Source organism: Empidonax traillii, unplaced genomic scaffold (assembly GCF_003031625.1).
Source record: "Empidonax traillii isolate 1590-97213 ecotype Southwest subspecies unplaced genomic scaffold, ASM303162v1 scaffold816:size509043, whole genome shotgun sequence".
Classification (NCBI taxonomy): domain Eukaryota; kingdom Metazoa; phylum Chordata; class Aves; order Passeriformes; family Tyrannidae; genus Empidonax; species Empidonax traillii.
In genome coordinates this window covers 47,331-100,579 of record NW_020956009.1, presented here as the reverse complement: position 1 = coordinate 100,579, position 53,249 = coordinate 47,331, and the positions used below count along the sequence as shown (strand labels likewise).

General features: G+C 53.9%; 3 protein-coding genes across 6 annotated transcripts in view; 2 read left to right on the top strand and 1 right to left on the bottom strand.

The window, feature by feature from the left end:
• GMEB2 (glucocorticoid modulatory element binding protein 2) overlaps positions 1-14,624 on the top strand; it is a 16,402-nt gene extending 1,778 nt beyond the window's left edge. The window contains exons 1-10 of one of the 3 annotated variants that reach the window (XM_027901799.1): positions 626-1,069; positions 1,389-1,556; positions 5,851-5,948; positions 6,712-6,842; positions 8,009-8,112; positions 9,331-9,488; positions 11,167-11,238; positions 11,807-11,944; positions 12,479-12,601; positions 12,771-14,624. In XM_027901799.1, coding sequence (XP_027757600.1) covers positions 1,426-1,556; positions 5,851-5,948; positions 6,712-6,842; positions 8,009-8,112; positions 9,331-9,488; positions 11,167-11,238; positions 11,807-11,944; positions 12,479-12,601; positions 12,771-13,417 — 1,602 coding nt within the window. In that variant the 5' untranslated portion in view covers positions 626-1,069; positions 1,389-1,425 and the 3' untranslated portion in view covers positions 13,418-14,624. Of the gene's footprint in view, positions 1-625; positions 1,070-1,388; positions 1,557-5,850; positions 5,949-6,711; positions 6,843-8,008; positions 8,113-9,330; positions 9,489-11,166; positions 11,239-11,806; positions 11,945-12,478; positions 12,602-12,770 lie in introns of those variants that run through there. The other 2 variants (XM_027901800.1, XM_027901798.1) reach the window with 2 other exon arrangements.
• Positions 14,625-19,663: 5,039 nt separating this feature from the next.
• HELZ2 (helicase with zinc finger 2) lies at positions 19,664-44,776 on the top strand. Its single transcript, XM_027901796.1, has 20 exons — positions 19,664-19,680; positions 24,529-25,672; positions 25,787-25,970; positions 26,340-26,447; positions 27,050-27,564; positions 27,907-28,539; positions 29,693-30,476; positions 30,881-30,956; positions 32,267-35,774; positions 36,610-36,695; positions 37,085-37,216; positions 37,451-37,618; positions 37,844-37,985; positions 38,462-38,578; positions 38,984-39,176; positions 40,050-40,184; positions 40,404-40,622; positions 40,901-41,057; positions 41,569-41,736; positions 42,220-44,776. Exons 2-20 carry the CDS (start codon positions 24,672-24,674, stop codon positions 42,339-42,341), a joined length of 8,448 nt encoding a protein of 2,815 aa, XP_027757597.1. The 5' UTR covers positions 19,664-19,680; positions 24,529-24,671; the 3' UTR covers positions 42,342-44,776.
• A 1,417-nt stretch (positions 44,777-46,193) lies between these two features.
• On the bottom strand, positions 46,194-49,679 carry FNDC11 (fibronectin type III domain containing 11). Of its 2 annotated transcripts, none has more exons than XM_027901802.1 (2): positions 49,597-49,679; positions 46,194-47,229 (listed from the first exon to the last, which is right to left on the bottom strand). In XM_027901802.1, exons 1-2 carry the CDS (start codon positions 49,660-49,662, stop codon positions 46,243-46,245), a joined length of 1,053 nt encoding a protein of 350 aa, XP_027757603.1. In that variant the 5' UTR covers positions 49,663-49,679; the 3' UTR covers positions 46,194-46,242. The 2 variants fall into 2 exon arrangements, with proteins under 2 accessions (XP_027757603.1, XP_027757602.1); XM_027901801.1 differs by lacking the exon at positions 49,597-49,679 and adding an exon at positions 49,265-49,590.
• Positions 49,680-53,249: the final 3,570 nt, after the last annotated feature.

The window sequence follows — 53,249 nt, the reverse complement described above, 5'->3', positions numbered from 1 at the left end:
AGGGTGTCTGGAGCATCCCAAAACCTCGTGCTGCTGCAGAGGCTGTTGCAGGTGATGCTGATGCTGCAGGAGGGGTTTCATCCCAAAATGAAGGACAAGCGTGGGGCAACAAAACTGGGAGTAGCTGAGCCCAGCGCAGCGACTGCGCTGCTGGGAAAACTAAAGCGCTTCTGTCGGTGGCTTCGTGCTGGGCTGGCGTGGAGGGGCCAGTCCACCCTGGGTAAATCCATGGGCTCCATGGAGGTGAAGATCACGCTGTGGGGTCCCTGTGGGTCAGGCAGGTGTTTCTGCAGGGCGTGAACCCGGTTTTGGAGTCTCATGGGACGTGTTGGGTCAGCGCACTGCTCCAGCCGTGTCCTGGGGAGGGGGTGGGAGCCAAGTGGCGTCTCTGCCGTGCTCTGTGCCGTTGCTTGAAGGACGTCATGGGGGTCTGAGCTTGAACAGCCAGACCTGGATGAGGTGCACCCTTACCTGTCTCTATGTGGGCTGCCCCAGTGCTGTAGGGAATGCTTTGTTGGCACTGACTTCTCCATGCCTGGATGAGGGCTGATCCCCAGCACTGTGGGCAGCAGGGCAAGGGAGGGAATTCTCTCCCTCTGCTCTGCTCTGGTGAGACCCCTCCTGCAGTGCTGCCTCCAGCTCTAGGGCCCCCAACACCAGAAGGATGTGGAGCTGCTGGCGTGAGTCCCCAGGAGGCCATGGACATGCTCTGAGTACCAGAGCATCTCTGCTATGGAGACAGGCTGGGAGAGCTGGAAGTGTTTGGCTTGGAGAGGAGAAGGCTCTGGGGAGACCTCAGAGAACCTTCCAGTGCCTAAAGGGTCTCCAAGAGAGCTGGAGAGGGAGTGCTGTCTTACATCTATTGCTGATTTATTAGAAATGCACACTTTTAAATAGTTTCCAGATGTCACTTTATTTCTGCGGGCTTGACGTGCTTTTTTAATTTGATTTTTGTGTGTGTGACTTTGGAGGAGGGAAGAGTCCCTGTTTTTGCCATGAAGAAGACAGTGATGAGCTGCTCTGGCAGCATGAAATCCTTCTGAGATAGTTTGAAATGCTCAGTTTGAAGGTGCGTTTCCAAATGTATCTTCATAGAGTTTTCAGTGGATGCCAGGACCATTTGTTTTTTTTTTTGGACCTCTCTCATATTCCGCACCCCAGTCCCACCCATGCCCATCGCTCTCACCCAGCCTGCAGGGCATGTGTTGGGTTGAGCCTCCCCTCATCCCTCCTCCTGGGAAGGAGCACTTGGGGATTTGCTCGTCCCTTTCTCCTTAGAACGTGAGGTCCTTGCAGAGCCCCCTCGTCCCACCACACCGGTGTCCCTTCCACGACCGAGTCCATCAGGGACACCTTCTGACACAGGGCTTCCCTTCGTTCCTCCGCAGGCAGCCGGTGACCCAGGGCTCTCCCGCTCCTGCGGGGATGGCGACGCCGGACGTCAGCGTCCACATGGAGGAGGTGGTGGTGGTGACGACGCCCGACGGCGCCGTGGACGGCGGGGGCATGGAGGAGGTGAAGACGGTGCTGGTCACCACCAACCTGTCCCAGCACGGGTAAGAGACGGGGTTGGGGCACTCACAGCTCACCGGGGAGTCCCAGTGCTTCGTCAGGGCCTTGGTGACACCCCAGGACCATACCCAGGGATCTGCAGCTCTGAACTTGCAGAGCAGGCTTGGCTGTATTTTTCTGTTAAAGCTGAGTTACCACTGGTGGTTTTGAGCTGGTGCTGGTACCCAGAGTAAAAAGCAATACAGCTTTTTATTTATTTATTTATTTATTTATTTATATATATATATATATAAAAAAACCAAAACTCCAACTCAAAATATCCTTTCCTGAGCGGATGTGGATGTTGGAGTGGGCACAAATCTGGTTGGAACAGGACACCATTAGCTAAATCAATGTTTTTTCTGCTATTTATTTCACAAGTGCTTCACTAAGCTGTGTACCTCCAAGAGATGGGTTTGACTGCAGCACGGTGAGGGTGGTGCAGGTGGACTCCCCTTTCCTGAAGGTGTGGGGGGGTTTGGGGCTGTTTTTCAGCCAAGCTCTGCAGGAACCTCCACTGCCAGCAGTGGGAGTGAGAGAGGTGGCCTTGAAACCACGCAGTGCTGAACGGGGAGGCACCGCTGAAAAAACCCAGAGTTGAACGTGTCTGATTGCTCAAGTGCTGTTGTTTCACCTAATTTCTGCCTTTTTTGTTGGAATTTCAGATTTGGGGCTGTTGGTTCAGATCTGGTCTGTTCAGTGGCGGGTTGCCCATGGCGGTTGGCTGGTACCTTGAAGGCCCACATTGGTGATGGGCTCTTTGCTTTATTTCTTTGTTTTTCATGGGATGGTGCCCAGAGCCATTTTTGTGCTTTGCTCTTTGGGTGGGCAGAAAATCCATATGAACACCTGGAGCTGGATCCAGGCAGGTTTGTCTGATCCAGAAGTCCCTGTACTTGAAATAAGTAGGTGGTGAGTGGCTGTTTATTGTTCTCCATAAGAAGGAGGTGTTTGTCTCCTTTTCTCAAACACGTCTTTGTGTCAATGCCCTGGAGCTTTGGGCAGGGCAGAAGGGGACAGTGTTTATGCTGCAGTGCATTCCCTTTGTGCTGCTCCAATCCAATGGGATAAAACCCATTAACAGATGAATTTCTGGCAGAGAATGGACAGGGACAGGCAGAGGCAAGAGCTATCAGTGCTGGGATGGGCAGGATCTGCCCAGCTCCTCCACATCCTGAGTCTGTGAGTGCTTCCAAAATCCTTCTCCATTCCCAGAGGAGTGGGTGATGGTGGGGAAGAGGGGTTCCACTCCTCTTGCTTTCTGTCCCTTGGTGACTTCCTTGGCTCCCTCAGTGGAGAAGCAGCCAGACGTGACACTCGGGATATGTCTGCTCTTGGATGCAGGACGGTTCCTGGTTGTCAAGTAAAAGCTTGGAAACCTTTTCTCACCCTCCCAGGGTCCCCTGGATGGTCAGGAGCAGGACTGCTCTGCACAGCAGAGACAGGAACATTTTCATTTAGTCACAGCTATGAGCAGAGATACCCTGGCAGGTACGAAGAGATTCCCTGAGGGTTTTCTGTGCAGCTCTCTGGAGAAGGGCTGCTGAGCAAGGTCCTGGCTCCCCCATGCTTGGGGATGGTACTGGGTCCATGGAAAGGATGTGGATTTGGGGTCATGGAGCAAAACCTGCTTGACTCTCCTTGCCGAGCAGGGCAGTGGTGTGGTGGGGGGTGGCAGCATGAGCCACCCAGTCTTTCCATGGCTTTGGATGGTTGCCTTCCTGGGGCTCTGCTCCCACAGGAGTGCTGGCTTCCCCTCCCTTTCTCTCTGTAGCCCCAGCTGGCATCAGGAGAGTGACTGCAGGCATGGGCTGAGATCCCTCGGTGTTGGCTCAGTCACCGCTCACATGGGGAGCTTTCAACTTGCCTTGTTTGGCACTTAAACCAAACTCAGCTTGGGGGCTGGTGCCTTTTTTCTAGTGCTCCTTTGGGTATGGATCTGCTATTAAAAAAACTCCCTGTGCACCCAATTGTTAAGAACTTAATTAGTTCATGTGTTTTTAAAGAAAAGGCAGAGGGAAATGGGAAAATAATAATGAGCCAGAAGCTTTTCTCTTTGGTCTGCGATTAGAAGGGATCTGTGCTTGGTGCTTGTATTTCTGATCAGCAGCCCCAGCTCAAAGTTTTTGGGGGGAGACTTTCCTCTCTCAAGTTTCCAGCCGAGGCAGGAGAGAGGAGAAAGGAGACGCCAGCCTGGTGTGTTATCCACACGTGCTTTCTTCTCTTCCTCCCATCTGGTTTATGGATCCTCCTGGGAAGGAAGATGAGAACCATCCTCCCTGGGCTTCGTCATGGCAACCAGCAAAGGCAGGACTGGCCTGGGGGGGTTGCACTGCTGGGGCTTGGAAGGTGTTTGTGTTTTCTCTTGCATCTGCCTCCGGAATGGGATGGGAGAAGCAACGTGGAGACACTCTCCTTTTTTTTGTGGTTTTATCTCCTCCCCGGTTTTATCTCCATGGCAGACACAGACTTCAGTTGCTTGAATTTTTAGTCCAAGCTTGGAGTTGGTTTGTTTGTTTTCCTCTGGAGGTTTAAGGCGTGGGCTGGGTTATTCCTCCCCATCCAGTCGTGCCTTTCGGTCATTTTTGGGAGCGGTGTGAATGCGAGGGAGTCCTGGAGGAAGCTCTGTTTCAGGTGCTGACTTTCTGCTGCGGGGTGAGTTGGTGGAGGTTCTTGATGTGGTGGCAGGTGGAGGCAGCTCAGGGTCGTGGCTTTGGGGTGCTGGGCTGTGCACACCAGAGGTGGTTGCTGCCTCTGGCACCCTGCTGAAGTGGGACATACTTTTCCTCAAATGCACCTGGAGAAATGCAAGAACCCAGCAGCAAACTGATGAAAAATAAACAGGTTATGGTTCTTCTGTTCTTCTGTCAGACCGCCACTTCTCTAATACTCACCTGTGTGCAGATGCCTTAGCAAAGAATTTACCTTTTCAAGTCCTTTTGTATTACCCATCTCCTTCCCCTCCCAGGGCTCTGGGCTGTTGTTCTCTGGGAGGTGCAGAGCCAGTGTGACATCCATCCCCTTTCTGTCACAGCTGGATCTGCCTCCATCTCTCTCTTCTCTGGAGCAGCATCTCCAAGTTACTCACCCGGTGAGGCCGAGCTGCTGCCCACACCTTCTTTATCTCTGTGCTGCTCCCCACAGGTACCTGCCCTGCAGCTGCCAAGGGGAGGGATGCTTTGAAGCTGCAGTTCCACCCTGGAGCTGTGTGTTAGGAGCCAGGATGGAAAAACCAGTTGCTCTTGAATTTCCTTGTCCCCGTGGCACCGCGGATGGAAAATGCGGTTGCCAATGAGTCATTAGGACCATCTTTTAATTCACCCATGATACCAAATTGGGGTAGATTTCGTGTTTGTTTTCTCTGTACAGTCTTCCTAGAAAGTTTATATGCCTAAGTATGTGAAATTGTATTTCCCCCCCTGCCCCTGCAGGACAAGTTCGATGCAGCAATTACTCGTCTTCAATAACACTGCCAAACATGCATCTTAAAAGGGAGGTAGATTTAGATGGGATTTTAGGAAGAAATTCTGCCCTGTGAGAGTGGTGAGGAACTAGCTCAGGTTGCCCAGAGAAGCTGTGGCTGCCCCATCCTTGGAAGCATTCAGGTGGAAGGTGTCCCTGCCTGTGGCAGGGAGGAAAACACTAAGAGAAGGTGGAGATCCCCAGTGTAAGAAGGATGGAAGCAGTTGGATAGCCAGCTATTAGTGGATATCATGGGTATATCAAGTTCTAAGGGGCTCAGAGATCAGATTGTGAGGGTCTGTAGCTCATGTTATGTCATCTCTGCTCACAGATCCGCTGTTGGGATTTGTCAAACTTCTTTATAGTGTCTCTGTGGCTCCTTGAGGTCCCACTCCCACAAGCATCCTGCATACCAGGGGATTCAGCCAGTCCTTTACCCAGACAGCAGCAGCATGTTTCACACATGTTTTTCCTGAGGAAATCTCAGGCAGAGCTGCCAGGAGCTGGCAGTGACTTCTGAGCAAGGGGGCTGTGCTGACAGCATCCCTCCACGCCAGCTCTCCAGCGTGGGCTGGGCCGGAGGCAGCTCCACGGGGCTGGGATTAAAGGGGATGCAAGGCAGAGCCAGCCAGGCTGCTGACAGGGGCCTGCCCACTGTGGGGCTCTTCATCTCCACATGGAAAAATGGAGCTGAGCCTCCCAAACCCAGAGCTCTGACTTTTAGCTCTTGTGGGAAAATGTGGTCGGAGGGACTTCTGAGGCGATGTCTCCGCGGGGCATCGGGCGTGGGGGTGGCACAGCCACATGGCTTAAGGATGTCTCCGGCTCTCTTTCCAGCGGTGACATAAACGAAGACACTCTGGAGACTGAAAATGCAGCCGCTGCAGCTGCTGCTGCTTTCACAGCCTCCACACACCTGAAGGAAGCGGTTCTAGGTAGGTCAGCTCCTTCCACAGCCCCTTGGTTGAGCTGTGCCAGCTCCACTACCCCCAGTGTGGCACAACCCTGCTCTGGTGCTGGCTGAGAAAGTCTGGGCGCTGCTGTGCTGAGCCACCAGGGGTACCAGGGATGTTCTCTTGCTGGCCTTGAGGATGCTGTCCTGGCATCCAGGGGAGCCCAGCGGGCAGCAGGGGGTTGGATGATCAGGAGGGAGCTGGCAGTGCCTGGCTGGGCTGCTGCTGCCCTCTCCTGGTCTGGGATGAATCCCTGTGCCCATCCCTGACTTCTGCCCTTCCAGCTTGCCGTGGGGATGTCAGTTTTGCAGCAAACTCACTGGCTTTGGTTACAGGTAAAAGTGAATTTAGGGAGCAAAAACCTCGACCAGCTGGGCTGGAGTTGACTTAAAGTCAGTTTTAGTCTAAAACCAAGGGTGTCTCCACCCAAATAACATCATTCCTTTCTTTTTTATCGAGTGAGACCACTGACTTCTTCAATTCCATGGTGCTCAGCTGCAGCTGGGTTGGCATAAATCTACCTGGGCTGTTTTGCCTGAGAAATGTGGGTGGTTGGATGCTTTAGTTGCAAAGTGTACCTGAGTGGTGGCCACAAACCCCAATACAGTCCACCATGCAACATCTACTCTGTTTTCATGCCTGAGTTTCAAAACTGCTCTTGGCTGCATGTGTGCCTCGGGGAGGTGAATGGGGGGCTGTGGCTCACGTTTCTCTTTGATCTGTCCCTTCCTCTGATCCCTGTGAGAAGTGAAGATGGCTGAAGATGAGGACAGCTTGGAGGCAGAGATTGTCTACCCCATCACCTGCGGGGACAGCAAAGCCAACCTCATCTGGAGGAAGTTTGTGTGCCCCGGGATCAACGTGAAGTGTGTGCAGGTGAGAGCAGAGAGCCCAGCTCTGGGCTCCTGCCCGTGCTGTGGGCTCACCTGGCCTGGCCTGCTTGTGATGAGCTTTGGTAGCTGTTTTGCATCAGAACCACGTCATGCTGGAAAAGGAGGAAATTTTCCTGGTGCTGTGGGGTACCTGATATTTGTCTTGGCCAAGTCGAGCAGTTTTGGCTGGAGAGGCGCTGCCTCAACTAAACGTGTTTCTGAAAATTTTGAGAAATTTGGGCACTTCTGGTATCTGCTCAGTTGGAAAGTTGATAGTTTGAGAAGTGGCCATGTCCTTGTTAAGAGAAGCAGTTTCTGATGGACTGATGGTGATGTTGCTCTGTGTTGGTAGACATGGGCATGGAAAAGAGGAGACCTGGACTTGGGAAATCCTTTGAGTTGAGCTGTAAGGTAGCTCTTTAAAGAGCTACCTGGTTCACAGCTGGACTTGAGGAACTTGGAGATCTTTGCCAACCTTAATGATTTTATAATTCTATAATTCTGCAGGTTGCTGTTAGGTCAGCACGTGTGTTCAGTCATGGCTGGGTGTGTAGGGCAATAAAAGGCAGGGAAAGAGTTGACAAGGTGTTTGCCAGCTGCCTGAAGCTGCTTTTCAGTAGCAGTGGGTGTGTGCCGCGAGGGAGGCCAGAGGTTCCACTGATACCGGTGGGAGCAGGAGGTCAAAGACCAAATGGTCTTTGGCCCCACAGATGGGTTCCTTCCCTCTCACCTGTGGGGCTTAACATGTCCCTGGACCCAAATGTTGCCAGTGTAGCCCAGCTTTTCCTGAGTCCACTGTTAGTGGGAGTGTGAGCAGCTCCCTGCTGTTCATGATACTTTGCACAAGCTGTTTTTCCCAGCTGTCCTGCCTGGGCTGGGCGCTTCAAACTCACACAGACCCCCCAAGCCCTTGGCTCTGAGCAGCAGTTTGACTAACCACCCATGTTTGGCTTTAATCTTTTTAACTCAGACAGGGTTCTCTGGGGTGGGAGGTGTGTGCCAGCCATCTGGTTTGGTGCTGTTAAATGGCACGTGGAGGCTGCGGTGCAGCTGCACCCACTGCTGGGCACCGGGAAACGCCGCCGGGCCCCGCGGCTGAACCCTGCTCGCAGGGCACCCCCGGGCTATTTACAGCTTGGGGCAGTGATGGTGCACCTCTGCCTTCTGCAGTTTGATGATCACCTAATTAGCCCCAAGGAGTTTGTCCACCTGGCAGGCAAGTCCACGCTGAAGGATTGGAAGCGGGCGATCCGGATGAACGGGATCATGCTCCGGTGAGTCTCTTCCATTCCCCCCTTCTTTCTGGGGGAATTGTGGTGGGGTAGAACAGAGCCTTGGGCACAGTTGTTTTCCTGCTGAGGGAGCAAATGAGCCACTAAACGTTTGTTTTAATGACAGCCTGGCCCCAGATGTGGTCAGTCCAACGCCTTTGCTCTGTCCTTGTGCCTAGGGAATAATTTGGGGCAAGAAATATTTCTCTGGTCGTTTTAGGGCTCGAACCACACTGAGATCCCAGCTGGTGTAAGGACACTGGAAATTTTAATGGCCACTGGTGGTCAGGCCTTGCTGTCTGTGGGTCCCCAGTATGACCCACCAAATGAAATTGGTCTGGTCATCACTAATGTTCTGGTTGCAGCAGGTCTGCTTGACATTACTTGGCAAAAAAAAAAAAAAAAAAAGAAATTCTTTATGCAAGCATTTATCTTGTCTAGTCTTAACTACAGTAATTCAATTCTTCTATGGTCTTCCTGAACACCAGCCTGAGACTGTGATTTAATTAAAGTCTGTCTCTGCCTTTGGGCAGGATAAAATAGCATCACCTCTTTCTCCAGGAATTGTTGGTGGCTTTGTGCTCTTTTCACAGGGTAACATTGCCTCTCCCTGTATTCTTCTGCTTCAATGCAGGCCTCTCCCATATTCCTCTTAAGCAGCTTTTGCTCCACGTAGATTTTGCATAATAGGCTTAGGCTTTGACAAGGCAGGGCTTTGAGAGGGGAAAAAAAAAACTTCAGGAGGAATGTGTGAAGGCAAGGCCAGCAGCCCATGGGATCAAATCTTGGGAAGCTCAGGGGGTTGTTGGCCAGCAAGGCCTGGGGATGCTTCAGACTGGGAGGATCCCTTATGCCAGTGTTGCCACCCTCTTTGCTTGAGGTGACAAACTTGATTTTAGTTTATGAATAAGGTTATGCCCTGTCTTTTTTTGAGGTGTAGAACTAGAAAGTGAAGGAAGGAAGAGGCTCTCTGTGGTCTCACCCTGAACTGAGACTCGAGCTGACCCCTCTGCTGGGAGCTGCAGCTTCTGAGGGGATGTGCTGGTGCGACCAGAGAGGCACTTTCTCCTCCCCTTCCTCTCACAACAAACGAGTTCATCAGTTCCAGTAAAGGCTCCTGTTGCCTCTGAAAGTTTGGTGTGAAGGCTGCTAGGAGCTGCATCTCAGAGCTCTTGGCTCTTGCTGACGGGCCTGTCCCTGTGCTTGCTCCCCCTCTTTCAGGAAGATCATGGACTCAGGAGAGCTGGATTTCTACCAGCACACGAAGGTGTGTTCCAACACGTGCCGGAGCACCAAGATCGACCTGACTGGAGCCAGGGTGTCCCTGACCAGCCAGACATCGACGGAATACATCCCTCTGACTCCCGCCTCTGCTGATGGTACGTCCAGCCATTCCTCACATCAAAGCACAGGAACCACGGTCCCTTAGGGCTGGAGCTTCCCTTCTGGCCTCCTGCCTCTCCCAAAACCAGGCAGCTGAAGCAGAGGACTGCAATTAATCTGTAGTTGTTGCTCGATGAAGTTCCCTTCTGTCCTCACTGCTGGTTGGGCTGTGTCCATAGGGATCAGCTTGGCTTCTCCTGCTGCTCAGGGTGCCTGGGCAGGAGTCCCTTCTCCTTTTAACTCTAACCTGACTTCTTCTGGAATAATTTAGGGGTTTTTATTTAAGGCTCGCTCATCAGGTTGGTCTGATGAAAGATTAAAGAGAACTGGGGGACGCAGCAGATTATTTTTTTATCTGTGCTTGTGAATGTCGATCATAAAAGTGGGATTTAAATGATGGGGTTACGTAGCTGTAGCCCTGAATTTAAATGGCTTTGAACTGAAAGAGGGTAGGTTTAGATTGGCTGGTGGGAAGAAATTCTCCCCTGTGAGAGTGGTGAGGCCCTGGCACAGGTTGCCCAGAGAAGCTGTGGCTGCCCCATCCCTGGAAGTGTCCAAGGCCAGGTTGGACAGGGCTTGGAGTGACCTGGGCTAGTGGAAAGTGTCCCTGCCCATGGCAGAGAGGTGGAATGAGAAGTGCTTTGAGGTCACTCCCAAACCATTCTCTGATTTTATGAACTTGACCTGTAATTAGAGGCAGCTGTTTTATTGGAAAGCTTTCTAATTTTGAAGTACTTCTATATTTCGTAACAACTTTTGCTTCTGAGCGTGAAGAACAGCCCCCAAAGTGCCCCACATCCCAAGCTCCTAGTGGTGCCTGTGGGGCAGGGTAAGCCCCTTGGCTGGCTCTCCAGAGTTCCCGTGGCACCACATCCTGGTGCTGAGGTGGGGGAAGGTGATGCCAATGCACGGCACAGCCTGCTCTGAGCCCTCCTGTTAAACACGGACATCAGCCCTCTGATGGGAGACACTTCCCACACCGCTGGGCTGTGCTGGAATAACCAGAGCCCCGAGGGCTGCCGAGGAAAGGAGCGGAGTGATTGGATTTAATGGCAGCAGCTGAGCATTCCAAACACTCTGCACAGCTCTGTGGGGCTCTGGCCAGATTCCCATCCATCCCGCTCCTGCGCACGGCTTGAATGACGCCGGTTCCTCGGCTCTATGGTAACAAAACCGCTGAGATTTGGCAGAGCTGGAGGGAAGGGAGGGAGCCCTCCTGCATCCCCACACAGCTGGGGGGCTGCTCTCCCCTTGGAGGCTTTAGAAACCCTCCAGACAAACGGTGGCTGGGTAAAAAGGGCTGCCAGAAAAATCAGACTCGAAATCTGTTTGACTTTTGCCCTGAGCAGTTACTGGTGTGTTTGCAGGGGAAAGTGGGAGGGAAATGCTGCTCTTGAGCACGTGTTCTCGTGCTGCAAGGGTTGCAGGAGTAATCCCTGGGGATTGCACTCCAATGTGGAAAAATAAGTACAGCTGGCACAGCAACCACTTGGGCGTCTCCCTCTGTTCAGTGCTGGGAGTTGGATTCAAACAAAAGTGATCCCGTGCAATAAAAAGGAGAAGTCACGGAAATGCAGCAAGGGAGCGCTTCCCTTGGAAACAGCCCATGAAAATACAGGGAAAAATCAGGACTTGGGAATTTTTTTTTCTTTTCTTTTCTGCTATTGGTTGCAGTGAACGGATCCCCGGCTACAATAACCATAGAAACATGTGAGGATGCCAGTGATTGGAGCACCAGCATCGGAGGTATGGCTTGAGAATCCCGCTGGGCTTGGCCCAGCCGGGTGAAGGAGGTGTGGGGAAAGAGGGAAATAAAAGGGATGAGGAGCAGGAAGGACCCTCTTGCCAGATCATGCCTCCTTGCATGAACCTCCACTGGGATTATTCCTTTGCTGCTCACAGAGCAAAGAGCAATGTTATTTCCCACTGGTGTGTGGGTGTGCTGCAGCATCACCTGGGGATGAAATTGTTTCCAAGCATTAAGATGTCAAAGCCACGGCCAAGTGTGGCTCCAGGAGTTTAAAAAAAACCCCAAACCTATGAGAGGGGTTATAAAGTCCTTCTCTTTCCTTGGTGTGCTGTGAGCAATGGACTTCTCTGTAGCATCAGTGTGGGGCAGGGATTGGTAGAGCAGGTCCTTCTCTGGCTGCCCCTCCTTTGGGCCCACGCTCTGGGTGGGCTTTGCCCCAACCCCCTGACCTCCAGCCCAGCAGGACTGCACCCCTGCAGGGGGTGTCCACAGGGAGCCCACAGCAGGTGGCCATTAAACCCCTGCCGAGGATTTTGAGGCTCTCCTTGCTTTCTCTTTCTCCAGATGACACCTTTGCTTTTTGGCAAGGTCTGAAGGACATGGGTCTCCTGGAAGAAGTGATCCACGAGTTCCACCAGGAGTTGGTGGAGACCATGAAGGGTTTGCAGCAGCGAGCGCAGGATCCCCCACTGCAGCTTGGGGGTAAGGACCTGAGCACGGGGCTCAGTCATCTTGGGAGAGGGGTTTGTGGTTTTTTTTTCTCCTTGGAGATATCTCGATGGCACTAGAGGGACAAAGCCCATCACAAAAAATCCCATTTCTTGCTGCTCTCTGGGCAGGCTCTTGGCTGTGCTCAGGGACACTTCAGGTGACCTCAGTTCTCCGATTCCCTGTGCCTGGGGCTTCCTCTCTGCTGGCTTTGGGTCTGGACAAACTCTTGGCTTGGGAACTGAGGTGGAATTTAGGCCATTGGAATAACGATACAGCACGCAGCTACTGTGCCAGCAGATTTCTTATCACCCCTGCTAGGCAGGAGAGGACTGTTTACACGCTGGAGACCTCTTGGCCTTTCTCATGGCTTCTGCCTTCTCCTCTTCCCCAGCCTCTTGTGTTACCCTCCTGCAGATTTTGGCTGTCTCAGCTGGACGTGTTTGCTGTCGCGTGGCTTTTTCCAAGCTGTAAGTAGTTTGCATGGGGAATTTTGCTTCCTCAAAGGTCTGTGTCTTGTTTTTTAAGATGCTGTTTTACTCAACAACGTAGTCCAGAACTTTGGTATGCTGGATCTGGTCAAGAAGGTCCTGGCCAGCCACAAGTGCCAGATGGATCGCTCGAGGGAGCAGTACACACGGGATTTGGCAGGTATGTCCTCAGGCCGGTCATCGCTGCCTTCTGTTTTGGGCTAAGAAAGTGGGGTTTGTGTTAAAGCTGGTGTTTGCTAAACCAGCCATGGTGGGACTAGCTCCAGGCATTGCCACAGTCCCTGGGAAGCTTGTCCAGGATGTAGGCTGAGCCAAACTTCTCTCTCCAGCTCTGGAGCAGCAGTGTGACGAGCACCGCAAGCGAGCGAAGGAACTGAAGCACAAATCGCAGCATCTCAACAACGTCCTGATGACCCTCACTCCTGTCTCCGTCCCCACACCTCTGAAACGTCCCAGGCTGACCAGGGCCACCTCCGGACCAGCTGCCATCACCTCCCAGGTCCTGTCCCAGCCGGCACAGCTCGCCGTCACCCCCGGCGTGCCAGTCTCCCAGATTGCCAACCTCCCTCTGGGCAAAGTGGTCTCGGCCCTCCCGCCCTCGGTGCTGGGGAAGAGCCCGACCCAGCCCCCCGCTGCCAGCTCCCCGGCCTCCCCACTGCTGGGGGGGTACACGGTGCTGGCCTCCGCCGGCTCCACCTTCCCCGGCACGGTGGAGATCCACCCGGACGCTTCCAACCTGACGGTGCTGAGCACGGCCGCGGTCCAGGACGGCAGCACAGTGGTGAAGGTGGTGAGCCCCTTCCAGCTCCTGACGCTGCCAGGGCTCGGCACGACCATCCAGAATGTGACACAAATAGCTCCCAGTGGGAGCACGGTTGTGACTGTCCCGTCCGGTGCCGCCGAGGCCGCCGGGGACGAGCACGCTGCCGCCGCCATCGAGGTGACCGCAGTGGCCGATGAGGCGGAGCAGAAGTGAGAGGGGGGGACTTGCCTGGAGGGACGCTGGCCGTGCCACTCTGGGGGGAACTGCCTCTTCTCTGGCTGCACTGTGGGACGAGGAGTGGTGTCACGAGGGGCACGGGCTAACAAGACTCAGAGTGGCTCGTGTTGGGAGCGAGGAGGTTCAGGTCAGAGGAAAAAGAGGGTGGAGGAAAGATGCCCAGAGAAGGGAAAGGCAAAAATGCTCTGCCCTGTATGGAGGAGAGAAGAAAAAAAGAGCTTATTTTTTTATAAAGCTTTCCTCCCCTGTTCTCTTGGAATAGTTATCCTGCTCTGGCTCATCAACCCTGCCTCATAGGCAGGCTCAGCCAGAGCAGTGTCCATTGGAGGAGTGGGCAGGAGCAAAAGGAAGAGCAAGTGAAGCTGCCAGGGGGTCTGGCATGAGGGGAGCTTGTTGCTCCCCATCCCCAGGGGCTGCAGGGATGGAGAGGGACTGCCAAGAGCAGGAATTCGGTGGATCTGTACAATCATCAGCACCAGGAAGGGCTCTGTGGCAGTGTGGGCGCTGGCCCTGGGAGGTTGGGTTCTGTATGTGACACTGGCATTTTCGGGTGGCAGAAACAAGTGGGAGCTGTTGTGACAGCAGTTGTGTTATGGTGGTTGCTCAGGTCTGCTGGGGGAAAAGAGTGGGAAGAGAGAAACCCAGAGGGCCGGGAAGAGCTGTGACTTCTGAGGATTTAGGGTCCTTTTCTAAGTTTTCTCAAAAAAAAAAAAAAAAAATTCCATTCTTTGAGACTTTGTGTTTTTTTAAGCCAACGGCGATTTTTAAGCAAAGCCCTGGTTGGGGAAGCTCATCCTGCACGGCAGGGCCGTACTGCTGAACATGCAGGGCTGAGCCCAGTGGCCACGCTCCGAGGAGCTCGCACTTCCTCACGAGGAGGGGACCCCCGGTGTCCCCGGTCCCCACATTCCTGCCGGGCGCCTCATCCCGCTGGGTTTGAGCAGCTGCTCCACGATGGGGTGTTCTACCCCCTTCCCCCCAGGACTCCTTCAGCCGCCCCACCCGCTGCGGTTCCCAGCAGGTCCCATCCCAGGGCCCCTGCGTGCCCTGCGGCCGGAGCGATGCTCTCGCAGCGTCTCCGGCTGGAAGGAGTCGGGTGCTCGGAGTGCTGGGGCTTCTCCAAACTTTATCTGGCAACAGCAGCAGCCACAGGTCACTTTAATGAGTTAATAAATATTTTTTTGAGAGAGCGTTGCTGGTTCATTGTGTCTTCTGCGTCTGGGTGCGACAGCCGGGGTTGCAAAGCGGGTGCTAAGGCAGGACAGGAGCACTTTTTATTGGATATAAATGGACATGTCCTCTGTGCTCTCTCTGGCTGTGGGCGTGCAGGGAGCCTGAAACGTGGCTCCAAAGTCTGGTTGTCCATGGCACGGCTGGGACCAGCTGGCTGCACCCAGTGCTGATAACCACCAGTCCCCAAGCTGTGTTTAGGAGAGTTCTGACACGTAATCATGAGGAAAAGTGATCTATTCCTCTGAGGCATTAGATTTGCTTTCGTTTCAGCTGAGGCTGAGCCGGGACTGCAATTGAGGAGGAGTCCTGCCTTATCAGAGGCTTTTCCCTCCCAGCTGCCTGCTGTTAAGATATCGAAGTCTTATCTGTGTACTTGGGACAGCAGTAGCGTGTCAGACCAAGGAAATATAAACGGGTTGTGATCACCCTGAGCCGCCTTTTGCCTGTCCAGCGTGAGCAGCGGTGCTGAGCCACACCTGGGGTGTGTTTCCAGCCCAAATCCCCCTGCTCCCTTGCTGTGACGGTGAGTGAAGGTTCGTCTGCACCACAGGGACAACTTTCTCCAGCAGTGCTGGGACTGGAAAGCCGTGGTGCCTTTGTCCAGCCCTGAAGAGCTGCGGGCTGAGCATCCTGCTCCAGCCATCTCTGCTTTGGACAAACTCATCCAGGTTATCCAGGGACTGCGGGAGAGGGGACATCCAGGTGGAAAGGGGACAGCTGGAGGGACCTCCTGGCTCCTCTGTAAGGGTATCTGAGAGGTGGCATCGGAGCTTGGGGTGGGACAGGATTGGGGGCAGCTCTGTGGTGGTGTGACAGTGCTGGGGACGTGGCAGCGGGCAGCAAGTGCCGGGGCAGAGCAGGCCGGAGGCAGCAGCTCTTCCCCGGCTACGTGCACCTTTACCTGCCCTAGAGACTATAGATCACCTCACCGGCAAAGCATTCCCAGCGTGGGCGTACTTTGCCCTGCTAAGCGGCGCTTCCTTGGGATGTCAACAGCTCCCCAAGCAATAAAAGGCTCTGCAGGCAGATTTGGGCTGGTGCAATCCTCCCCTCCCTTGGGCAGCTCCCGGGGCAGCCACTCAGGAAGGTGCTGGTGGGGCAGGCCTGTTCTTCTCGAGAGACCCCCTGGGAATGTTGAGGGATGCTCTGGTGACGTGTTCCACTCCCGGGGGTGGCTGTGCTGCTCCTGGGTGTGTCGCGGTGTTTCCCCGCTCTGCCGAGGGCAGCTGGAGGCTTGCAGAGTCAGCAACTCGTGGGAGGATGAGGGCTGAAAAGGAAAAGCAAAGAAGGAAGTTGTCTGCAGCAAGCTGTAAGCAGAAGTTATAAATTAGTGTCGGGATGAGTGGCCTTGTGCTGGATGCGGCCGTGGGGACTTGAGCAACATGCCCTGGCCGTGGGGACAGTCCCGTGTGAGCGTGGCGGTAGCTCCTGGTCCTGCAGCCCTGGTTTCAGCAGGGATGGTAAAGCATCCGCCGTGGGGGGCACGTCCCAGCTGTGGATCAGCTGTTCCCACAGAGCTGAGATCTGGGGCTCTGCAGGGGGGAGCCCTCAAGCCCTGCCCTCTGCATGGGGGCTGCACTCACCAGGGTGGGCTCCCAGGGCTGCAGTGAGTGTTGTGCGCTCCACAACTGGATCATTGCAGTGGATTCCAGTGTGTCCACCTGCGGTGAGAGCCTGGGGTCCCTGCAGCAGGGCTGGGGCTCTCAGAACCCACCCTGCTAGCCTGGTGCTGCCAGCAGCTGCCTCCCTGGGGTCCTTGGGTCCTCAGCCGTGCTGCCCTCTCCTCCCGTTGGGAGCCCCTGCTCCACTCACAGCCGGGTGTGGAGGACTCGCATCCAGAGAAAAATTACATAAGGGCTGCGGATGACTCATGCCAAGTCCCTGTTTTTTCCTGGATTGTGTGGTGATGGAGACTCGGCTGCTTGCATTTTCTCCTCCAGGTATCCACGGAAGCAGCCTGCAATATTTGGGGAAAAGTAGAGTCTCCTGCTTCCCGGGTATCCGACCGGCAGCGCTGGGAGCAGAGCTGTGCCATGGTCCTGCCTAGCAGATGCCTGGGGAGGGCCAGGGAGAGGGGGCTGTGAGAAATCACGAATGTTCACTCAGTCAGTGGGTCTCTCTGGGCTGGTGAGGCCTGTTACCAGGACAGGAGATGCTCCAGCATCCTCGCGGGAAGGCTCTCCCACCTCCCAGATTGTCCTCGGACAAACCCTGTGCGTGCAGCACACAAAGGGCAGCGGACCTGGGGCTGGTGGGGCAGTAGCAATGACTTCGTGGAGAGACAGCTCCGTGAGTGTCAGCCGAGCCGCCGCAGGAATGGAAACCGAAACTCAGCGCTTTCCGCTCGGTGTTTGTTTGTCTAAAATCGGCAAATCCTGGGTTTCGGCTCTCCCCCGCCCTAATGCTGTGGATGTGGTGACGCAGCCCTGCCTCCTCCCTGCTCCGGCGGTGGCTTCCTGCGCCCCGCGGCCGGCGATGGAGGGACAGCAGAGCGGCTCCAGCCCGCCCTGCTCCGCGGCTTCTCGAGCCTTTGCATGTGCCGAGCAGGGCCGGCAGCTTTATGTAATAGAGTGAGAACTGCTTGTTCCTGGAGCTGGAGGGAAAATATCCCACCTGTAAAACCAGAGCGAAGCCTCAGTGCCAAGGCTGCTCCGCCTGGGTGAGCTGGGCACTGCCCGTCCTGGCTCGGGCACCTGGGAGGGGGTTGTTTCAGGTATTTTGTTTGTTCTTCGCTGATGCTGCTTGAGCTGTGGCACAGACCTTTGTTGCGATTTAGAGTCAGGGCTGCAGAGGGGGACAATTTCTGCTCACAGGCAATACCAAGAAGGGACAGGCTGTATCTCTGTGGAACACCCTGATACCAGGGCTGGGCCTCGCTTGGCTCCAGGAGTGCATCCTCACAGGGGAGAGGATCGCTCCTTCCCCCCCCAGGGATGGAGCCCTGGTGCTGCCCAAACTGTAACAGTTCTCATGTCAGCTGCGAGGACAAGGCTGGGAAGCCCTTTCCAGTGGGGGCTCCGTGGGGGTCAGTCCCACCTGTGGAGCTGAGCTACCCACTGCACACAGAGCGGAGCCTGGCCTTGTTCAGGTGGCTGTCCCACCACGAGTCCAGCAGTGAGCAGAGCATTGGAGCACGGACTGGGTGGGTGTGCCACCCAGGAATGCCCACAGGCCTGGGCTGTCCCACTTCCCTCTGTGGTGGGAAAACCCCTTTCCCTCGGGGCTCCCCAGGGTGCTGCTGGATGGGAGCAGGGCGGGGGTTCCCTCTGAGGGAATGGCTGAGACCGCACAAAGCTGGAAGGTCAAAAACATTGTTTCTCTTCCTCCTTCTGTGTTGACAAACACGCCAGAAACCAATCCCTGCCTCTCCTTCCTCCCTGCTCTGTTGCCGCCAGCGTGCCCCACGGGCTGCGTTTCCTCCTCCCACTTGTTTTGAGGAAAAACTTCTCTTTCTGTGGCTGAGGCTGTCTTTGTGTTGAGGTGGCACCACCAAGCGTGATGTGCCCATCGCTCGACGGAGGGATCGAACAGCGTTGCTGTCAGCAGGCAGACTTTGCCTCTGGTGCCTGCTATCTTTACAGCCACTTGTAGCTGGAGGTGTGTTAGTTTTCCCTGGCTGTTTCCAGGGCTTGCAGCTGGCTTCTGGCATGAAGATAATTCCATTAGGTGGGACTGCTGGAGCCCGACTGTAGCGCTGGGCCCAGTGCAACACCCGCTTCACAGGTTGGGGCTTTCTGAAGCCTCATGCCCAGGCTGGTGAGATGCTGCTGCTGTGGTGTGTTCCTGGGGCTGGAGGTGGGTTCCAGGGACTTCCTGGGGATTTTGCTTGGGTGTGTGTGTGTTTTGAGAGGATCTCGGGCTGCAGGGTTTGTCAGCTGTGTGTGAGTACCACCCGATAATTCGCAGCAGCGCCAAAACACACAAAGGGAGGACGCTGCCCCATGCTGGGATGAGGTACTGAGCTGCTGTGGGGTGGGTTTGGTGAGGTGGCAGGGGGCAATGGTGGGGGGCTGAGGATCCCCCACTCTTCAGGTGCTGAGGAGCCCCACACTGGGGTGCTGAGCATCAGGTGATGGTGCTTGTGCAGTGAGATGTGCCCACAGGCTGAGGTGAGGGCTCTTGCCCCCGGGCTGCATGTTCTGCCCCACGAAGCCCGATGCAAAAGAGGCTCTGCTGCTGCTGGGGGTGGATTCGGGGTTTGGGTTTGTTTTTGGCTCGAGGCTGATCTCTGCAGCGTGTTCACCGTGCCAGGCGGGGAAGCGAACGGAAAACGAAAGTGATGAACAGAAAGGCAGGAAGGCAGCGCTGCTCTGCCCCCACCGCCCTCCCCCCGAGCACCATTAAAAGGCTGCCGGGGGGGCCAGACTGAGCACCGGAGCTGCCGCTCGATATTCGTTCATAACTCGCCGGTGCCGCCGCAACCTGAGCTGGACCGAGGCTGAGCGCGGGGATCCCCGACCCTCCGCGGGTGAGCAGTGGCTCCGGGAGCAGCCCCCGTGGTGGGGGGAGAGGGGAGGTCATGACCCGGGTGAGACTCGGACCCCGATGTGCGGGGACGGGCGAGTGGAGCGGGACGGGGCTGGGAGGCTGGTACCCCCAGGAGCGCCCGTCCTGTTCGCTGCGGGATGCGGGTGGTGCTGTCCCGCCGGTGCCGGTACCGGCTCCTGCTTCCCTCGGTGCCGGTGCCCGCTCCCCCCTGGTGCCCCTTCCCCCTGGTGCCCGGTGCAGTCTCCCCCCGCCCGCTGGCGGTCCCGGTGGCGGCTCCCTCCAGTCCTGGTGGCTGCTCCGGCTCCCCCCGGTGCCAGTGCCGGTTCCCCCCGCCCGGTGCCGGTGCCTGCTCCTGCTCCCCGCCGTGCCGGCGGGCGGGGCGGGGCGGGGCCGCCGTGATGCAATTTCCGCGAAGTCCGGCCCCGGTTTGAATGCGGGGAGGCCCCAGAAACGAAACTGCCGGCGGCGGCGAGTCCCCGGGTCCCCCCGAGCCCCCCACCCCGGCGGCGGCGGCGGCGGTGAGAGCGGAGGGGGAGGCTTCGAGCGCGGGGGAGCTCCGGGGATGGGGGGTCTGCGGAGCGTCCTGGGGGGCAGCAGGACCGAGGGTGCCCCCGGCAGCCCCGCAGCGAGCCGTGGGGTGCTGCAGGGCGTGCGGGATGCTGCAGGGCGTGCGGGGTGCTCATCCCTCTCAGCCCCCGCCCCGGCTCGTCCCTGCCCGGGCTGGCGCGCCTTGGGGAGAGGAGGGTCACGGCCAGGGTGCAGGTCTTGGGGTGCAAAAGCTCTGGATCGAGGATGGGGAGAACCCCAGGGGTGCAGAGTGCCGCCTCTGGTGGGCGAACGCCGAAAGCTGCCGCCTCTGAGCTCCGAGGATCTGGGAGCTCCGCGTGAACTTCTTGCAGTTGGGTGAAGCAAATGCAGCATCTCGGGGTGCCGGTACCTGGGGGCTCTGCACGAACGGAAGGGTCCGTGCCTGCACACCCACTCGAGCAGCGGTGTCGCGGCTGTCACCACGGCAGGCGGGACGGTGCTGGCTCTTGGATGGGATGTGGAGTGAAGCGTCTGGTTGAAAGAGGCTGGGGAAGGGGGTGCCCCGAGAACTTTGGAGGCTGTTTTTGCGCTGGAGGGAGATACCGGCGGGGTGCGGTTTCGGTGCAGCCAGGAGGAGGACTGTGGGCAATGAGGTGGCACCGGGCAGCATCTGCCAGGCAGCTCCTTTTCCACCGTTACCAAACCCTCTCGGCCAGCCCGGCTGCACCAGTCACTCGTGGGCTGCTGGGGATGCTGGGACGGTCTCGCACTGCTGCTCCGAATGCTTGGAGTTGGGGAAAAACTCCCCAGTGCTCAGCCGGCTCTGATAACTGGGATGCGGGGCTGCAACCCCTCAAGGCACGCGGTCCCCTGTCCGCATCCCCACAGAGAGCTGTCCCAGCACTCTGATCCATGTCCCTCGCTCTGATCGAGGGGCGTTTGGCTTACTCCAGCCTAACGCGTTGCCTAATATCCTGTCAATAATTAACCAAGTGCTGATTCCGGGGAAAAACCGCCTTCCTCCTGATGGGATGGGATGGGATGGGTGCGGAGCGTCAGAACGCAGGGGCACGATGAGCTTTTCTCTGCCACGGCCGTGCTTCCACTCGCCATTGCCGGGGAAATGTGATTATCTCTGGTCCCAGCGCTGCCCCGCGAGGCGCCTGCCGGGGACGATGCTCGGACACGGCGTGGCCCGGCCCTGACCCCAAAGCGGCTTCCTGAGGGCGGAGGAAATGCTGTCCGCGGTGCTGTGGTTTGGTTTGCTTTGTGGCGAGGCTGGACCTGTGCTGGCAGTGGGGCTGTGTCGGTGCCTGGGGAGGGTCGGTGCGGTTGGGAGAGAGGCAGATACCCACCCTGATGGGTCCATGAACCTCCATGACCTGGGGGTACAATAAAACCAGCCTCTCCATCTGCCAGGGTGAGTTGTCACCCGTCAGTGGGATGTGAGTGGCTTTAAACACTGGTCTGGGCTTTTCAGGACCTGTGTAAAGAAGGTTGCTTTCCTTAAAATATGCAAAAGTCAGCTTGTCATCCGTGATCTGTGTGGCTGGCTGGTAAATATTGCTCCAAATGTCCCATTTTTGTTGGGGCATTTGGATTTTGCCCCAAGACACCAGCTGACATCAGTCTTATTCCCAGTGGGACAGCTGTCTTACAACACACCTCCCTGAGCTTCCTCATGCCCTGAGTCTTCTCTCCACCCCAGCCTGGAATGCAAAATTTCCCCTAGCTTTTGTCTTTATTACTTTTTTTTTTTCTCCTTTTTTTTCCTGGTATAAGACTGTAGAGGGAAAAAGGCTTTAATTTGCGGGCAGTGCTGGTGCTGTGCAGAGACTTTGAGCGGGGTTTGCACTTCCCCTTCCGCTTCCCTCCCACCTCCAGACCCAGAGCGTGTTCTGGCAGTTTGCTCAAAATCAAAGGCTTTCTTAAAAAAATAAACAGCAAGGGAATTGACCCCTTTAAAGGTGGAATATTCCCTCTTAGTTTTTTTTTTTTTTTTTTACAGCTGGGCTGCCCTGCCCGGGCATGAATTCCAGGAGCAGCCTGGCTGTCCTGCAAGATTTTTATGGGCAGTTCTTAAGCGTTTTCACCGGGTTTGTCGGTGCTGCAGGACAGTGTCTCCCATGGGTTGTGGGCGTGCTGGGACCAGGAAGCTCGGCTCCCTCTCCGTGGAGCCAGGTGCCAGCGATCAGGTTTCGTCCTCTCCCGTGTGTGTAACTGCGGTATTTTGGAGTTTCCAGCAGTTACGGTGTTGCGCAGATGTTGCACAAACCCCCAGCGTGAGTGCCTTTCCCAGAGGGCCCGTCCCGAAGGAGGAGTCTTCCAGAGGAAGGAAGGTGAAACTGCTGTCGGAGGGATGCCAAAGTGTTCCCGAAGCTGCAGATGTCAGCTCTGATTCCACTGGGAATGCGCTGTCCCCGCCAGCTTCAAAGGAGCTGAAAGGCTCTTGGAGGCCGAGCGTGAGTTGGGTCCCACTCCGGGCATTCCCAGTGTGGAGGTTTGGGAACAGCCTGGCCCCCCCAGGCCCTTGCTGCCACCATGTCCCCCCATGTCCCTCCTGCCCAAGCCAAATTCCCGGGACAAGCTGGGCCTGCAGCCGCAGGGGTCCCTGCCTCTGCCCTGGGGTCCCAGTTAGCTTCAGCTGACCACTTAATTCCCAGGGAAAGCCGAGTGGGAATGCTCTCTCTTAGCAAACAGTCTCCCCAGGCCAGCACAGGAGGGAGCAGGTGCAGGGATTTTCCCTCCTGCAGCCCAGCACAGCATCCTGAGGAGCCGTGCTCAGAGCAAACTATGTCTCCCCACACCACTGCCTGGATTCCCAGGCTCCAGGGGTTTTTCAGGGGCTTATGACCCTGGAGCAGCCTCCAAGCAGATCCAGGGGGTCTGCAGGCCCTGCCAGCACTGTGCTGCTTTTCCAGTCTTGCTGGGGATCAGCAGAGCATTCCCTGATGCCCTTGGGCAGGAGGCACAGTGTCCCATGCCCTGTCCTGCCTTTATAGGTGCTCTCCTGTATTTTTATTGTTTCCCAAATTATTTCATTTCAGTGGAAAGCATTTTACTCTGCATCAGTCAGCAATCAGGCAGCACCAGAACCTCTGCTGTGGCTCCAGCCTTTCTGTTTTTTGTGGTAGAACCAGAGCAAAGAAAGAGCTCCTGACCCCTGGGCTGCAGAAACAGTTTTAATCCAATGGCCGTGACCTTGTTACAGGCAGAGGATGGGATATCCTGGTTCTCTGCTGGTCCCAGCCCGTTCTGGGTCAGGGCTGCTCTTCTTTCACTGCCAGCCTGCACTGAGTGCTGCAAGTAAAGGTTTGGAAGTGAAGGCACAGAGACGAGTCGGGGTGATTTAGCTCTGGGTGCAGAGCTGATGCCGTGGCACAGTGACCCAAATCAAGCCAGCGCTGCCGTGGGAGTCCACCACGGAATCCCATGGCTTTCCAAATCAGAAACCTGCAGCTCTGCCCAGTGCCAGGCTCGCTGCCAGGCCTTGAGAGATAAACTGGGCTGGTGTTTATCCACTGAGCACGTGTCCGACCTGATACACACAGAGAAGTAGGATGAGGTGATTCCTTCCTGGCTTGGCAGAGGGTGGGTGCTGTGACACTGGGATGGGAGGTGAGGACCCCTTTGAGGGTGAGCTGGGAGGGTGGGTAATGCTCTGGCCACTTCCAGCTCAGTGTTTGCTGCCTGGAGCTCCAGCTGGAGCGGCAGCTTTAGAACCCCCTGCCTGCCTCCCTCAGTGCCCCTTTAATCCCAGAGGAGGGAAAAGGATTCTTAACTAAAAGTGAAAAGCATTTCTGCAGAAGCAATGCAAGGTTTTTTCTCCTCCTCCTCCATTGTCCACTGGACCTCAGCTGTAAATCTGGCTCTTTTCCCAGTATCACTGGAGAGCCAGTCCACTGTGGCTGCTGCTCAGGAGCCCTCGGCATGAGGCTGGTGGCTTTGCTTGGCAGCACACCCTGCCCGCGGATGTGCCTGGGCATGTTTCCTTCACCCTGGCCACGTGGCCCAGCCACCAAACCCCGCAGCATCATTCCCAGGGATGTTCCTGGCCTCTGGTTGCCCAGGAAACTGATGGCAAATGAAGGCGCTGGTGGCTGGAGAGGGCAGTGAGCTGTGAGTTGCTTCCCTCACCGCCAGGGCCGAGCTCTCCCAGCCGGATGTTTACTGAGCTGTCAGCTGGGGAGATGCTGGCAGGTCCCTGTTGCTGCATGCCCATCTCCTGGTCTTGAGTGCTGCATCCTGGGAGCAAAGAGGGTGGTTCCTTCCTTAATTAATTCCAATTAGTCTTTTGTGCCACAGGGGCAGATGGGCTGAGGGGCTGGAGCTGGGTTCCTCTCACTTGTTGTGGGGCTGCCCAGCCAGCCCAGGGCAGAGAGCAGGAAAAAGAAAGAGAAAGTTGGCAGGAGAGAACAGAGGCGGGGAAGGTGCTGGCAGCGGGAAGAGGAAGTCGGATCGTGTGGCTGTGGTCTGGGGGGAGCTTTGTGGCCACCTTGAGGGCCGTGCTGGACCCTCTGGGGCAGCCTCTGCTGCTTTGCCATGTCGGGTGGTAAATGCTGATGGTCTACGGGCTGCGGCACACGGGACCAGGCTGAGCCCTGCTGGGAGCCAGCACCACTCAGCAGTGCGATCCCTGTGGGACATGGTCCCCTGGGACCCAGGGTGGTGCGGGAACAGAGCTGGGTGAGTGGGTGGGGGCAGACCTCAGGTGCTGTGGTACGGAGTGTGAGGGTGTCTGGGTGGGGTTCCTGGCTGTGCTGGTGACTCCGTGTGCACCCAGCCAGGAACTGTCTGATATTTCCTGCTAAGTCGCTTGTTCCTTGTTCTTTTGTCAGGCTTCATGAGCTCACACCGATGGCTGGCAGGTATGTAGAGAGCTAGGACACATCCACTCACTCCATGGCACCTCCTCCCCCCGGCGCCGCCTGGTAGGACCTTCCCGGACGTTCATTTTGCTCCGCTCGAGCCACCGCCAAAGATGCCGACAGCCAACGGCCCACGGGTGCCACTGGGCAGCCTCCAGAAGCAGCTGGATCTGCTCCTGGTCTGCTCCAAGTGCAGTGTGAAGGAGAATGAGATCACCTACCACCCGCGGGAGGTGGAGCACAAGTGCATGTACGAGATCCTGCTGGCCCGCTGCCGCAGCCACCGGAGCACGGCCTGGAGGAAGGTGTCCCGGCGGCCCGGCTTCCCCAACCCGGCACGCTACGCCGTCTGCAGGTACTACGTGATGGGGCTGGGCTGCAGCAGGCACAAGAACCAGTGCACCTTTGCCTGGAGCGCAGAGGAGGCCATGGTCTGGAACTTTGAGAGGGAACACCAGCTGGAGCGCCGCTGGCTGAAGGCGGCAGTGCTGCAGGCTCAGCTGGGGGGTCAGCCCCCCAACGCCTCCCACGCCCCTGCAAGCGCTGCCAGTGAGATCACCAGCGAGTTTGGGGGGCACTTCCAGGAGATCTGCAAGCGTTGTTTCTTCGGCTGCCCCCAGCGCATCTCGGTGGGCGGCCACAGGCGGCTCTGCGAGTCCCACCGCGCCTGGGACCCGCTCCTGGTGCACGTGGTGCTGGACAGCAAGAAGAAGCAGCAGTACACAGCCATCCGGCCCTGCCCCGAGTTCATCTCCACCCTCAGCTACTGCCGCTTCGTCTCCCGGGGCCAGCCCTGCCGGCTCGGCCCGCGCCGCTGCCAGTTCGCCCACAGTGACGTGGAGATGGCCGTGTGGGAGGCCGAGAGGCAGGACGGCCTGCTGCGCTCCGACCTGCTGCCGCCCGTGGGCACCTGCAGCACCAACGGCGAGCCGGAGGCGCCCGCGCCGGTGCACTTCTACTGCCGGATCTGCCTGGTGACCTTCAGCTCGCAGGAGAGCTTCGAGAACCACTGCTCCTCCGTCGAGCACGTGCAGATGCTCTCGGCCGACAGCTCCGTGCAGTGGGTGCACCGCGCGCCGCCGCTCGGGCTGACCAAGTTCTCGCTGTGCAGCAGGTAAGATGTCCACCAGGGAAGAGGGCAGGGGGCAGCAGGCAGCTGCCCGAGGCTCCCCGAGGACCCCCGTGCCACCGGGCACGGGTGGCACCTGGGACACCTCTCTCCCGACAGAGCCGAGGTGTGTGAAATGGGGAATAGCTGCACCAAGGCCCATTCCAAGGAGGAGCTGCAGGAGTGGATCCAGAGGGTGAAGGTTGCCACGAAGAAAAAGAAGCAAGCCCTGAAGGACGGGCTCTTGTCCTACCAGGACCGGCTCATTGCCGAGTATCGGACGTGCTCCAACGAGGTGTTAATTGTGAGTGGCGGGCACAGGGTGGGAGCGCGCTGGTCCGGTGCAGGAATCTTCTGGTGTGAGAGCTTGGGAATGGAACCCACCACTCACCTTCCTAATGGGGACGCAGAAAGGGGTGTGGCATCCCCCTTCCTTCACCCCTTTTGAGACGGTAACCTGAGAGCCTGCTCGGGGTACCCGAGCTGTGCCGTAGGTCCTCTCGCTTCCCAAGGCTGCTTCCCAAGGGATGGGGAGCAGCGGTGGGTGATGATGTACTGTTGGTCCCTCTTGGGAGGATACAGTGTAAAGGCGAAGACAAAGATGGCCCCACGGAGGGCTCTGCAGTGTGTGTCTCTGGGACACTGCCTTCAGTCCCTCTCATGCCTCCCACAGATGTCTGAGCATGTCGAGGGTGTCAGAGTTGTGTGTGAGCAGCCTCTGCAAGTGCAGCTGGAGGACAGGAGGACGAAATACCAATGGAGGTTCAAGGTCCATGCTCAGGTAAGCCCAGCTCTGTGCAGGGGGAGGCTGTTTGCTGCCGGCAGTGCCTGCTGCTGGGTGCAGTCCTTGTCCTTTGGAGGGTTTTGTTTGGAGTTGGTTTGGTTTTGGTTTTTTTTTTAATTACTATTTCTGCAAGGGGCAGAAGGACAGGGCTTTGGGGATGTCCAGGTGAGGACATATGTTGGGTATTCAGGAGCAGCTCAGGTGGTGCCTGCACTGGGGCTGTGTGTGAGGGGTGCAGCCACTGTGTCTCCCATCTTCTGCAGTGGAGCTGGGGCAGACTGAGCTCCTCTTAACACCTCCCATGTATCATCACATTCAGCTGCTGTTCTGCCCAGGATTTTGTGGGTGTTGGGGGCAAGAGCCTGTCCTCTCCAGCACAGGAGATTTCCCTTTTACAGTGCAGTGTCTCCACTGATATTAAACTGAAACCTGAGGTTCTCTGAGACCTTAAAATAATTGCTGTGGGGTTGCATGAGGAATGAGCTATGGTGGGTCTGACACGTCATTTCTCTAGGAAGTGCTGCTGCAGCACCTCACCAGATGCTGGGCTCTTCCCGTGGGCTGCCCTCACTGTGTCCCTGTCTTTTCCTCGATGGCAGATGCCTCTGCAGCACGTGGCCCTGCTGAAGCGGGAACCTGGAGTCAAATTCTACTTCTCGGGGAACGGCCTTTCCCAGGACCTGCAGTACCTCCGCGGGGAGCACGTGTGCTCCTCGCCCCGCACGGCACTGGTGGAGGTCACCATGGAGTGCTGCACGCTGGGGGTCTTCGAGCAGTGGGTGGTCTTCGACTTCGGCAAACGCCCCGTGCTCATGCAGAAGATCAGGGTGAAGGTGGGCCGGCGGGAGACCCCCCAGCACATCCCCAGCAGCAGGGAGAGCAGCCGGCCCGTCAACTTCGAGCGGTGGGATAGAGGTAACCGCGTCATCGTTCCCAGCGTGCCGAGGACGGCGGAAGACGTGGCTCTGCTGGCAAAGTACAAACCTCCCGCTCTGGCGCTGGATTACCAAAGCGAGGGCGGTGCAGTGGTTCCCATCACCCGGCTCAACTATCGGGACAGGATGCACAGCTTCCTCTTCCGTGAGGAGGAAGCCGAGCAGGCTCTGATTGCCAAGTAAGTGCCAGGTGTGGATCCAGGTGGTTCCTCCTTGCTGAGGACCACGAGCCCATGGTTAACCGATGGGGCCATGCTGCTTCTGAGGTCTCTGTCCCTTCTGGATTGGGTCCTGGGGTGCTTTCCCAGAAAAATGGGAACCTGCCAAGAAGGATGACTTGCTGGGTGGTGATAGGAGGGGGAGAGCTGGGTCTCATCCTGTGGCTGTGGATTAGTCAGAAGCACGATTTCTGTCCCTCTGTGCTCGGGGGGCTGGCAGACCCTCTCTGGGTATAGGTAGCAATGCCCCCTTCACTCGGGGGTCTGTTCCCTGCTCTTCATTCGGGTGTTCCCTCCTTTCAGACTCAACCTGCGTGTCCTCATCTCCCTCACGCCCATGCTGCAGAGCCTCTCCATGGGGATGAAGTTTGCCCTCTCTGGGGAGCTGTTTGCTGAAGTGCCTACCCCGTACAACCTCTCTCCAGACACGGACGAGGGGTACCTGCTGAGCAGGTCTGTGCCCACCGCGTTCCTGGCACCTGACCCACCTGTAGACAACCGGGTTTATGAAGTTATTGTGGAGCACAAAGCCACCACGGAGAAGACCATCTGGCTGCAGATACCAAACAGATGCTGCTTGGAGCTGAACTTCAAGGCAAACACCTCCCACAGGGTGGAGATCCAGTTCCAAATCGACCAGCTACTGTTCCGGCAGTGGCACCAGGCTGTGGACCGCCTGCTGGATGAGAAGCTGGTCCTGCCAGATGTTGCCAGTTGCACCATCCCCTACTCTCTTGCGTCACCACAGAGAGGGAATAGCAAGCAGAAACAAGCCATCTCCTTCATCACAGGCCAAAAGAACCCCAGCCGGCAGGTCCCACCTCTGCTCATCTACGGGCCTTTCGGTACAGGGAAGACGTTCACCTTGGCCATGGCCACCTTGGAGATCCTCAGGCAGCCCAACACACGAGTGCTGATCTGCACTCACACGAACAGGTTAGCAGGGAAGAGGCAACCAGAGCTGTGGGCAGTCAGATCCATTGCTCTCCTTGGGGGATTGAGGGGGAGCCAGGGTGTTTGAGCCAGAGCTGAGCTGCCCTTTTCTCAGCGTGCACTTCACTTGTTTGCTTAAATAAATTAGTTTTTGCTGAATACATCTTAAACTAGCAGTTCCTGCTAGGAAGAAACCAGGCATGGGTGGAAGTCTTTGTGGAAGCGGCAACACAGAGTCATAGAATCCCAGAATGGTTTTGTTTGGAAGGGACCTTACAGCTCATCTTATTCCAAACCCCCTGCCACGGGCAGGGACACCTTCCACTAGACCACGTTGCTCCGAGCCCCATGCAACCTGGTCTTGAACACTTAACATACTCCTGCTTCATTATAAAATGGGAATGGGGCTGGAGAGACAATTCTTTCCAGCCTTTACTGTGTACTGCAACAAGGAGAAAGCCATTGCCTGACTGTGCTGGGATAATATTGTGCTCTAGTTGCCCTTGAAGACTATTTTGCTTTGTGCACGTGCCAATTTACTGACTTTTCCGAGGAGAGTTTGGGGGAGAGGAAATGCAGATCTGGTCTGAATGCCACTGAATCTGCCTTCAGAGAAACCAGGCCAAGACTTAAAATTAGAGCAGTCACACTGAAAAGAGTGTCCACACCCGATCCTGCAGGCTGCTACTGCCTCAGTTTTTAATGCATAATAGATGGTGGCTGCTAATCTTAGCCTGTTCCAGGCTGTTTGCTTGCACGGAAGCTTCTCCGGCAGACCTTGTCTCACCCAGGCATGGGGATGCTGTCAGAGGAGAGCTCCATGCCACTTGGCCCTGGGCAGCAGCAGGGCCACAGGTTTTGTTGGGCACATCACATTTTTCCACATGGGTGTTGAGAGATGTCCTGATCTTGAGTATCAACTCCTCTTTTAACCCATACTCTCGAAAGAGGCTGGGAATTGGTGGCTACACCAACACTGGCTCATGTGCATGGCTGTGAATGTCTGCTGTGACAAGCATGGTGTCACCAGAGCAGGGGGAGGGAGAGTCTGGGTGCGTGGTGGAAGATGACCTGAGAGCACTTCAGGATGGCAGTCACAGAATTTAGGAACAGCACCTACAATTCCTCCATGCTCTTCCCTTCTGTTCCCCTCCAGTGCTGCTGACATCTACATCCGGGAGTATTTCCACAACTACGTGATCAACGGGCACCCGTGGGCCGTTCCCCTGAGGATTATATCCACCGACCGGCCGGTCAGCCTGACAGACCCCACCACCAAGATGTACTGCTGCCTCTCGCCAGACCAATCCTCCTTCAGGCACCCCACGCAGCAAGAGATCGACAAGCACCACATCATCATCACCACCTCCATGTTATCCAAGAACCTGAAGGTTCCCCCGGGCTACTTCAGCCACATCATGATCGACGAGGCTGCGCAGATGCTGGAGTGTGAGGCTTTGGTCCCGCTCTCCTTCGCCACCTTTGAGACCCGGATTGTCCTGGCCGGGGACCACATGCAGATAACCCCCAAGCTGTTCAGTGTTGGGGGCGGGCAATCTGCTGATCACACCCTCCTGAACCGGCTCTTTCAGTTCTACCAGAAGGAGAGGCATGAAGTGGCCATGAAGAGCAGGATCATCTTCAACGAGAATTACCGTTCCACCGCCGGCATCATCGAGTTTGTCTCCAAGCACTTCTACACTGGCAGTGGCAATGCTATCCAAGCCAGTGGGAACATCCCACCCCATCCCGAAATCTACCCGCTCGTGTTCTGCCACGTGTCTGGTGTGGCTGAAAGGGATATCTCCATGATTTCTTGGCACAACGCCTCTGAGATAATACAAGTGATTGAGAAAGTGAAGGAGATCTATCAGAGGTGGCCAGATGAGTGGGGTGTCCGGGATCTGAAGAAGATCTGTGTGGTCTCCCATGGGATGCAGGTGTGTAGGTGAACCCCATGTTCCCCTGATGACTAAACATTCCCTAATGAATGCCTTTTAATCTATTTATGACAAACCTGCCTCATGTGCTAGTGAAAATAGGGAATCTGGGGTCTCACACGCCACCAGTGGTTTTTTTTGAGGCACTGTCCATTTAGGCAGTGTGTGCTGGGTGGTCAGAGCAGAGATGCCTCATGGTGGGATGGCTTAGTTGAACACTGCTTTCAGCATCTTCTAGGCAGGTGAACAACAGGGCAGTGTGAGCCCTGGCTGAAGTCAGGATGTGTGGCTACTCGCAAGTAACTTGAGGAACCTGCAGCCAGGCAGGGTGAGGGACCTTGGTGTTGGATGGGAGGCCTTTCTGAGCTGAGTTCAGCTGTGCCTCTTTCTTTCTTTCTTATCAGGTTTCTGCAACAAGACAAGAGCTGAGGAAAAAGCAGCTGCAAGATGTGGTGGTGGAAAACTACGAAAACCTGCCCGGTGTGTGTCTTGTGCTTGGCCGTGTTTTGGGGTCTTTTTTGTGCTAGTCATGGACAACTTCTGCAGTCATGTTGGTGAACAGGAGAGTCCATAGCAACTAGTCACTGTGTAACAGGCTGGGGGAAGAGTCACTGGGGTGTTAGCAGAGGAGTGTCCAAAGTATTTACGTTTTCCTCCCTGCTAAAATGCAAAACATTGGCTATTATCATGGAAAAATACGTCCCTGGGAGGTGCTGCCAGGCAGAGCTCCCCTGCCCTCCCTCTGTCTCTGCCACTGCCACAGCCCACGTAACACTGATGAGGAGGGAGTGTCTGGAAATCCTTTGGCTGATTTCCATCCCCTTCTGGTTGGCAATTCTTCGACTTCATCTTATCCTTAGTGAATAAGATTCCACACTGAACTAAATCTGTGCCCAACTGTCAGCTCATTTCACATATATGGATGTTGCTTTGTAGGAGGGTGAAAATTCTGTAAGTGCCATCCCAGAGACTTGGGCATGTGTGAATCATGTGAAGCCCTGAGTACCAGTGGGGGAGGCAAGTGATAGAAGGGAATTAAAACCAGGATGGCCTGTGGGTACCAATCACAGAGCAACTCACGAGAGGAGGAGTCTGCAGCTCTGGATGCTGAGAGAGGGATAGGGCTGGTTTTGTCCTCAAGGACTTAGTTTATGACTCATCCATGTTTCTTATTATTATTATCTTTTTTTTTTTAATGTGCAACTGAGACTCCTCGTGGTGAGAATAACTGACCCTGGGGGGTGTTTCTGATCTCCACACCCTTTTTTTGCAGTCTCTTCCAGGCTCTGACATCACCATGGGGGCCTCTTTTGGGTTGTTATTTTTTTGTGTGATCAGCAGAGCTCTTCTCGAGGGAAGAGGGATCCTTGCAAATGGTCACTGCTCTTGTTCCTGCAAGACCCTCAGTCCCTCGGGGAATTTGGGATTCACAGTAAATGTTTGGAAGGAGCTGCTGGCGGGGCTGCTGGTGGCACTGGGCACAAAGGGCTACTCCATGGGCACCCACGGCTGCACTGCCCCAGTGTCCTGCCTTTGTCCCATCTCCGCACTGCCCTTCCTCCCCTGGCATGTGGGTGGTGGTACCTTGTGGTGTCCATCCTGGCTCGTGCCCGGAGGATCTCACCATCCCCAAGAGGTGCTTTACTCCCATCAGGGGACTCCTGTGATTCAGCCAAGCAGGGTTACATCAGTCCACAGCCACGTGGCGCAGCATAGATGGGTGACAGCCAGGCAGGGTCTTCCCTGTTGGGTTCCTGTGAGTGACCTCTCCCTTGTCCCCCCTGTTGCAGGGCGGGAGTTTCGGGTCATCATCATCAGCACGGTCCACACCAGCGAGAGCCTGCGTGTCTCGGCCTCGCACCACCTCGAGTTCTTCAACGAGGCCAGAGTGCTCAACACCATCATGACCCGGGCTCAGTCGCTGGTGGTGGCAGTGGGGGACGCCGTGGCCTTGTGCTCCCACGGCCAGTGCAGCAAGGTGTGGAAGCGCTTCATCCAGCAGTGCATCGACAAGGGGAGCATCTTCCCGGAGAACCTGACGATGGCCCAGATCAAACAGGCTGCGTGTGACAAGGAGAGCTGGAGCAGAAGCCCAGAGGGGAATGAGGAGGACAGCGACACAGATTCCTCAAGCTCTGAGGATGAGAGCGTGAATCCCGATGATCCCATCCTCCAGGAGCTCCTAGATGAGAGCAAGAACATGCTGGTGACAGTGTCCGAAGAAGGGCTGCTGAATGTGAAGTCTGAGGCTTCAAACCTGTGGGCAGACAAGCAGGAATACACCAGCTTCTCTTCTCAGACGATGCAGCAGTATCTGCATATGCACCCCAATATGTACAAGAGATGCGAGCTGATCAAAGAGGGGTTCGACAGAGCTTCTGCCTTCACCCTCAATGACTCCCCTGCCATGAACATTCAGATCAAGGGCAGAGTTCACTGCGGGACGGCCTTCACAGGGGACGAGGTGCTGGTGGAAATCCTGCAGAGCAGCACGGCCGACAGCAGCAGCCACCGCCCGCAGGGGAAGGTCGTGGGCATCCTGAAGCGCGCCGAGAGGGAGCGGAGCTTCGTCTGCATGATGGACGAGTTTGATCCCCGGGTGATGATACCCATCGATCCCACCGTCACCAAAATATTTGTCCCAGGGCTGAAGGAGAAACCAAACGTCGTCCCCATCCGCAAGCTTGTCAATGGGAAGTACAAGGTGGTCAACTGGGAGAAGATCAACCAGGAGACGAGGAGGTGCCGGTTATTCTGCGTCCAGGTTATCTCCTGGCGGGAGGGGTTTTACTACCCTTTGGGAATAGTAACGGAGATCCTGCATGCAGCACTGACTTTGGAAGAAGGCCTAAAGATCCTTGCCTTGGAGTACGGTTTGGAGAATAAATATCCACCTGCTGTCAACAGGGAGTTAGCCAAATACACTTCCAACAGCAGCATAAACCTCACCAAGGAACCCCTGAAGGACTGTCGGAGTTACACGACCTTCACTGTTGACCCCCAGGGTGCCAGGGATTTGGACGACGCCATCAGTGTCCGGGATCTTGGGCGTCACTACGAGATCGGGATCCACATTGCAGACGTGGCCGGCGTCATTCCCAAAGGCTGTGCCCTGGACCTGGAAGCCAAGAAACGGGGGGTCACCTACTACGCTCCCCAGCAGGAGCCTCTGTGCATGTTCCCACCCCACATTAGCCAGGACGTCTGCAGCCTCCTGCCGCAGAAAGATCGGCGGGTGATCTCCTTGTTTGTCACCATAGAGAAGGACACCGATCAGATGTTAAAGGAAGTCTTCACCATCTCCGTGATCCGCTCGGACAGGCAGCTGTCCTATGAAGAGGCAGAGCTCTGCATTAAGAACTGCTACAGGGGAGGAGCAAACGCCCTTCGTTTTGATACCCTGGAGGATTGCATTGCTGTGGCTTATCACTTCTCCAGGATCCATAGGAAGTTTCGGCTGCAGGAGGACTGTTTCTATGACCGGCTGGATGAGGAAAGTTCCCCAGGTAAGAGGGGGTCCCATCAGATGATAGAGGAGTTAATGATCATGTTCAACAGTTTCGTGGCCGAGTTCCTCACCGACAAGGAGGTGACCAGAAATGTCACTCCTCTCCGGTGTCAGTGTGAGCCAAGTCTTACCCAGCTGTCACACATGAAAAACAATTACAGCCACATGGTTCCTTTGTCCATCCATCTCTTGCATCACCTGGGAGAGGTGCCTCCTGGACAAGACACCCCCAAAAACGTGGAGTTCAGTCTTCTGGCCCCCGTCTGGGAGCACCTGCAGTCGGCTGCCAGTGCCCGTGACTTCCAAAAGATGCTAGACCTCGTCGTCACTGATGACATCCACCCAAAGCTGGCCCCCCTGGCCCTGGAGTTCAGGAGGCTGCTCAGCCGCTCCTATTTCTGCCGCTCCAACTCCACTGTCCAGTCGAAAGCCGGCCATTACTCCCTGCACGTTGACTCGTACACCTGGGCTTCCTCTCCCATCCGCCGATACGTGGATGTCGTGGTCCAGCGGCACCTTCATTCCGTGCTCCGCAAGAAGCCCCTCATCTATTCTGTGGACGACATTGACTTCCTCTGTCACGACTTCAACAGGAAGAATTCCCAGGCGATGATGTACGAGAAGAGAGCCCACTGCCTGCAGATGGCCACCCAGCTGAAGGACCAAGTCCTGCAGAAGATTGCCTTCGTGGTGGATATCGAAGAGATGAGCAGGTTTTTTAAAGCCCTGTTTCCCCTGAACAAGGAGAGTCTTCCGGATCCACAGAAAATTAACTACAGGTCCCTTCAGCTGATAGAGCAGCCCGTGTTCATCCAGCAGCGGGGCAGCATCAGGCTGAGGTGGAAGAGGAGGATGTACTCCACAGAGATGAAGGAGCTCAGCCTGCGGGAAGGACCTCTCCGTGACCAGAGTGTCACCCTCTTCCGCACCCAGACTTGGCAAGACGTGCTCACGGCCATCAGGAAGGAGGATTTTGAGAGGGCTGCCCGCCTCCTGCAGCAGAGCAAGGAGCTGTACCAGCGGCACGTGGGGTGGGTGCGGAAGAGCCAGTGCTCACACTACATGGAGCTGGGCCTGGAGCTGAACGCCGGCGACACGCTGCGGTTCCAGCTCACCACCGACGTCTGCCGGGGCTTCCTGGTGCCCTTCGTGCAGCTGTGGTGTGTGGCGCCGGGTTTTGACGTCTGCCTGCAGCACACGGAGAAGCCAATCGACTGCTTCTCTGCCTACGCCACGCTGCAGTCCAAGGACAGGTACAAGACCACGGCGGAGTACAACAAGGTGTGGATGCCGATGAGCGCCATGGAGTCTGCGTCCTGTGCCGTGGCCGAGAACGACTCCATCGTCCTCCACGATGTTAAAATAAAGTGGGCAAGGCAAAGGACAAGCAAAGGGCAGCTGCAGGGGAGCTTTGTGCTGAACAAAATGTATTTGGAGGAGTGCTCCATTGAAGTGGACTTCTCCCACTGTTACCTGTGCATCCGCTTGGGGGGGCTGAAGCTTGGGAGCCTCCAAAGCGACGAGGAAAGCCTTAGCCGTGGCCTCCAGAACCTGGCTTTGCTTGACAAGGAAAGGTCAGAGAACAAACTTGTGGTGGATCCCGATACCTACACCTGGGTGGCTCACGGGGTCGCTGAGGAGGCCGACGATGACAAGAAGTCAGACAGGACTGGTCAGCAGACCATGAACTTTTACATCCACTATATGTCTATGGAGAACATCCCCGTGGAGATCTCACAGGCCTCTGCCAGGTTCACGGTGGAGCTCATACCAAAGATGCTGCCAGACGTGTAAGTGGGCTTAGCAGTGTGCTCTGGTTACCCTGTCCATGCAGAGCAGTGGCTTCCATGGGGCCCCTCTGCTGCACCCCCATGGGCTTTGGTCGCTGCTGTGGCTGATCCCCTGAAAAGCCTGCCCTTACCCAGCTCTTACTGACCATACTGCTGGGCTGTGGATCTTCAGGGGGGTGGCAGCACTCCTCAGGTCTGTTCTCCAGAGCGTTTCATGCTCTTCTGGTTGTCCCCAAGACTGGGGAGATAGGGGAAGGTGCTGAAATTTCCCTGGGCATCTTTTCTTATGTTACTGAGTTGCTGCAATACATGTCATATGTGAAGCACTGGAATGGGGTTTTTTTAGCAGAAGTGCTCCCTGATTTCCAAATCATTCCCCTTTGCTGTTGCTGCAAAGCAAGATCTGCTCTTATTAAATCAGAGCTGATGTCTAGTTTGCCCTTCCTCGTACACAGCACAGGCTGCTATGCACCCACGATGTTGTAGCTTTCTCAGGGCAGAATGTGCTTCCTTTCGTGCCCTGAATTTTAGGAAAAAATGGAAGCTAATCCACGAAGAGGGAGTGGGCCATAATAAAATGAAGTCAGGACTGAAGCTGTGCTCCTTGCTCTCAACATCTTTGCAGGCTCAGCTCTTCACTCAGTTAAAAAATAGTCCCAGAAGCAGAGGAGCAGAATAAGTCCAAGTTATTTGCGGCTTAAGTTCTTTGTGGAAGGAGTCAGTGCAACACCAAAGCAGGGAGAAAGTATAAACAAGGCAGCTGTGCAAAGCTGTATTACAACTTGTGCTGTTCTGTGCTGCATTCCATTCATTCTTATTTTTCCTTGTCTGTCAGACGGAAAGAAAAGGCACTTTGGAGGCTGAAATACGCCTCTGAGCTTGTCCAAAGCATCGCCCTTGGCCACGAACCTCCTCAGAAAGGTAAGTGCAAATATTAATCTTTCTTACCTCGTGGCTACTTGCTTCTGGCCAGGCAGGTGCCCCAGCAGCTTCCGTGGGCCCTTGCCATAGGATTGATGCTCCCACACCAGGAGCATCAATCCTATTGGGGGATTGATTGTCAGGAGGTCCCCCTGACAAGGGGATAAGAGGAGGTGCTACATAATTTGGGATGCCCTGCTGAGGTTGTAATCCCCAGGACTCACAGAGAAGGTTCACAGGCAGAGTATCTTGGCATGGGACAAGGATTATTTTTAGGTGGTCTTGTAATGGACCATGACTCCTCAGTACCTGCTGCTTCCTCCTGCTCAGTCATTTCTGTGGTGCCTTCAGTAACCTTTAAATTTGTTTTCTTGGCTCTGCTGTAACAGTGACAACATCCAGAATCCTGCAGCAAAGATCCTTTGATCTCCCTGGCAGCCAAAGGAAGCTTAACCAGAGTCAGAACCAGGCTATCCTGAATGCTCTGAGAGATTCCTTCACGCTCATCCAAGGCCCACCAGGTAAGGGGGGACAGCAGGAGAACACATGGTATGAATGGCAGTGAGAGCTGATCTGCTGCCTTCCAGAGGACCCTTGGTGAACCAGGAGAAGGGAGTGTGTGTTGGCATCACCCACAGCTGTGCAAGGCAGTCCCCTCCATTCTTGATTTTATTTCATGACTGATCAGGCAGATGCTGATCCAAAGCATGGCTGCTGTGGCTGGAATGTTCTCAGCATCCTCCTTGTTTTTCTAGGCACAGGGAAGACCGTTGTTGGAACTCACATTGTCTACTGGTTTCATAAACTGAACGAGGAGAGCATTGAGAAGGACGAAACACCGTGCCTGGAAGAAGAAAAGCACAAAAAGAGAAAGTGCATCTTGTACTGTGGCCCATCCAACAAGTCTGTTGATGTTGTTGCTGGTAACTATCGTTTTTTTAAGCCCCTGAAGTGGCTCGTAGTGGTGGGAGGGAGAACACGTGGTGTGAGCAGGAGGGGCAGAAAGTGGGGATGGTCCTTGCAGAAGACCCCACGCTGCAGGGCGAGCACTGGCGAGGGTGGGATGAGGAGTGAGGGGCGGGGAGAGGCAGGCCATGAGCACCACCAGTGCCTGGTGCCGTCTGAGCAGACCTGTCCTCCTTCCCCAGAGATGCTACTGAAGATGAAGAACCTGAAACCACTGAGGGTTTACGGGGAGGCCATCGAGACGATGGAATTCCCGTACCCAGGGAGCAACCGGCAGCTCTCCCGTAAATCCCTGCGGGACACAAAGCCAAAGCGTGAGCTCAGGTAGGATGGCAGGGCCCCGCAGGCAATGAGGGTGCTGGGGAGAGGTGGCTTCTGCACCAGCAACCCTGAACAAACCAGAGCAAATGCAGTTTCACTCCACCGCTGTGGAGCAGCACTGTTAACCTGCTTTGTAATTAATTTGTAATTAATTTTTTCAAGTGAAGGTGTATAATCTAATGTAGCACTAGTCAGGAAACCCAGGTTGTTTAAAAGTCCCTAGGTGTTTTCATCTCTTTGTGGAACAGCTCTAAAAGTCTCTGACTTCATTTCTTCTTGCAACTGCTGAAGGGAAGTGGTTGTATTTTCTGTCCTTGAGTGTGAATTGTTAGATCTACAACAATAGGACAATCTAGTTGTTGACTTTTTTATCTAATGGGGTTTCTACCCATAGACAGGTGGTGTGGTTTGCTTACTGTAGAATAGATCACTTGGGTCTGTGCTGGGGAGAAATATTTACATATTGACTCTTTATTCAGCGAAATAATCCTGCATCACCGCATCCGGCGGCCGCCCAGCCCTTTCTGGCAGGAGATCTGTCAGTTTGACACTCGGATGAGGAACGGAGAGCAGATCACAGAAGCAGAAACAAAGAAGTGAGTAGGAAGAGACCCTGGTGAGAGATGTCTGTGTGCCAGCTCTGAAGCGCAGATTAATAAACTGCGTGTTCAGAATAATGATAAAAAGAGATGGGCTCGAGATTAGTGGTACAGTGCAGAGCCTCAGCATCACTTCTGCGCTGGTGCTGTTGTCCATCTGGACCAGAAGTCCTGTTATGCCTTTGTAAGCCTTGAATCCTCCACCTGAAACCCCCGCCCTGTTGAGTTCAGGACAAAGTACATTTCCTACAATGTCCATCCAAAGCCCGTTTCTGGGAACACCAGCTCATCCAGGGGAGGGAGCCATTGCCATTTGGAAAAGTACAGGCTCTGCCTGGTTCCTGAAGAGGAATCTGGAGATGTTTCCTTTATCAACCTGGTGTCTTCTGCACTGACCACCAGGTACAAAGAGTGGCTGTCACACGGCCGCACGTATCAGCTGCAGTGCCACGATATCATCCTGTGCACGTGCTCTGCCTCAGCTGCCAACGTCCTGGAGCAGCTCAATGTCAGGCAGATAATCATCGATGAGTGTGCCATGTCCACGGAGCCCGAGACCCTCATCCCCTTGGTCAGCCACCGCTTTGCTGAGAAGGTACGTCCCCCCCAAACACACGTCCCTGGGACAGCAGCTCGGGGCTCTGGAACCTCTTCCATCCTTTATCGTGCTGCTCTTTCAAGTCTTAGCACGGGTTAAGGTTTGTGCTTCTTTATGGGATGGGTAGTGCTGTCACCAAAAAGTTGTTCTGGCCCAGGTACAAAGTATTAACATGACAAGAAGCATGGAGCAGATCTGAGTAGACTTAACTACACAATGGAGCGAGTCCAGAGGAGGCATGAAGATACTCTGAGGGCTGGAGCAGCTCTGCTGTGGAGACAGGCTGAGAGAGCTGGAGCTGTTTAGCCTGGAGAGAAGGCTCTAGGGAGACCTTAGAGTGCATTCCAGTGCCTAAAAGGGCTTTAAGAGAGCTGGAGAGGGACTTTGGACAAGGATGTGGAGGGACAGGACAAGGGGGAATGGCTTCACACTGACAGAGGGCAGGAGTAGATGGGATATTAGGGAGAAACTCTTCTCTGTAAGGCTGGTGAGGCCCTGGCACAGGTTGCCCAGAGAAGTTGTGGCTGCCCCATCCCTGGAAGAGTTCAAGGCCAGATTGGATGGAGTTTGGAGCAACCTGATCTAGTGGAAAGTGTCCCTGCCCATGGCAGGAGTGTTGGAATGAGATGATCTTTAAGGCCCCTTCCAACCCAAGCTATTGTAGAATCCTATGATTTTTTTGTTTTCTCCCATCAGAAGGGAGCACATTATCTGAGGCAGGACCTTTATATCACGGTCTTTGGCTGAGGTTGCTGTAAATAAGTAAACATAAATAAGTAACAACAAATGCCTTGTACAACCTTTCAAAGAGCTGATTTCCTCTGTGAGTGCCACCACCCTCGCAGCTGAGGTGTCTCCTCTTCCTTCCAGGTGGTTTTGCTCGGGGATCACAAGCAGCTGAGGCCGGTGGTTAACAATGACTTTTGCAAGAGCCTCGGCATGGAGACGTCTCTCTTTGAGCGCTACCAGGACCAGGCGTGGATGCTGGATATACAGTATCGCATGGTGAGACCCTCGAGGGGGTTGTCTTTTCTCCATCACAAGCAAATGTGGGCTTGCCTCAAGCATCAGATGTTCTCCATTAGTTCTTTCCCTTCCTAGATATAGGATTACATGTAGGAATATACCAGGGCCAGCTACAGCACAAGGTCACAGTGGGTGAAGCCTGCCCAAAAAGTTCCTTGGGTTTTGCTCACCTCGGTTTCTCTCCTTTTTCTCTGCCAGCACAAAGGCATTTGCGAGTTCCCATCCCAGGAGTTCTATGAAACACGGCTGAAAACGTGGCCCCAGCTTCATCAGAGACCCAGTGTGCTCCACCACAGGGACAACGGCTGCTGCCCCATCATCTTCGGGCACGTGGAAGGGAAGGAGCAGTCCCTCATGATTTCCACCGAGGAAGGAAACGAGAACTCCAAAGCCAACCCTGATGAAGCGGCCCAGGCGGTGAGGAGGGTCCTGGGGGGTTCCTGGGGGCGCAGGAGGGGAGGGTGTTGTGCTGGGTGACTCTTGGGATTGTGGAGGGACAACAGAGGTGTAAAGTTAAAGATCAGCCGGGTGCAGTGTCTGCCTGGTGTCTCCCGGGCCTGCAGCACACCAGGACTCCTCTGGACAGGGGCAGGCTTAGGACAGCCTGACCTCCAGGCAAGCACCATGGAGAGGGTGCTGGGGGGCCGTTCCCTCAGGATCCTTCCCTAGGGTGAGCAGGATGCTGGTCTCTGCAGGTGAGGATAGCCAAGCAGCTGGCACTAGATGGCACCATCCGGCCAGAGAGCATCGCCATCCTGAGCCCCTACAACGCCCAGGTGTCCGAGATCAACAAGAGCCTCCTGAGGGAGGGAATCCGCGGGGTGACTGTCTGCACCATCATGAAGAGTCAAGGTGAGGGGGCAGGAGTGGGGAGGGTCAGGTCTGTCTCCTCCCACCCTTTCCTTCCTCAGGAGCTGCTCACAAATACAGTCTCCGAGCAAACCCTACCCCAGGGTCATTTCAACCATGGAAGATCAAATTTCTGGGTGATTTGCGATTATAATAAATCTTTTGGAAGCCTCTGGAGTGCTTGGGGAGGGTGAGACTGCTGAAGGCAGGAAGGTGGAGGATCTCTAGGGGAAGGTACCCTACCCATGGCAGGGGGGTTGGAACTAGGTGGTCTTTAATGTCCCTTCCAACCCAAACCATTCAGTGATTCTACAATTCTGTGTCTGATGGGGGTGTTGGAGAACTGCCAAAACATGTTCTCTTTGGAGAGCAACGACCAGAAGTCTGATGGTCTCCGAAGCAGGAGAAACCCAGAGAGTGGCAGCAGTAGAGAAATGAGTGTCCTGCAGGGTGGAGGGATGACCAAATACTTCCTTCAAAAAAAACCCAAACCTGGTTTGATTCCACTTTCTAGGAAGCGAGTGGAGATACGTGATCCTGTCGACTGTACGCTCCTGCCCCCGGTCTGAGATTGATAGGAAGCCCACGAAGAGCTGGCAGAAGAAGTACCTGGGGTTTGTAACCGACCCAAACCAGGTCAATGTGGGCATCACGCGAGCTCAGGAAGGACTCTGCATCATAGGTGGGTCTCCTCGGACGGTGCACAGGCCTGCAGGGGGACAGGATGTTTGGATAAAGGGATGGCGATCCAAATTAGTACAACCAATAGTCTTGCTTTATTCTTCTGCCTTTTTTTTTTTTTTAGTCTGTGGCTTTGAAACTGGGCAATCTGGGCAAAGCAGGGCTCATGCACGGCTTGAGTGCAGCACGTACAGTTAGTTTTTCTCACCCTTTGGTTTGGGCCACTTTGTTTCTGTCCCTTGCATGCTGGAGCTCTCTCCTAACAGAATCAGGCTGCTTACTTTTCTCCTAATTGCACAGGCATAGGCTGTGGTGTGTAGGGAAGCTGCTCACAGATACGACAGCACGGAAAAGGGAGCTGGAAATGCTCCCTGCCAGGGACCCAACCCTTTAGCTAGAGATGTCAGGCAAAAGTTTCCTTGTGATGGTATCAACCGAGCCTCCTCTGGCCACTAACCCGCTGGCCCCATCCCTGTGCCCACAGGGAACAGGTACCTCCTGGAATGCAACCCTCTGTGGAAGAGGCTCCTCCAGCATTACCGCCAGCGCAACTGCTGTGCTGCAGCCCAGGAGATCCGTGTCAGGAGGAGCACAGCGATCCGATGAGGATGGGCCCCCTCCGCCCGAGCTGCGTTTTCGTGTGCCTTGGGAAGGACCAGATCTTTCCGTCATTTAACGACCTACAGAGCCAAATGCAGCGGGGGGAACGGGGAGCTCCCCCCGCGCCGTGACAGCTCAGAGCTTCGGCACCTCCTTTAGCGTTTTTTTGGGGTGTTTTTAATCAGCGCAACCTCGGACAGGAACTTTCAGCTACAGCAAACCAAAAAGCATCGGAGATGGATGACGGGCGTGTGACTTTATTGATGACACTACTGGTTTTGTAACTGTAAGACGCTCAGCAGAACCTCCCCCATCCTACCTGCCACTGCAGCTGCAATTTTCGGGGACCAAATATTTAGTCCAGCCATCGGGGTTGCACTTTGGGGATCAAATACTCAGTCCATTCATCGGGGTGGAACAACAACACACAGCAGAGCTGCGCAGCAAGATCCTGTTTACCCTGGAGGACCAAAGCTTCTGAGTTAAAAAGCCTCTCATTTTAAAACCAAGGCCAGGGGGATTTTTAAGACTTCTCTTTTTTATTTTTTTTTTTTTTTAAGTGAAGGAAGAAAGCAAAGAGAGATGCATGCACCACTCTTTGTCTAGCCAAAATGTTGTTCTCTGAGCATGTAAATATTGCAGTGCCAAGGCCAAGGTGATTTTGTAAATAGATTTACATGTTCTTTGTACAAAGGAGCTTGTTCCTCACCAGCACAAAGATAAAAAAGGAAAGGTGGGGACTGCTCCTATGAGGAAACGCTGGGATTTGTCAGCCTATTTTAAACTGTTCAGAATTTATTTGAAATCTCCTGTTTGAACCCCTCTTTCCTACCCCACTTTTTTTTTTTTTTTAAAGCTGCTTCTAATTTATTAACTTTTAACTCTGTGAATTCGTTTCACAGCCTTAGGGCCTGAGATTTTAAGAACGGTGAAGGAAATTTGATAAATGTACCACGGCATATGTGTTTATAATGTATTTTTCTATATTCTGTAGCCAAACTGCTGTGAGCTGGAAGCTGTGAGAGGCTGCCTTTGCCCGCTGTGGCTGGTGGCGGTGTACCACGGTGAGGTGGTGCTCTCTGAGCATCATGGAGCTGCTCTTTGAAGCGTGACAGTTTGCAGGGAGGGTGTCTTTTATCTCTCTGTTTCAACTCTGAATGTATGAAGTGCCTGCCTCGGCTCTCCCCGAGCCACGTGCTTGGCCATCTCTCGGTGTCCATGTGGGATGGAGATGAGATGCAAACACGGTGTAGCACCAAGTCTGTGCTGTGCTGGGACACAAGTTTTCCTTGGTGTGAGCCCCTGTGGTTTCCCAGTGCTGTGGGAAGGATGAATTCCGTCCTGTTTGCAGCTGAAGTGCAGGGTGGCTCTTCCCAGTGTGGAGGAACGTGCAATAAGGAAGTGTTTTGTCTGGAAAAGTCTGTGTTTAAACGCTGTGTTTCTTCTCATGACTCTTTGTCTTGGCTCGAGGACACACGGAGAGGTTTTGTTGTTCTCTTCCTAGTTTTAAACTACCTTCCTGCACATCTGCCTTTTGGGGTGTTAGAGCTCTGTGCCAAAGACCACCCAGGCTTGCTCTTGTCCTGCTCAAGCATAATGACAGGCATATGGCTGGTGATTCCATGAGGCATAAAACCCCATAGGAAGTACGTCCTGCTGGTTCTAAGGGTGCTGGTAAGACATAAAATTCACTGTTCCTCTTTGAAGTCATCCAGGGTGGGACCTTAAAAGATCCTGCACCAGCCTGGTTTTGCAAATATTATTGCAATTCCAAAATATGATTGTCTGGGAATCGTTCAGTGGGCTACTGAAATGCAGTCATCCAGCTCCAAGATGATGTGGAGAATTGCAGGAGAGGCTGGAATTCTTGGGATGCATGGGGCCAGCACCATTCGGACAAAGCCACCTTGGTCCCTTTAGAACCAGTGGGCCTCATTTTCATGATCACCTGTAAGTGGAGAGTTTCTCCCCTTGTTTTTTTCTTGGTTATTTCATACATGTAACACATTATTTCATACGGGAGGAGACTCACCCCATGTCTGGTGGCTTAGTGCTCTCGGAGGGGGTTTGACCAAGAGAGAGACCCCATAAAGCAACTCCCTTTGTCCTCAGTGGGGAAAATATGTTTATTCCTGCTCTGTGGAGGCAAAGCCTAGACTAAAATGCTTTGCTTGGTCACCTCTGTGTTGCAATATACATGTTATTTTTTTCCTCTGAAGATGTACTTTATAACTGGTGTGTGGAAAATGCACCCAAGCAGCAGTTACAGCCAGGCTGGACCCTTGTGCTTCTGGCATTGTGAGCAGGTTCCTGGAGAGCTGGGCATGGAATAGTCAGGGATAGCAGAAAGTGCAATTAAACTTTTTATAGACTGTAGTGACAGCTAAATATCGTGTTCTTGTCCTTATGCTCATGGAGAGAATCATAGAAATCAATAGAGGGGGAAAAAAAAGTCCAAATGAGTTTGGTTTCGTTTTCACACAGAGCTTTGAATTAACTTTGGAAAGAATTTTACATTCAAGCAAATGTTTTTTAAAATAGCAAATGTTAAAATTAAATGTTTTTAAAATAGCAAACCTTTGGGAATCCCAGTAGGGACACCTGGCAACGTGGTGCCCAGGGCATCTGTCCAGTCACAGGCTCTGTGTTCTCCACAGCCACAGCCAAAAGCACATGGTTGCAGGACACAAATGTCAGTTCATCCATCAGGATTAACTTAATTTCTTTGGCATTAGGTAGAGCTTGAGCACAAATTGAACAAGGGGAACCTATGCAGGGAGCCAGTGGTGTGCCTGGTGTCAGCCTGGGAGGGGCCATGTGGTCCCAGGAATCCTCTCCTTGGCCAGCTGGGCTGTTTCTGAGGACTTGGACGGATCTGTGTAGGACAATCAATTTACTGCAATAAATTGATGGGTTTTTTTTTTAAAATAGAAATGAAATGTCAAGTGTCATGAAGTGTGAATTAAGGAACTTGAAATGCAGCAGGTTTTTATCTTTTGTACGTCTGTGACTCGCAGCAAACCTCAAATGACCTTTTGGATACAAATATTTTTACCTGCTTCGACCGTTTATAAGAATGAACCTCAACATTCCTTTTTTTGATATTTAAGCCATAATTGTAAAAATTATCTGAATTTATTTAAATAATAAATTTTATTACTAAAAAGTCTGTTTATGTGATGGTTTGATTAGAATCTGTGTGGGGTCAGCTCTGTTTGGACTGAACCAAGTGGTAAAAAAGAAAATTAATATTAGCAGCAGTTTGGGGCAGAGAAGATAATTTTCTGCATATCGGTTGTGTGGATATATTACCCTTCCCTGTTTGCTGGGGGGCTTGGGGTTATTTATTGTTGGGATTTGCTTGGTTTCTTTTAATTAGAGTGATCTTTTCATGCACTATAGAGGGACGAGTGTGAAGTCATGCTTAGGTACCTACAAGTCACGGGGTGTAGAGGATGAGAGGAACCAATGATGGAGATAAGTTTGGGGGGGGTGATTTGAAGAGCTCAGGGTTCAATTCAGGTATTTTGTAGGGTTCAGTTTAGGTATTTTGGAAGAAGGACAATAACTTGGGGTAAAAAACCCAAACCATCCTTGCAAGGATCTGGCACTAAGCATCTTGTGGCGTATGGAAAGCACCGCATGGTGGAGATGCTTCTGTCTCAGAGGTGTCCTGCAAGATTTCCTGCTTCTAGCTGCTCCCACTTGTTCCTGGCAGTGGGATAAGTGTGGAGTTCCAAATGCTTCCTAAGGATGTTGTTTTGTGCGAGAAATTCGGAATGGGTTACCGTTAAACTGGAGAGATTTGGGGAAGGCGCTCGTAAAATTGCTGTTGAAAACAGAAAGAGTTCCGTTTTCTGCAAAATGTTTAAACAATTTATTTTGATTATTCATCTTTTCCCAACCATTAAAATGAGGAAGATGTTCTGGTGAGCCGCCTCATCAAGCTGCTGTTGGTGCTGCCGTTGGTGTCTTCAACAGGGACAGTTTTTGTCTTCAATACAATGCGGTCGTGCCACTGTGAGTAGACAAGTGTGTGAGTGTCGGATCTTTTCACTCGGAATTCGTACAATCTGCCAGGCTGCAGGTGATGGATTACACACGGGTTGGAGATGACTTCCTGAATCCGACTGTATCCTGGCTCTGCCTGACTGTCATTTGTCACTAACTTAATCTCCAGTTGCCACCGCTCGAGGTGTGACTCTTGGTTTTCATTAATCCACTTGAGCTGGGCCCAGTTCTGGGACGCAAATGACTCTCTCCGATCAAAAATCGGTGGCTTCTTTGTATACAGAGAAAGACTGATGTGAGGGTGTACAGCACCTCCAAGAATTACCTGTGACACCAAACTGTGCTTGACATAGAGCTTTCTTGGCTCTTCCAAGGCAATGAGTTTACTGAAAAGCACAGAGAGCTTGAGCACTCTCTTTATAGTCAGGTCCCATTGGGAGAGGAAAGTTGCCATGTCACAGTTCTCCACGTAATGGCTCAGCTCCTTTCGACCTCGTTCCAACTGTTCCAACAGCTCGGTTAAAAGTGCCAGCTGGATTTCAGTCTGGTTTTTTCCCACCTTCTTAATCTTCTGCAGCTGGCAGGGGTTCGCGATTTGCAGGATGTCGGCGCAGATCATCATATTGTTCTGGTCTCTCACGCACAGGTGTCTGGGCTCAATCTTCAGGTAAAAGTAACACTTCTTCAGAAGGTTAAATTTGTTCCAGTGGTACCGGAGGAGGCGAGGGTTCAGGTCATTGTGCAGGAAATCCAGAACAAGGTTTTTATTTCTCACGTACTGCTCCACGGTGGCATTGTCTTGCCGTTCTTCTCTGGGTGCCGTACTCTCCGAACTGCTTTCAGTCTCATCCAAAACCTTAGCCATGCTTCCAAAGCTCGGGTGCTGTGTAGGAAAGCAGCAATAATAACATTAAGAACCAAGAGAAAAGCAGCTGTGAGGGAGTATAATCATGGCTGCGACTCTTCTCTCTTAATTAAAGCTTAGCTTATATAGATGGGAAAGAACTGCTAGACTAGGTGTAGTTCCAGAGAATTTTCCTTTATAGTTGTGTGGCTTTTGCATTGTCTACTTTTATATATTCCAACCATGGCGTCCTTCTATCCCTCCCCTTGAGAGGTTCTACCTCTGCTTAATATATTCACTGACAGGAACTATTCTCTTAGACACTCTGCCAAAATTTCTCCCTATCTTATTATCTTCTGTTTCATTCTAATTAGCTGCCTTTGTACTCCTGTAAGCAATTTCTTTCCATTCTTCTGCCTCTCTGGAGATGTCTATTTTTCTCTCTTTGTAATCTGCCAGGCTGTTGAGGTTTGAGACCCATCTTCTCAGCCAGTTCCTACAGCTACATGATCACCTTGGTGATTCAAATTAACCCTCTGCCCCCACGCGAGGTGGTGTGCAGCAGGCAGAGCAACTCTGGGTGTCACCTCACGACAGCTTCCAAGGGGAATTACAGCGTTTTCCTTGCACTTCCACCTTCAACAGTGGATTGGCAGTCACAACCTGACCGTGTTTTCAGTGATGTACTGCTTTCCCTTCCTTTGGTTTTAGTTTGCATCATCCCAGGTCATGATGCTTTCCTGCAGAATGCTCGAAGTCTACGAACAGTAAGAGAATGAAACACATGTAAAGCAACCTGCAAACAGGTAACAGGTCGTTGTTAAGGTGTTTAGACAGGGGTCCTTGCAGCACTGTATCTGCTGGCTTAATCTTAGCTGTTTACAAGGGCCTGGACTGACAGGACAAGGGGAATGGCTTCACACTGGCAGAGGGCAGGGTTAGATTAGATATTAGGGAGAAATTCTTTCCTGTGGGGGTGGGGAGGCCCTGGCACAGGTTGCCCAGAGAAGCTGTGACTGCCCCATCCTTCAAAGTGTTCAAGGCCAGATTGGAATGAGTTTGGAGCAACCTGGTCTAGTGGAAGGTGTCCCTGACCATAGCAGGGGGTTGGACTGAGATGATCTTTAAGATCCCTTCCAACCCAAACCAGTCTGAGATGATTTTATACTTCATTTATTTGCAAAGATGTGCCCTGCCTGGCGAAGGCCTCTGAGCCAATGTGGAAGGTGTTTCTCTGTTGTGCTTTAGCTGGAGTACCTGTGACTCACACAGTTTATGTACCACAAACAGCAATTAGCTAAATAAATGCCTGTGTTCCTGTTGCCAGTGATACTGTAATGAGAACCCAGCTGGACATTGAGGTGGTATTCACAAGCTGAACACACTTGATTTGAAAATGAAATTGATACAGAATTTTTAAAGTGAGATCCAACATGTGAGATTTTAATTCTTCCACGCCCTATAGAAGTTAGATTGTGATACCTGCTTGACAAACACATTTTCCTTAGCCTCATTTTCCCTAAATCCATAATGCCTCTAATAACATTTCCTCATGGGAATTCCAAGCGTTTGTAAACCTCGCAGCTATCCGGCCCCGAGCTGCACCACCAGTTTATACACCAAGTCACTCATTTGCAACTTTTTTTCTCTCCAAGAGAGCTGTCATCTAAAAAGAAAACACAAAACGAACTGTATTTCCTTTTCCACTTTTTTTTCTTTCCGAGGCAGTGCCAGCTCTCGGCATCCCGCAGGGAGCAGCAGTGCCAGCACATGTGCCAGGTGACACTCCCCGCTCTTGGAGGGATTTGGCTCCCCGGAGCAGTTTGTTTGCCCACAGACCGAGCTGTCATTGTGCTTGTTTTCCCTTGCTGTTTTTACATATATATATATATGTGTTTTGGGGTTTTTTTCTTTCCCCTGCCAGGAAGGGCTGGCTGTATTCCCTGCGGTATTGCTGTGCTTGCAGCCTGGGATGGGGAGGGAGGCGCAGTCACCCAAGGAGGGGGCTCCATGTTCACCCAGGACGGGGTCGATGTGGCACGCAGCGGGGTTTCCCCCCTGAGCCCCGACCCACCTCATCAGGCTCCCGGAGGTGTGTGCGAGTGCCCCGTTCCCGGTGCGGCCCGGCCCGATGGACCCGCGGCCCGGCCCTGCCCGGCCCTGCCCGGCCCCGCAGGCCGCCGTTGCCATGGCGACCCCCCCGGAGCTGCTGATGGAGCGGCCCAGGACCAGCCCCAGAGTCGTTCACACCTCTTCCCCCTCCGCAATTCACAGCATCCCAGAATGGTTTGGGGTTTGGAAGAAACTTACAGCCCATCCCCGTTCGTTCCACGCCCCCGCTGTAGGCGGTGATGGTGGTAAATCCCAGTAAGCTCCTTCGCAGCCGCCCGCCCCGGTCCCTCGTACCTTCGCCTTCTCAGGCTGCAGCAGGCTCGGGGACACCGGGGACACCGGGCGTCGTGAGGAGAGCATGTCTGCTCTGCCCGTTCAGCGAGGGGTGTCTGCTGTGGCTCCGAAAGCGATGACAGGGGTTGTGCTCGGCGAGATGGCACTCGGTGCCCGCTGCTGCATCACAATGGCATCGTGGAACCAGGGACGCTGGAAACGCAGGGCGATGGAACCGTGGAACCATAGAATCATAGAATGGTTTGGGTTGGAAGGGACCTTAAAGCTCATCCCATTCCAACCCCTTGCCATGGGCAGGGACACCTTCCACTAGCCCAGGTTGCTCCAAGCCCCATCCAACCCGGCCTTGGACACTTGAAAGGATGGGGCAGTCACAGCTTCTCTGGGCAACCTGTGCCAGTGCCTCGCCACTCTCAGAGAGAAGAATTTCTCCCTCATATCTAATCCAAATTTCAGAAAGCAGGGATGGTTCTGGGGTATGAATAGGACCTTCTGGGCTTTAGGGTGTAATGTGAGTGGGAGCTTTCTTGCTTTTTGAGGGCGAATCTTGCAGAGTCCATCTAAGGGCAGACACCAGCTCTTCACAGTGAAACTGAGGCTGTTTCACACTATCAGGAGTTTTGTTAACTTAAACACATAATCCTTATTAAAGGGCTGCGTTGAAATAGGATATAAACTGCTCCATTAAGTGCAGCAAACTTCCTTCTGGGGAGGAAGGAATTTTCCTTCTTTGCTTTCCTGGGGGACCCAGCTGCCCAGCCAGCTGTGTTACTGTGGAGTGGCTTGTCAGGTTCAAAATGGCAAGCTCCAGACCACAACTGGTGAGTTCATCAGCAAACTGGACAGGCGTCCAGGGCTGAAGGTGCCCTTGTACTCCCTGCTATTAAATCTTTGGGTCAGGGCTTAGCCTTAATGCTGTCTGGTGTGCTTAGCTGGTGCATCTCTCCTGAGCTTTTTTTAATTGAATGATAGGCAGGATCCATAACGCCAGCCCTGAGCTCCTGCTTGAACATCAAGGAAGGAGGCGATCTGTCATTTTAAGAAATCAATGCATCTTCTCAAGGCAGCCAGAGCTTACCATTTCATTTCACAGCTGCCAAGAGATTAACTATACAATTGTCAGGTGTGATTTGCTAACAGACAAGAGAGATAACAAACATGAGTGAAAGCAGGTGTGATGGCCTTGCTTGGGGGGAGGGCCAGTGGAGATCAGTATTCGGTGATAATGCCAAATTTCTGCAGGAAATTAATGTTCATGCTTATGTCATGGATCTTGATCCTGTTGTTCAGACTGTGCGTGCTGGGAAGTGGAGGACTCCTTCTCCCTCGGCCTTGGTGGTCTGAAGGTATGAGAAGAGATCTGTGGAGGTCCAGCTATCCTTGCCTCCTGTTCCATCTAAGGCCTGTGCCAGATGCCCAAGGAGGAATCACAGGAAAGGTGAAATCCTTGGGCTTTGCTTCCTCATTTTGGCAGGGTTTGGATGTTACCTGAGCACTTTCTGTGAGCGCAGCATGATGCATGTTTGAAACAGGGCTTATGGTTGCAACGGTGCAGAGACTTGCACTGAGCTTGTTTGTACTTCTCATTGCCATAAATGCAAACCTTCATCCCAGATTTAGCATGGAAAAATGGAATCCCTTTGCCTGCTCCTACCCTGAGCAGCTGGTCAAGCTGTTTTCTTGATTTTAAAAATAAACCCTCCTAGAGTTTCAGCTGAAATTTTAGTGGTTTTCATCATTTTTGCATCAGGGATCAATTCAATTATAGCATTTTATAGCATTCTATGAATCTCTTTGAATTAATACACATAAAAACGTGTTTGAAGCACTGAACACCACATACCCCCTTGCCTCCCCTCTCATCAGCTGAGCTATCTCAGTGGCAGAGCTGACAGCCACTGTCACTCCGTTTGTCACTCTGGCTGTCCTGTCCACAGCATCAAAATAAAGAACTTGTTAGTCCTGTCTGAGATCAAGATATAAGCAGACGATTGATTTTCCTCCCTCTTCTCATTAGCAAGCTCTGACACTTAATAAAACATATATTTCCTCGCTCGGGGTAAGCAAAACACCCAGATAGTGCCTGTCAGAGCTGATTGGGAGCAGGGATTAATCTTTATGGAAAATCAATAGCTGGAACAGAAAAATTGGCAGGACCCAAATTAAAAGTCGCTGGCAATTTCTGTCTTCATATTTCACATCTGCATTTCTGAAACAGTGATTTGCTGCAAAGGCAAAACAGGGGCAGGGATGGGGGTGAGCTCTGTGCCTGGTTCCTCTTCTGCTGCTTCCTGGCAGGTGGAGGTGGATGCCAGGTTTGGAGCAGCTGTTTGGGCAGCACCTGGTTCAAAGTGAGCCCTGTCCCATGGCAGAGGGCTGTTCAACACTGACCTTTCTGAGAGGCTGTGTCCTCAGAGCAGCACTGTCATTGAAGTCTTCCAGCATCACCACCTCCTCCAGGATCCCTGCCTGTGTCCCTGCAGCCCCAAGCAGTACTCATCCCTCATCATGCTCACCTGGCTCCATGGGGGCAGGATTCTCAGAGCAATATAAAGGCTGCAATCCCCATCATCACAAGGGTATGACTGATTTACTCACTGCTTGCTCCCAGTTTCGCTGGTGCATCAGATACCTGAAATGAATTATACATTCCAGATATATTCCAAATCTAAATCATCGCCACACATCAGTGAACTCGTGGTGTTCGTCAGACTGTGATTCAGAGGCTCACTTTGAGAAGGAAGAGGGATGGAAGTTTTCTAAGGAACCTGGGGGGGGGGGGGTAGGAGAAGGGGAGGAATTGCTCTCCTGGGATGCAAAAACCCCAGCTGGACCAGGGCAAGAAGGACTTAATTGTGTCTCTGAGGCAGCAATTATCTCCAGCTCATTACACCCACTAATGGCACCCAGGGAGGGAGCCCCAAAGCCTGGAACTGCCAGAGTTTGGGGTGGCTGTTTGCATACAGCAGGTCAGTAAATTTGGGGCTTTGGAGGCTGGTCAAAAATCTTCCCTGGTCTGAGCCCAAACCCACAATCTGCTCCTCCAGAGAGCCATTGTCTGTTAGCTCTCCTTTCCTCCCCTGCTGATGGATGGACAGCCTGGACAGATCTCGGCACCAAAAGGGATCCCAAAGGTGGACAGACCCTCCTTTCTCCAGCGGTGACATTAATTTAAACACCAGACACGTTTTGATGTGAGTTTGGAGCCCGTCTGAGTCAAAAGCTGCAGCAGCTCTGGTTTACCGATGATTGCGCTCAGGAAGACAGAGCAGGGTCAGGGAAGCTCCTTTGTCTTGCTGGAAGCTCATCAAAAGCCCGTTCAGATCCCCTTGTGCTGTGCTGCACTTTGCAAGACACACATCCTTGAGCTCAAGTTCAAGGCAGGTTGTCGCTTCCCAGCTCCCACGAGACGGCCCTTGCTGGCAGGCTGATCCCAGCAGTGAGTGTGCATCCCCCTTTTTTCCAGGGAAACTTCCCAAGCAGGTCATGTTTGCTTGGCTGTGGGACAGAGAGCAAAGACGGGAAGTGCAAAACATGCTGAGACTGAAACCTTGTCCCCGGGGTCGTCACCTGTGGCTGGGGGGCAGCACAGCCGGGCTAATGCCTGGGGAGCTGGATGTGTGCCCTCCCCACAGAGTGGGACAGGGACACAG

Coding starts and splice junctions, on each gene's coding strand:
- HELZ2 (XM_027901796.1), top strand. CDS start 24,672: ATGCCGACAGCCAACGGCCCACGGGTGCCACTGGGCAGCCTCCAGAAG. Junction 28,540..29,692: donor ATCTGCACTCACACGAACAG/GTTAGCAGGGAA, acceptor GTTCCCCTCCAG/TGCTGCTGACATCTACATCC. Junction 41,058..41,568: donor CACCATCATGAAGAGTCAAG/GTGAGGGGGCAG, acceptor TCCACTTTCTAG/GAAGCGAGTGGAGATACGTG.
- FNDC11 (XM_027901801.1), bottom strand. CDS start 49,507: ATGGGCTGTAAGTTTCTTCCAAACCCCAAACCATTCTGGGATGCTGTG. Junction 47,230..49,264: donor ACCTCCGGGAGCCTGATGAG/GTGGGTCGGGGC, acceptor TTTCCTACACAG/CACCCGAGCTTTGGAAGCAT.